Source organism: Dioscorea cayenensis, chromosome 4 (genome assembly GCF_009730915.1).
Source record: "Dioscorea cayenensis subsp. rotundata cultivar TDr96_F1 chromosome 4, TDr96_F1_v2_PseudoChromosome.rev07_lg8_w22 25.fasta, whole genome shotgun sequence".
Classification (NCBI taxonomy): Eukaryota; Viridiplantae; Streptophyta; class Magnoliopsida; order Dioscoreales; family Dioscoreaceae; genus Dioscorea; species Dioscorea cayenensis.
Genome location: NC_052474.1, coordinates 4,844,598 through 4,910,877, shown reverse-complemented (window position 1 = coordinate 4,910,877; position 66,280 = coordinate 4,844,598). Strand labels below are relative to the sequence as shown.

Sequence of the window (66,280 nt, the reverse complement as noted above, 5' to 3'; positions counted from 1 at the left end):
TCAGTTACTGCATTACACAATCCAAACTCCTTTCTATCTAGCTAGTCCTGCAAACATGAAGTCACAAGCATCCCATGCAGCAAAGCTGAAGAATCCAATGATATTTGAGCCTTTTTATCCTTTTTGGCACGTTGCTGTGTTTCCATGTTTGACCTTCTCGGCCCACTGTTCCATCTCTGAACACAAACAAGCACCTATTCATGAATGGAACCATATATTAACATTACTCATTCATTTATTCATTCATTCATTCCTGAGCGGGAAATGGCCAAAGTGTCACAATGGGAGATGATTAAATGGATAAGCTTGACATACGAGGAAACAGAGGGGTTGAAGCTTTCAAGTGTGGAGTGATCAGATGATGAGAGGAGGAAGAGAAGCCACAACTACCAAGTAAACAAGCAAAGCATTCTCATGTGCTGCGACTGAGTCTCATCTCTGACGCCAAAACATGCAGTGTTGGCCAACTTGCCATGCATGCAGGAATTATCCTCACATGATTCTCCTTTTATTGTCCGTCTTTTCCACATGGTTAACTTTTTATTTTACTAAGTTACTATACACCAAATTCATTATTTACTTATTATGTATTTAATATAGTTCGGTGTTGATCGAGGTTCAAAAATTTTTGTACAGAGTACTCTGCACTGCAATATGCCTCTGTTTCTATATTAACACATTAAATAAAGCAGATGGTAGCCAACTCCAACGACCGACCAAAAACAGTTGGTCCATCAGACATGAACCTAGACATTAATAAACACATACTTGCCCATAAACCTCTCTCACTAATTAACAATGTTTTAAGATATATATATATATATATATAGATAGTAAAAAGAGTGAGATTTTAGAGACTGTTTTAGGTAGCCACTTGCTATCTTTGGTGTTTCCGACCACCGGACATAACAAGACAGGAAGCATAGGCTAATGTATGTGTGTGTGAGATATGAAGAGAGGTGAGCAATCTTGAATCCATGTTAGTTTTGGCAATGTCGAGCGTCGTTAACGGCCAAGACCCGGCTGACATCTCTTGAACAACTCAGGGCCCGGTGCCGGTGCATATAACCAGGCTCAAGGCGGCGAGGGAGCATCCCTGCATGGCGCCAGTGGGCCATTGTCTAAGAACAGTTTTAAGTCTTCAAGAAAGAGATGAAGAAGATGACAATGAATGTTAATGGCATGTGCCCTCAACTCTTATTAACCAAGCATGGGCTGTCCATCAAATATTATGGGTGCCTCATTCTACATGTTCATGTCTTTCCTATCCATCAACTTCTCATTCTAACATGTTTATATCTAACCAACTAATAATTTATAAACACACACTACACACACACACACACACACTTGGTTTATCAAGTGTGCTGGTGTTTTATTTTTATTTTAATTTTTATGTTTTTTTATAAATTTTCTGTTAAATATATATATAGTGGAGGCTACACTCGCATCATATAATGCATTCAATATGGGTTAAGAATTGATGAGAGTGGTCCAGAATGACATGAAAGAAGAAGCATTAAGAAGACTAGATCCATCATCATCTCTAGAAGAAGCAAAGGCATGTGCTAGCTTGCTCATTTCTGGGACCTCAATGGTTTTAACTTCATCTGCAGGAATAATCAGCTTCTTCTGGTACACACCAGAATGTCCCCTTTCTGTTAAGACCCCACCAGAAAAAGATGGGCCATCTGTTAATGTGTTCTCATTTTGCAAAACCACCATTGCATTTGCACTTAATTCCATTTAGGTCTCTGTCAGGATGCTGTGCAGACATGTTAATGAGAGCATTCATGAATAAGGTCCCCTCCTCCCTACAGAGTGATAGAAACTCAGGGAAGTTCTATAAATAACTTCAAAAATATAAGTCTTAATCTCAGAAAAGAAACAAGTTTATTAAGCTATTTATTTATTTAGTAGATAAGGTCATTGGCTTCAAATAAACTGATATCCATAAAAATTAAATTCCTTTGCATTTCAGAGTCTCAGACTCCTGTCCCTCCCTGACTTCCAGACCAACATTTGGACCACTTGACACCTTATCCCTATACCTAGAAAGACATCCTAGGGTTGGACCTATTCCAAAATATATATATATATATATATATATGCATATATATTTTAGTTAAAAACACAATTCAAAAATTATAATAAAAATTATTTGATTTAATGTATCAAATTCATAGTTTGGTGATTACAGAACACTATGCCCCAATGCTTATCACAACCAAAATAACTGTTGCAATGGATTACACACAAGAGAGAATTTTATCAGGGAAAAATTATGAAATTTTTTAAAAATTAAATAAAACAGACCTTATCAATATTGACATCAATTTATGTTATTTCATTTGATTGTATTGATACTAAAATTTAAGTTTCAGTTAAAGTAACTCACCATTTCAATGCAGCCACCTTTTTGCAGGCTTCTTTACCTACCATCCTGACCACCAATAAATAATGATGCAGATATAACTTGGGCTCTAAATGAACAAGCCCAACAAATATTTGGGGACCAATGTCCTCTCCATCATTTGGTCTTTGGGTAAAAATAATTCTTCTTCACAAGTTACCATGCAAAGAGATTAAATAAACTAACTTTTTATCCCATTCAATTACTTCTGTCTGCTACATTGTCACTTCCATCTTCATCTCTTTATCAGTATGGGACTGGTGAAGAACAAGGTGGTGTTGGCTATCAAAAGAGAGGGTGGTGGTGTTATGTATATATATATATATATATATATAAACGTGATAGAGTAAACATCAATTGTGTATGTATGCAGTATTACTGTTCTCTAAGTATGTTTAATGATAACTGTTAGATCATCAACTAATGGTTATTACGTGTATAATGGAATGTGAATGGTTTACTGTATATAATTAATGTTTGACATTGTTTAGTACTGTGCATGAGATGATGGAAATCGTTGAATGTAATTCCAACTATACTAGAAAACGTTCTAGATGATGTGCTCTGTAAAGAGTAATCATATTTATTAGTAAAAAAATTGAAACAATATAAAGCATAGTAAATATAAAGAAAACCATATAAACAGTCAAGAGATTTTCTTTAATAAAAATGGATAAATTCCAATTTTATTGAGAGTAGTATAGGCTTGAGATATGCAAACTCTCAAAACTCATGGCCCAACCAAAGCTCAAAACCAACCTTGTTGGGCCTGTTTTACATAATGTTGTTAATAATTTTTTTCTGATATTTCCTAATTGATATGTTATTATTTTAATTTTTTTTAATATTGTACTTTAAAATTTCATAATCATGGAATGAGACTCATGGCAGCCTCATAATAACTCTAATCTTTTGCATTCCTACCTTTTAATGTATTAGATATTAGAAGCAGTAGAAACAGAGACTAAGCTTTGGGGAATTAAAAAAAAAATTAATAAATAGATTATACATAAGATATGTATATATTTATATATACATATAAAACCTAGACTAGATCCTCCTGTGGTAATTAAGGGTCATGAGATGATCCTTGGTTGGTGTACTTATAACTTCCCTTTGACACCATATGTTATCTCTAACATGTTTCAGTGTGTAGTATGGATGTAAGCCTTGTCCTCTACATGTAATTTCCACCTGATTTTCAACCATGTAAAAATATTAGAATACAAAATTTCTCACCATCAGATTATTGCTAAACCAATAATAAAAAAAATATACTTGCTTACATCTTATAAAATTTTTTTGTTTTAATTTAAAATTTTTGTCATTAATAATATGTATGTATGTATAAGAGTGGGCTATATAAATAACAGTTCAGTAGTCAATATCTATGTGCAAAAATTTTAAAAAATTGATGTGTTCACACTTGTTAATTTGTGTATAAATATTAAGAAAGATAATTGAATTACCAATATGACTTTTCAGATATTGCTATCTTCATACCTAATATGGAAGTTGAAAAATACATACATATATATAAACAGTAATATATTATATTTCATTAAGCTATCATGAGTTCATGGCACTAAAAAAAAAAAACAAAAACAAAACAAAACTATGAACACATTTATGATAGGCAAAATTTTGAAGACTAACAATAAACTGAATTGTTAGATAATGAACCATCCAATCATCTCCATTAATTTTGTCAAAAGTTAACAAAACCAAATTTAAAAAGTCAACAAACTAATAGTTTAATCTTTCCTTTTCCCCACCTAACATAGCATAATACAAACAAAACTTCATGCAAGTCTAAAGTCTCCTTTCACTTTTTTCCAATCACAAATATCAAAAACTATTACACTATATTTAAAAGTTAAAAAATATAAGATGTTATCACTTCAACCATCCTTATTGCCGAGTCTTTTAATAGCCATTATAAGTGATCTTTAATTTCATATGAGGTGTATGTTTGGAATACGGTTTCTCTTTACCTACTTGAAATGACTTTTATTTGTATTGATATAACTAATACACATTAATATCATTGTAATTTTTTTTTCTTATTTAAATCATTTATCATACCATAGTCAATTATTGTGGGTGAAAGTACACCACTTAGATACTTGATTGGTATGACATGCAACTATAACCACACTTGGTGCTGAATGGATTTTCTTGTCCAACATACATAAAATATGTCACACATGGATTTTATATGTTCTTAGTGGGTGTGATCACTTTCTAAGTTATTCATATCTTATATTTTTCCCCATTATTATTATTATTTTTAAAGCTATCATTTGGTGTTGCCTATTAATTATAGGGAAAATAGCTTTGTTAAGTTCCCACAAGTTGTGGAAACCATATTAGTTTTGCAATTATTTTATCTATGTTAACTACCCATGGAAGAATTTATTATTTAATTAGAAATTAAATAATACAACATATATAAAGAAGGTGTGTATATATACACACAAAGATTTTGAATTTGTGGCAGAGTAGATTTTGAATTTATGGCAGAGTTTACCTTGAACGTATTAAAAAAAATTCAAGATTATATTAATTTAAGTCTTTCATAAAAATATCTGTAATGATGCAAGCATATTAATATTTATGATTAAAATTAGTGAATTAAAAAATAATTGTATATTATGTCTATTTTGTGGATAAGTTCACACAGAAAATAAATAGATAATAAAATCATAGACAAACCATATCATTTATATATAAAATCACTTCTAAAAGAGATTTTGAGAATGGTTAAGGATAACCATATTATACATGCTTCATTGAATTGGAGGAGAAACTACTATATAAATAATAATATATTATAATAAAATTTGAAATTTCTAATGATACTGCACTTCCAAACTCTTTTTATACAATTTATACTGTTTTTAAATATAAGAACTTTTTAATGTAATACTATTTAACTATTATATATATATATATATATATATATATATATATATATATAATGCTCCTAATTAATATGTCTAAAATAGAAAGTAAATGTTAATAAAAATCAGCAACTTAAATGTGTAATGCTTGTAGGAGACAAACGTGCAAGCTGAATCACACTCTTGTCTTTTGAAAAGACCTATGGATACCAATAGATTGTATTCTTGATTTAATGAGAATTTTAATTTAAATTATAAAAGTATACTAATATATAAGATCATAAAAATTATTTTTAAAAATTAAAAATACAATTGAATTATATATTTGAATAATATAAATATTAATCAAATACTACAATAAAAGAATTGATATTTTATTTCTTTGCTAAATTAAATGCCTTGGCATTTTGTGGCTTTTTTTTTTAAATATTGCTTTTTTTTTAATTAATTACTAAAATAGGTATTTTTAAAATTATTTACCAAATTAGGTATTTTTATTTTTTTAATATTAAATTTTAAACTTTTTTAATAGCTGTGGGTTCCACTGGTTTTTTAATATTAAAATTTTATTTTTTTTAAAAATCGGCAGGTCCCACTAGTTTTTTAATATTAAAATTTATTTTTTTAAAACTGAGATGGGTCCTACTAGTTTTTTTTAAATTAAAAACAATTTTACACTAAAACCCTTATCATTTCATAAAATTTTTTACAACTAGTTTTATTCTCACTTCTACTTTCACTAAAATAAACTCATTCATTATTATTAATGAACGAAAACAATTACATATATTATAAAATTATTCAACAAGTACAATATTTAAATTATATTACGACATGCAACCCTTGGTCGGTGTTCCTCTCAACTAAAAGTAGCGCTTTTTTCGTTCGATTAGCAAGGATATGAATTTTCTTACTTAAATGTAAAAAGAAATAAAATAAATTTGCAAGAAAAATAAAGAAATTAAAATGACTCAAATTTTTAGAGGAGAACTTCTCATATTTATGGATCTTTCATACTAATATTGCTTGTGTGCTTTTCACAGAGGGACTTGGACGGTTTATATAGGCTCCACCCTAACAAATGGATAGTTATGATCAATTTGATCCAATGCATCTTTATGAATGAGATAGGTGCCATTTGCCACCAATAATTCAGCCCATCAACCCCCCAATAATACTCTCCACCTACCTTAACAATTACATCTTTTACTATGAGATAATTTTTAGGCCTTCACCTAACAAATGGATGGTTATGATGAATTTGATCTAATAGCTCTTGTGAATGGGGTAGGTGCCACTTGCCACCAATAATTCATCCCATCAACCCCCCAATAATACTCTCCACCTACCCTAACAATTACATCTTTGACTATTCTAATATTGGAGATAATTTTAATTTTTATGTATTATTGGAGATAATTTTAATTTTTATGTATATAAAAAATTTTAACCACAACAATTTTTATCTTTTAAATTTTTAACCGAATATTACTAAAACCCTTATCTGTTAGGATTAGTGAAAATAGAAGTGAGAATAAAACTAGTTGTAAAAAATTTTATGAAATGATAAGGGTTTTAGTGTAAAATTGTTTTTAATTTAAAAAAAACTAGTAGGACCCATCTCAGTTTTAAAAAAATAAATTTTAATATTAAAAAACTAGTGGGACCTGCCGATTTTTAAAAAAAATAAAATTTTAATATTAAAAAACCAGTGGAACCCACAGCTATTAAAAAAGTTTAAAATTTAATATTAAAAAAATAAAAATGCCTAATTTGGTAAATAATTTTAAAAATACCTATTTTAGTAATTAATTTAAAAAAAAGCAATATTTTAAAAAAAAAGCCGCATTTTGTTGAATGTAATAATAAGCAATCTTAAAATTTACATATTATTATTTTTGTGTTTGATTCTAGATATTTACAAATCTTGGTTTAAAACTTGTGTTAATTTGAAAATTTTTAATTTTTAAAAAAGTGAATAAAATACCGTCAATTAAAATTAAAATAAAGAAACAGACGTGAAGATAAGGAGAAGTACATAGACAAAAAGAAAAAAATAAAAATAAAAACAAAATATAAAAACCTAGAAAATATAGAATGAAAACATAGATGATTGAAAGGAATTTTTGATAGAGAATGAAATAAAGATTTCAGTTTATGTTATTATAGATATACTTCTGAATTATAATTTCAAAATAAATTTGGTACCTTTTTTCAATTTATCATGTTGAATTAATACTGGTAAGTTATAATTTATTTATTTTTATTAAAAATGTAAAAACTCTAATAAATATTCATTCGTACCATCAATAATAAAAACAAACAACAAACAAGAACAGCCAAAGACTAGTTGATATCATTTGGATGCATTGCATGGGATGTATGGGTTTCTGTAACTATATATGCCCTAAGATTAATGCAATCAATTTCCAAATATTCAAAGAAATTAATAGAAAACTATGCATATATAAACTTATAAAGGATAAGATTAAGCACCTCTGATTCATGTCCCAATCCAAGTTTGCTGGCCAAGTACTTCAGCAACAACCTGATTCTCATGCTACTATCCCTGCAACAACACACACCCATGCATCTTGCTAAATTTCTCATCAACAATGATGGAATCTACAAATGATGAGAAAACAAGGAATTAATTCTTATTACTTGATCCTCAAATAGCTCTTGTTTATTTGAGGTAGTGATAGTTGTCTTCCACTGCATTCCAAAAAAAGAAAAAAAAACTAAGCCAAACAAAAAATTAAGGCATATATATACAACTGAATGAAACCAAATATGAAGAAGATTGTTATCAAACTCACTGGTTTTTTTCAGCTTTTAGGATGAACCAGATACCTGCTGGTGGTCTCTGTGGAGGAGTAACAACCTTCATCATGTTCACTGGGAATCCTTGATGATCATATTGCATGAATGAAGAAGAAGTAGTAGAGATGGAACAAGTAGTAGTAGTACTGTTCCAAACTCTCCAAGCAACTTGTTCACTCAGCTTCAATCCATGCATTGTTGGATAGTTCTTTGATCTCAAAGAACACAAAGATTGGACAGAGAAGCAGCTATTTGTTGTCTTTCCACCAGTACTTAATTGTAGCCAATCTTCATCTCTTTCATGGTCTTCTTCTTCTTCTTTTTCTTTTTCATAGGTCTTTTTAGCCATTGAAAATGGTTTCAGAGATGGTTTTTCTTGGTTGATCATCTTTGTTGGTGATGATGCCTGAACAGCTTCAATATGTGGTTATGTTGTCATCTTTAAAGTCAATAAGTCTTTCATTGTTTTTCATTGTAGAAGTTTGAGGAAGTAGAGGTTTGGTATATATGGAAAAAAAAACACACACAATGAAGTTGGTGATGCTCTTGGATCATATTTTTAACTGAAATTATTTATATGTCACCATCATATGATTAGCTAGGTAACATGAGTTTCATGCTTTTGAGAGAAATTTGTATTTTTCCTGGGATTTAGATTCTATAGAATTTTTAATTTTTGTTTTATAAAACTAAATAATCCACATGTATTAAAATAAGGCTAGAATTACATGGAACATGCAAGGAGTAAAGATCATAGGTTTGGCTTATAAAAACAGAATTGAGAGGCATAAGTGGCTTATAAAATGTTGATAATGAAGTAAATCAAGAAATGAAAAAACAAGTAATATCTGATATGAGCTTTAAAAGTGAACATTTTTTTTTTTTAAATGATTATTTTTTATGATAATCTCTTCTATCTATTGTGATCAAGTCTCTTTCTCTATTTGTATTTATGTTTGTTTGCAATGTTCCACAACTAGCAATAGCTTATGATTGAAAAGTAGAAAAGCAAGGCTGGCTTTACTCGGTTTTTTAGATGACCTCTTTTTGAGTGAGCATCTAATGAAGGACAAAATAAGACAAAGAGAAGAGAGGCAAAGATAGCAGTAGTTCCTCTTGAATGGCTTGTGATGTGACATAACTTAATTGTTAGATTTTATGAATCTTTTGATTTAATCATTAATATGATATCTATGCAATTCTAATTGTAGATTTATGCCTTAATACAATGAATGATATTTCTATAGAACTAACTCAAAAAGCTCTGTTTTCTTAATAACATTTTTAGCACATATTACTTCAAAATATTATCTATTTATTCATCTACAATCAGTTGCATAAACTATTTGAACAACATAACATGGTGAATACCCTCAACTGAAAACCATTAATTAATAACAAATTATATAATAGAGATTTAACTGTACAAAGATAATTATTACTGGGAAAGAGGGCTGGTTTCTTAAAATTGGCATGTCTTTTGACCACTGGGGATCAGTTTTGCTGGAGAAGACGACAATAGATGCTTTGTTTTATTGGGTTGAATCAAGCCAAAGATGCCCTTAAAAGGTGATGATCCCAAAAACGCAGGGGATTTTGAAAGTGATATCTCACATTCGATTTTCTCAGGGACTCGTGCATGCTTAGCATTTGCATTTGCATTTGGACATCAAATTTGGTGCATGCATTAGATTCCATTGCTTTATCTGGGCGCTTTTTGAGTTTTGACAATTCAATTTGGGGCGACACATTGCAGTTGCAGGCAGTGGTACCGTAATTAAATAACTTGTTTTAACCCCCTCTCTGGGTGACTGGCAGATGCTTTCAAACCCATGCAACCAATCAGATAAAAACAGAACTCCCTGAGACGAAAAGAAAAGTTTCATGCACCATATAACTTAAATTCTTAATATTTTAAGGTAGGGAAGGTGGTCTTAATTTGCATAGTTTATACTAGTAATTCATTGTTTTGGACCACTACAAAACAGCAATATTTCTTAAATAAAAGCCATTTTAAGAACTATTTCAAGTCCAAAAAAAAAAAATATCGATTGTGCAAATTACAGGAAAATTAATATTGGGAGGAAAACTAATAATTTCACCAATAAAATCACTTATATAAAAATCAAGGGTTGCATTGAAATAAAATACATAGAAACCCCATGGTATAAGTTAACCCATCTGCAAAAAGAGGGTGTTGTGGTAAGAAATCCATCAAAATAATTGTACTCGTCGTCCTACAACAGCATACCATATGATAAATTATACGACCACCACCTATATAATGTAAAGAACCTAATTTTGAATTTTTCTTTAACAACAAAACCACTTAGCACCTTAATACAGGCTAACCATCTTAAAAATCAAAGCCACTTGCAATACAAGTAAAAGCATAATAAGGGGAAAAAAACAAATGTAGAATATAAAGATCCTCGGATAGCATAGTATGAGTACAGTTGAAGCAATAGAACTACAAATTTCTGCAAATGCTAAAATTCTGCCGAAATGCCATGGTCTGAATGAGTACAACAATTATTCCCTATTCAGTTTTGTGGCTAACATTCCAAAAAAGAAACGCCATAATTACTGGCATCAAATAAGGGTTTCTCGCGGCCGAGGTGTGCTGAGGTCAAAACCACCTCTCTGGAAATCTAATAGGAAACACTCTTTCAGTAAAAAAAAAAAAGAAAAAAAGAAAAATATATGTTGTACACCCCACACAAGGCGGTGCAAAAAAATGCGATTATTGGATTCTATAAGAAGTCATCCAACTGAGAAGCCAACTTTAGTTAAACTTTAGCAAGTTCTGCTGGAGCAGCAACTGCAGGGGCTGGAGTGACTCCACCAGTTGTTGGCCTGAAATTTTTGTAAATTACAAATCAGATAGCAATAAGCAAGAATTTGCCACTTGAACTAAACTTTCAATCTCAGACAACCAAAGAACAAACGCAGATGAGTGTCAGTCTGAATCTTTTGAAATTAAATGAAACATAAGATATGGCGGATAGGCGTAAAGGTTTGTTATTACATTACAATAGGAAAATAAAAATGTGCATTCCCAGAGTCAAGACACATACCCAATTTTGATTGAGTTTATTCTATAGATGGAATTAAACTATTTTAGCCATTTTGGCCAAAACTTCAACACTGTTTAATTTTCTATTTAATATTAACTATTAAATATTGGTAAACTAAATGAAAATTCTTAATTCATACAATTGGAACCAAGTTCCAGATTCATCTGATCAGATGAACTCTCAAACTTCAATCAATTAACCTCAATTGGTGTTAATTGGCATCAAAGTTAAATTCTTCAATTATTTCAACCAAATCAACCAAAATGGTGGAACCCCAATTTATAAAAGAAATAAGAACCTTATCTGCCATAATTGCACTAGTTAGACTACTACTCTAGCCTCAAACATGAAAGTACCTAATTAACTGGGATAATTCACTAACAATGTCAGGTAAAATGATTTTCACATTAGGCCAACTTCAAGAAAATCCACCTAAATCAAGTCCTGATTCTGCTCAGTTTAAGCTGGATTTAAAGCCATGCAAGCCTTATTCCTTCTGTGCAGTTTATACTCGGTATGCTGCAATATTCTTGGCTAGTTTACTACAATTTTATCCACTACAAAAAATGTAGAAGATGAAACCCATGTAGTCCAAGAATGAGTAATGGGACTCATGTATTTGTTTAGTAGCAAAAAACAATATTATTATGAGATTATATGATATATATATATAATAATATATATATAAAGCAGAAAACAAATGGAAGGTTGAGTTACATACAGTCCAACAAAGACTTTGAATGCATCGTAAATTCCCCACTGAGCTCCAGTTAGAGTACCAATCATGACAATTCGAAGTGGGAGACCACGAGTAAAAAGACCCCACAGTCCAAGCTTCTTCACAGCCTGCACAGAAGATGAGAATAATAGGTAATATGCATAAATAATAACAGCTATTGTAAAGCAGATAATGAGAAGAAGAAAGGTTCAACACTTAAAACCATCAAAGCCTTACATCACCAACAGTAGCTCCCTTGGCATTGTTGAGGAAAGAGACAAGGTTGTCAGCTGGATGGGAGACAATAGCACAGAAGACTCCAGCGACATAACCACCAGCAAAACTGATTCCAAGTTGCAGAGATTTGCTACACTGGTCCTTTGGTGTGGGAATGGCATATTTGTACAGCATTTCGACAATTGTCTCAAATGATGCAAATTTCATCATTGTATCTGCAGATTTAATTTTATTAGAGACTGAAGAGGAGTTCATTCCAAGATATTGGCATAGCCAACTGTAAATTGAAATCCCAAATTTTAAGCCAAATATGAGATTTGGAAATTCATTCTACATTTTCCCTGGGCAACCAGACATTGGATTTGGTTTAGCCCCAGATTTATAAATGTCAAAATTCCGACCCCTCTAACCAAACACAGCCTAAGATGGAATCAGCATAGATGTTTAATACATTACTCCTTAGGCATGAAATGACAAGCAAGTGATTGATCATAGATAACTAACGAGGAAAAAATAACCTACAGGATTAGACCAAGAAACACTCATCACAAAAGGACACTTATTTGATCATGACTAATCATCATAACTACACATTCATATAGATACACATCTGAAACCATCACTGTGGAATTTACATTTGACAGCAACTCAAGTAGTTGCAGATGAAATTTTTAGGCCACTTCATTGGAGTACAGCTCCATTATAGTATATGGAGCTAACTCAAGCAGAGAGGACACTTTGTTATATGCACATATAAAAACTTGAAAACCATGAGTAGATTTCAAGCTCATCAATGTGCAAAACATGAAATGAGTTATTTGTAACAAAATAACAAGTAACAAAGATTGTCCAGGCCAATCTAATGAGGTGAAAAATCCCCTGCACATGTTTCAGAAGTGATGAACTAGTTAATATAGTGAATAACAAATAACAGGCATGCAATTGTCCTGGACCATAATCGAAGTATGCTTGTGCTCATTGAACAGCAAGGAGTACCTTTAAAATGCCCACATGCACATGAGAAGGCGTATTTTATGGTGCAGAAAACTAGCCAAATGCTGACGACAACTAATTAGAAAGTGTTGGCACACACTCTTGTATCATGTATCTCTAACAACGGAATTCACTGAATAATTTATTGTCCATGAGTTTGTGAGTGCAAAGTAGACCCAATTGTCATTATTTATACCCCCAAAAAATCATAATTATATTATGTCTAAACAAGCTTAAAAATGTAAGACTGAAGACTAATATAAGTAAGATAACCAAAAAGGCCAATCCCATGATCATGGCGCTTTTGCCAGCTTAAAATGAAAATTATCCAATCAGTTCATACTATATGCAACACCCTATTGCTAGATCAACAAAAAAAATCAAATAAAATGGATGCTAAATATATCTCTTACATGTCATGGTAGATGCAAACCAAACACATGCTATCAAGACCCAATTCAACTCAAATGTTTAAGCTTATAGGACAGGAAACACATATTTATATGTTCATATTCACTAATGTAACACATAAAGACTGTTATGTACTATAAAATGCTCCTTTAACACATATTGATCTATTTTCACATAAAATATCGAAACAAATCTATTAAACAAGTTTTGACACCATGTTAAATTCAAATCAAACACATACTGCATGATTTATTCAACCTCAAAACCTAAGCTTATAGTATGGGAGACCAAATTTAAATTATTCATATCCATATTTACTACCATAACTAAAAGGGCAGTATTACTTTCTCTAATATTACTTAACCAAAATGTAACAAATATGTGAAAACAAAAGGACGGCCAGTAGACTGAGTTTTAATATGCCCAGAGAAGGATGTAATGCACAAATCTTTGAAGAAAGTCATGCACTCAAAAGATGGAAAAAATAAAAATAAAAAAAATAAGCTCACGGAATAAGAATTAAAAAAAAAAAAACCCAAATTTGAGCAAATGGGATCTAGGCATTGAGCTCAATGGTTCTGATTGTATGTGTCCTAATAGAGAGCAAACTGAAATTAAGAGCAGTAACTTACAAGGAATCTGACGGCCCCAGAGAGGGACAATCCCTTTGTACAATCTGAAAACCCAAATAAATATAGGTTATCACCATACTCCTGACAAAGAGGAAATTGAGAAGACATGCACTAATAAAAAGAACTCATACCCGAGAGCACCTTCAGATTTGACAAACTTAGGTAAGCCATCGCCCAAACCCCTAGCAAAACCCGGTTGTGTTTGGACACGAACCTTCACTGCCTCAAATGGGCAAAGGGCCACATCAGCAATCACTTCAGCAGAAGCAGATCCAGCAAGATAGATTAGTGTTTTGTATTTTGCAGCATACTCAGGCCCAGCAATGTCTGAATAGTACTTCTTAAAGAACTCATAGAATCCAAACTTGCATGCACCCTGAGCACTATAACCAAGCAAGGTCGGCACCCAACCCCTGAAGAAACCTCTTACTCCCTGCTCTTTTAGCAGGACTCCAAATCCTGAAGAGATGCTCTTATATTTTGCTGGATCAATCTGCATAATTGCAGTAAAACCATAAGGTTTAGTAAACCAAATAGTACTGTATGATTAGTCTAAAAAAATAAGGAACATCCAAAGTCCAGAACATTTGATTGAAGGAAGATAATCAGAACCTCAGCCATGTCAAAATAAAATTAAAAAACAAAACCTCCAAAATTTGGTCACAGGAATATCAGCACATCAGAAGACAAAATTAAAGCAACCAACTATTTGAAGTTATAATTGTCAAAACTAGATACAGGTCCACAAACAACCATAAGTACAAATGAAGGAGACATGACAAAATTATTTGAGAAGATACAGAACACAAAAAACTAGATCCAATTCAGCTACCAGGGGATGCATATAGCTATAATCCATGAAAGAATGGCTAGGACAAAGCATTCGAAAGAGATGGGGAACAATACAGATTTATATGCCAACCTTTGCTCTCCAATCCATGATATAATGTCCCTTTAATAGGTTTTGCACAATTACAGCTAATACAAACAGAGAGAATTGGCAGTAATACTCATTCAACGTGACAAAGAATCGGTTGAAAAGTTAAAGAACCCATAAATTCACAAGAATGCCAGAAAATCAGGGCGACCAGCAGCTGCTAATATCAGAAATATATACATAAGAAACAGACCTAAATAAGATAAAAACCAATAAAAAAATTAGAAGTAATGACTATAACTCAAAACGACCAATAATATCTTCAAATAAGCAAACATTCCTTCAAAATATCAGTAAATCAACAGCTAACGAGCATATCTATCTCAGATCCAGGGTCTATGCGGTAAGGAAAAGCTAAATATAAAAAAAAAAAAACCTCAAATCAAAGAAGAAACCAGATCTATACAGCGCGAATCCTTCATCCCTCGCAGCAAAATAGATCCAGCACGCAGATCATTCGATCAAAAACAAGAATATGCAACTCAGATGACCAAGATCAAAGCATATAATCAGCAAATATTGCCATAAACCATTAAAAATCAAGAGCCCACAAATAGTTCAAAAGATCGGTCCAAAACAGAACAAATCCATCATCAAATCAACAAACAAACAACTCTAGAAACAGATCGGCAAGTCAACTCCAAATGGAGAAGCAAGCTCACCTGCATGTTGCATTTGACAAGATCAAGCGGTGTGACAGCCATATGAGTAAGCCCACAGCTGAGGATCCCTCCGAAGGTGCAGGCCGTGTAGAACTTGGGCGAATACAGCTCGATCTTCCCAAAGGGCGGCTCGCTGGGAGCCCCAGCAAACACAGAAGGTGCAGGCGATCCATTCAGCTGAGTAGAAGGGGCGGAGATAGGATTCCGTCCAAGGAGGAGACGGTCGAGGCCTGGGGTTTGCGTGGAGGGGGAATAGAGGAAGGAAGGCACAAGGGGCTGGCGGCGTTCGGAGAGAGCCATCGCTTTGGGGTTTTCGCTTAGGCTTTCTCCGCAAGAATGCAAATGCGCTTTCCTCTCTTCTTCACGGGGTATTTATAGTACCGTTCAGAGTCTTCGGACTAGCAGGAAATCGGGTGTGAGGTCCTAAACAGCAAAACAATGGGGGGGAGGGGCCACAAAGAGGTTGTTGTAATGACACGTGGACCAATAGGGTGATTGGTCAGTTGGTGTGGAAAACCTGGTGTATTTTTTTAGACAGTAGGCTGCGAAGGCCGGGTTTGAAACGGTCTTAAAGGTTGAACCGCTGGATCTCGTTGATGGTTGAACTTGGATGAAGCTTAATTTGGTGGGCAAATATTGAGGTGAAGAACGTCTTTAAGATTAATGATTATTAAATAAATGTATAATTAATAATAATAAATTTTAAATTTGGTTTATAGTTTTTTTTTTGGGACAAATAACTATAGTTTTCTAATCTCAAAACAATTCATTTATCATAAATTTTGATTTTCAATAATTTTTTTTTAAAAAATTATAATGAGAATGTATCAGGGACCAAATGGCTCATATTATAACAGTACTTGGTCTTATTGCGGAAAATGAAGATGAGTTAATCAAAAAGTCTCGAGTTCAAGACTCATTGGACACAATAATGGTAACATATCGTGTTGCAAGTGTGGAGACTGGAAATGAAGGCACAGGAATTAGGCAAAGCCAGCACAGCAACAAAGGATACCAGAAGGAAAATTCAAGGATTTCGTGATTAGCTAATTAGTGATGTAATTAGATTAATCAATGAATGGCTTTTAATACAAGCAATCATGGTTGTTAGAGAAGGGAATATCCCCAAATGACGTGTCCTGGCACATGCTATGTTTGATGAAATGCCTCAATGAGAAGACAGTTACAATGATTGTAGTGACTCCTATAAACGAGGGTCCAATGCATGAGAAGGCTATGGAATATTTGCTCTAATTCTCTCTTCTTTCCTTCTTCTTCTTATTCTTCTTCTTCTCCCTTCACTGTGTTCCCTTAAGCTCGCTAAGAAATTGGTGTGATTCCCGCATCAAATTGGTGCTTTCATTGACTCGATGACGGAGGGCATGATGACTAGAGTGAGGGCCGTTGAGGAGCTTTCATTGACTCAAATTGGCGCCATGTTTGTTTTCATTTACTCGATGGCTGATCAACTAGCTCGGTATGACTTTGTTTTCAACAAGATTGAATCCTTGTGTTCTACGGTCCAACATCACTCAGAGTCCTTTGAAGCTATCCGCAAGAATAATTCGGAATCCTTTGATCTCTTGTGCACTTCTCTAGCTTCGCAATAGGCTGTCATGGCAAAGATGATGCAGGAATTGTAGCAATTGGACAGATCCTTAACCCAACCTCCCCTCCTTCCACTTCCAGCATCCCCTCCATTACCTGTGTATCAACCCCACATTCCATTATCTTCACCTTCCCTACATTCTACTAGCTCCTCCTCTACTCCAAGATTACACAAGATCGAAGTCCCACTGTTCTCTAGCGAGCACGTGCTCAGTTGGTTGTTCCAAATCAACCATTTCTTTCACTTCCACCAAATACTCGATGATCAACGTATCTCTATAGCCGCATTCTACTTGACAGGCCAAGCTCTTCAATGGTTTCAATGGTTGCATTCTACTTCCCAATTATCTCATTGGGATGATTTTGTCTGGAAGCTCGAATTGCGATTTGGGCCATCCTCTTTCATCCAATCTCACCTTGCCACGCACTTAAAATTGGTGATGCAACCGTCCTCGCACAAGTGCGTCACTGTTGGCAATAGTGAGGCCTTCACGTGTGGCGGTGAGTGTTCGGTTGTACCACTGAAGGTAGGAAACACAATATTCTCTGTTGATCTCATCTTTTTACCCATCTACGGTGTGGAATGCGTCCTAGGCATATAATGGTTATTACAGCTTGGGCCGTAGTGTTTGATTACGGTAATCTCTGGATGGAATTTAGTTTCCAAGGCAATCGAGTGAGATTACATGGCCTCACCCAACCACAATCCCATTTGGTCCGGCCCGCCTCTTTTCGCAAAACAAATTCGGATCGCGCTCAGTTGTTCCAACTAACAATCTAACTGGTTCAGTCTCTTAACACAGAAGCGAGTCCAAGTCTTTCAGTGGGTCTAGACGCACCCATCGTCTTCCTCGAAGAGTTCCATGCTCTACTTCATCAATTTAGTAAAATTTTCCAAGCTCCCACCGGTCTTCCACTAATTCAAGCCCAGGATCATCGAACTCCTCTCCTGCTAGGAGCGGCTAAGATCAATGTCAGACCGTATAGGTATCCATACTTCCAGAAGTCCGAAATTGAGAAACTCGTTGGTGAAATACTTCAGGAGGGAATCATACGAGCCAGCACGAGTCCCTTCTCATCCCCAGTCTTTCTTGTGAAGAAGAAAGATGGGACGTGGTGCTTTTATGTCGATTACCGGCCATTGAATGCAGTTACCATGAAGGACCGATTCCCAATTCCGACGGTTGAAGAGTTACTTGATGAGGTTTTCGGCTCAACGGTTTTCTCCAAGCTTGACCTTCGAGCAGGGTATCATCAAGTGCCAATTCACCCTCAAGATGTGGAGAAGACGGTGTTTCACACACAAGAGGGATACTATGATTTCCTCGTCATGCCCTTCGGCCTCACCAACGTGTCGTCGACCTTCTAGTTCTTAATGAACACAACCTTCAAGCAAGTGTTGCGCAAATTTGTTCTGATTTTTTTCAATGACATTCTTGTGTACAATTGTGACTGGACTTCCCATGTGTCTCACTTGATGGAGGTGTTTCACTGGCTTTGCAATCATCGGCTTTTTACAAAGCTATCCAAGTGTGAATTTGGGTGTACCACCATTGGGTACCTTGGTCACGTGATATCCGGTGAAGGAGTATCTGTTGATCCGCAGAAGATACAAGCTATAAAAGACTAGCCATTGGCCACGTCGGTGAAGATCCTGAAGGGGTTTTTGAGACTCTGTGGCTATTATCCGCATTTTGTGCCACAATTCGCTACTTTAGCATCACCTTTAATAGATCTCTTGCAAAAGAACGTGTTTGTCTGGACGCCGGAGGTGATCAAGTTTTCCATTCATTGAAAGAAGCAATGATGATGATGCCAGTATTACAATTACTTGATTTCTTGACTCCCTTTGTCATCCAAATGGATACTTCAGGTACAGGCGTCGGGTAATTCTACTACAGCGTGGTCACCCTATAGCTTACTTCAGTAGGCAACTATCCCCAAGGTTGCAGGTCGCGTCGACGTATGCCCGAGGAATGTTCGCCATAATGAAAGCAATAAAAAAATGGCTACAATATTTACCAGGATGGTAATTCACAGTGCAGATGGATCACCATAGTCTTCGATCATTGCTTCATCAAACCATTCATACGCCTGAACAGTAGTGGTAGCTTTGCAAGTTGCTCAGTTACGATTTCAATATTGAGTATAAACCTGGAAATTTAAATGGGTCGGCTGATTCCCTGTCCTGCCTGAATGGGGCAACTTACTCTGCTTTGTTTGCTAACTTGGGTCCTCATCCGCCATGTGGGAAGCTCTTCAGAAAGATTATTTGGCTCACCCGGAAACATAGCAGCTCAAGGCAGTTATAGAGGAATCTGGACAACATCCAAATTTTCTCTTTCAGGATGGCATTTTCTAGTTAGCAGAATTCCACACCACTACTCTTAGTAGAATTCCACACCACACCCACAGGTATACACCGAACATTGATGGGCCTCGCGATTGTTTACTACTGGCCCGATCTTCGGTGCTCTGTTTGTGACTTTGTAGCTAAATGCAGAATTTGCCAAACCACTAAGCCTTTTAACCGTGCCCCTCAGGGCTTATTGCAGCCGCTACCCATTCCCATTAAGATATGGCATTCAGTGTCATTAGACTTTATCACCAGAATGCCTCCATCCGATGACAAGACAACAATTTTGGTAGTCGTGGATAGACTAACCAAGCATGGCCACTTCTCTGCCATAGGAACCCACTTTACGGCTCCATAGGTCGCTGAGATATTGATTCGAGATGTCATTAAGCTTCACGGAATACTAGCTCAGATTGTGTCTGATCGCGACCCGATCTTCATGAGTGAATTCTAGCGGGAGTTATTCAAACTCCAGGGTACGATACCAATTTACTTCGAGCTCAATAGCGAATGCAAAATCAAGCTGATTCAGGAAGAACCGATATTCAATTCCAGGTGAATGATTGGGTCTTATTGAAGCTTCAACCGTATCGACAGGCATCGTTATTCAAAAGGTCCTCAAATAAGCTGGCGCGGAGATTTTTTGGGCCATTCCAAGTGGTTGAGCGAGTTGAGGCAGTTGCTTATCGTTTGAGGTTGCCACCCACTGCGAGGCTACATGATGTTTTTCACATCTCCAGATTGAAGAAATTTGTGGGTGACCCTACACTTAAAGTCAACCCATTACCTCCATAATTTATAAATCAAAGTCCAGTTCTTCAGCCCACAACTATACTAAGCGCAGGGAGATCCTTCACAGAGGCAAGGTAATTCCCTAGGTGTTAGTGCAATGAGGATAACAACCAGAAATGGATGCTAAGTGGGAGGATATGATAGATTTTAAACATGCATTCCCTGACTTTACCCTTAAAGAAAAGGGTCCGGTAGAGGTGGGGGTAATTGTTGCAAGTGTGGAGACTGGGAATGAAGACGCAAGCATCAGGCGAAGCCAGGGCAGTAACAAAGGGATACCAAGAGGAAAATTCAAGGATTTCGTGATTAGCTAATTAGTGATGGAATTAGATTAATCAATGAATGACTTGTAATACAAGCAACCATGGTTGTTGGAGAAGGGAATAGCCCTGAATGACATGTCCTGGCACATGCCATGTTTGATGAAATGCCTCAATGAGAGGGCAGTTACAATGATTGTAGTGACTCCTATAAAGAAGGGTATAATGAATGAGAAGGCTATGGAATATTTGCTCTAATTCTCTCTTCTTTCCTTCTTCCTCTTCTTCTTCCTTTTCTTTTCCCTTCTCTGTGTTCCCTTAATCTTGCTAAGAAATTGGTGCGATTCCCGCATCATATCGCCGGTTGGACAATTAATTCCCAACCCGTGCGTACGCTCATAATGTAAAAAGCGTTTGTAGCTTGCTTTTCTCAAAAAGAAAAAGGAAAAAAAGAAAAAAAAGGGATGTATATGCAATCATGCCCAAATATACCATTGAATTAAAACTCTAATGGATTATGCTCAAGTAGTTAAAAATCCCTTATTCTTACATGTAATAAGAACATGTATTTTAGATAAAAGTCAAATTTACATAAACATGTGGTTATTTTTTTTTGTAATTTTAAAATTTTGAATATTTCCCTAGCTACCAATTGAATTCTCCATACATTTCAGCCAGTTTTCTCAAAATATTTGTATGTTCCTTGATCTTATTTTAGTAGCTCTGTTTGACTATTTTACTTGCTCTTTAATTGATTCAATTGCATGGTTTTTCTCCGACTATGTACGATAATGCATGGAATATGTCGAGATAGCTTGGAGTAAAGTTGAATTTGAATTTGCATTAGCGGGTCATTCTAGTAATTGACATTTTGTATTAACATCAATTAATATTACTATTTTTCAAAATTTGTTGTAATAATCTATATCAATCAATTAATCAGGTAAAATTTGCAAATGGAGTTATAACTGATTCAGATTAGTCCCATTAGTTTGATTGATAACTTGACATAATCTCGGAAAAACCAATCTTGTTCCAAGTTATTCCTCAACAATGAATGTAGTGATTTGTAAATGGGCCTTCATTACATAAGTTATTTTGTGAATGACATTGATAATAAAATAAATTTTTTGCTGATAAAACACAAATGAGACATAATTTATTATAAACCAAGCACTTAGGTTCAATCAAGATTAACTCTTTAGCGTACTGATTTGGCCTTAACTTCTGCATAGCTAACAAAAGGAAAAAAAGTAAAGAAAAGAAAAATATTCTTCTACTATGCATCTTTAACATATTATTCCATTAGTTCATACATTCTATGAAGCAACAAGATTGATTCCAGACAGAATAAAGACTAAATTTATGAAGGCATTGAATATTATTTTATCCCCAGGAACTGCATAATTAGAGAAGTTTGCTTAAAAAAATTGTCATATATATGTATATACACTCAGTATTGTCATATGAGACTTGAGAAATTGAGAAGCAAATAGTTGAAACTATATGTTTCATCTATTCATGAAGCACTATGGTTATTGAAAGAAAGAGGTGTACATTTAACAAAGAAATGTGGATGAAGACATGCTAGCAAAATATATATATACACACACACATATACATGTCTGCTAATTAGATGCCGAGCCGTATCATCGAGTAATGCGGTAAAAAAATGAGTATTCAAAGTTAGGTTGATTGTGAGATTTCTTGCTCTATCCCATAGAGAAAAACAAGTTGAATTAGGTTGTTGTTGTGCAGTATCAACAAGTGTTCTGAGTTCACTACCAGGAAACATGAATTGAGGATGAAAAGTGAAAACAAACATTAGAGGTAACAATAATTCTGAAAGAGTTTATCAATCTTGAGTAGTTTATTCAGTAAGGGCTGCAATAAATTTAAGTAATTAGACAAGGATATGGAGAATGTGCCATATCTGTATAAAGTGATACAAATGATGCCCACTTGTAGTCTTTGCATGATGATCTCAGAGGCATATTCAGTCATCAGTTAGAGACTTCACTAGTTATTATTTATGGTCATAACTTGATTCAGAGACAGATTTCAGAAACAAATACCAAATATTCAACAAAATATGTTCGATGAAATTCCTTCGACATCCAAGAATACTTTCCGAAGAGTATGTGTCAGTGTAGACTGTAAGATTCCAAATACAAGTAATTCTCCATCAGAAATCATGCCTGTTTTCATCCAAATTGAGAGATCTAATGATATTGCTTGAATTTTTTTCACTTGCATCTACATCAATCATGCTAGTTTTTTGTGATGCCAATTGCATTCAATAGGTGAAATGCAACATCATTCCCTCCTTCTAAAGACTTTGAACACAAACTGACAATGTACAGGTTCATCACACATCATGCTCTCTTTAGCATAAACTCTCTAAAAAAGTAGATCAAAAACAGAGATGAAGAGTGTTGTTATCTATACTGCATTCAAACTTGCTAAACACCTGAAAAATTGAGAAAATTCTACATTACTAAACGGAACACATGCTCTGCATTCAGTATTTAACAGTAAGCCATTAATCAGATTAGACAACAAAATGGGCAAAATAAATCCTAGAACCATAGAATTATTTGACTAATTTCAACAATAGATTTCATGAGGTTCCTCAACTATTTTAAACAAGATCTTTTCAGCAGCCTTTTTAGCAACAGTTACAATAAAAGGATGACATGGAGAAAAAGAGAGATACCAAGAAACAAATAAAAGAAAGGAAAAGGATCAACAATCAATCAATCCTCTTTATCTTCCTCCTTCTTAGGCTTGGTAGTTTTGGTCTTCATGAAGCAGAAGCATGAGCAGCATGGGCACTGGAACAAGAACTTCATCTCCTGAGCTTCTCTCTTTAAGATAATTTGCAAGATTTAGCATCCGTATCTCTTCTCTTCTTCTTTCCCTTTTAACTAGGGATAGCAATAATCCCCAAACCCAACTCGACTGATTTAACCCGAGTTTGACATGTAAAACTCTATTTGACAAGATTTTGGATCCAGGTAAAACCCGATTAATATAAAGCAGGAACCGGTATGGGTATGAAGATCCTAATACCCGACCTGGAACCCAAATCCAAATCCGACCCGTAATTCAATTAATTAAATATACCCAATTATATATATCTAATTTTTTTTGTTATGGTTTTTTAAATTCCCACTCACTCTACGGTGTTGAATTTATTTATTTTGTGTTGTTTTGAATATTTATTTTCAATTCTTACTCTATGATGTTCATTCAAACAAAAAAACTATGATTTTGGATTGACATTTTTAATTTTTACTTTGTATTTTGAGCCCAAGGTTCACTTCTTCTGTTTCCTTAACAACTGCAAAGGGTCGTTTTAATTTTATTTTAAATATTTTTAAGTTAGAGTCATAGCGGGACGGGTATCTCTATAGGTACTTGATTACTCATCAGATGCAAGTGTGGGTTGAAGTTTTTAATATCCATCGGATTCAGATATGGGGGTGGAGTAGCAGGTGCGTACAAGTATGGCAAAATCTGCACCCAACCCGGTGTCATCCCTGATTTTAACTAAGCAATATAGATTCCCTTCATTTTTATTTTTTTATTTTTTTCTTTCACTTTAATAAAGGAAAGGATGCCCACATATAAAAGTCCATCCATCCTTGCATGTACTCCCTCCCTTTCCTTTTGTGTGTCTTGTTGCCCACTTGTTTTGTGGGCCTCTTTGCTGATGTGGTTATTTTGATGAGGTTTCCAAGATGACAAGAAACAAATTATAGTAGAAATTTTAAGATTTGTTCCATGATGTATGTGTGGTCTTCTTGAAATCAGTGCATGATTTCATTGGCCACTAATTGTGTGTTTCTCTTGCCCTTCTTTTTAGCTTCTGTTCAATAGTCCACTTTGTCAATAGTATACTGTAAGAATAAGGATAAAAAATGATCCATGATTTCTGAAGTTTTTATGCGCACATCTAACTCATGTTCATAGACCAACGCGGCGATGATACTGATGTTTTTTTCTCCCTTTTCCAGTAATCAAAGACCATATGTGATTAATATATCATAGTGTACAATTATCATCTAAAATTCTGCAAACATCTTATTAAATCATCATCATATAGTTAAAAGCGGGCTAATACTCTCACCAACGCTTGCATGTTGAAGTCTCTCGTTGTTATATTACTGTTATTATTATTTTTTTATATTTTATGTTAGTACATCTATTCATCGATCACTCTATTTTATTTTATTTTAATAATATATAAATAAATCATATTATTAGGGGTGTGCATAAACATGAATTTAATATCTTAACATATGTGTTCTCATCTTGAGTGAGCTGATGTTCAAATTTGACTCTTTAGTAAAAACATAAATATTTTACTAAAGGACCAAATGCCAATATGCCAAAAGCTCGTTGGTTAGATCACTCTCTTATATATCAATTTCAAGTTTCAAGAGCCGTATCATAATATAACAGGAATATTTATTTATTTGTTATTTGTTATATATATATATATATAAGTTTCATATCTGACCTCATACTTTCTTAACCTAACATATATAACATTATTTTGATGATATCCCTCTATAATATAAGAACTAAGCATACAATAATACTTCTTAAAAATATTGGGAAAAACTGAATTTAGAAATTGCCTGACAACTACATCATCCATCAATCAAGTGGCAGAAATAAAAACTCCAGAAATACCAAAGAGACATGATTTCAAGAGAGAAATTGTTTAAAAAAATATATATAATTCATTCACATTCAAAAGAAACTAAATTGAAGAAGGCATTTAATTTAGCAAGGCCTGAAAACATATTAAAAAGTTAAATAGGACATAAATAAGATAGGCACATCAGTGACTGTCGGTAGCTTCATTACAACAAGGTCTGATTTCAGTGATTCATTGGGGAAATGAGAGTGAAGGAGAGACTAGAGAGCATGGGGGGGACAAGGACTAACATGTGGTGTCCTCAACTGAAGCTAGAGATGTGGTACTGCACAGCCATCAGCTCTCCCACCCAACAAATCAAGGATTATTATTTATTTATTTATTAAAAAAAAAGGGAAGCAACTGTGCACATGGCTGTCTCCTCTTGTGTACCCTTCAGAGGTCCTGGATTATTTTTTATATATGTCCCCTCCAAGATGTAAAATATTCACATATGTACACAGCAGTATAGATGTAATTGCATTTTTCAGAAGAATATCAATACTATTGTAAAATTTTCTTTTCGGTGCGTAAATGTGGAAAGATAAAAAAACATATAATTACCTGCTAGTGCTAGAAGCATGAGCAAAAAAATATATGAAAAAAATAACGATGAATTAATAGTTTAAAGGCGTATTTATCTACAGAGGTCAGTTCAAAAGAGTAGAGGTTGAACTCGTTTGCTTAAGCAAAAGGTTTCGACTTTAAAGTTAAAATTTTTGTATATGTAAAAAACACTGGAAAAATCTACCCCATTATAATCTAACATAACATGTAATCCAAACAAAAATATAAAATAGACCTTAGATTCCATCGGTAGTGAAAGCAAAACCTGACAAAATAGACAAAACAAATTGGTTTAGTGGCTCCAAAGAAATAATCCTCAGAGATGGAGCATTAATCTTAGGTGGCACTGAAGCAGGAGGAATTTATACTCTTTAGCTGATCTCAAAATTAGTTGTTCTTATTTACCCGGGTCAGCAGTGCTTAAAAATGTTTGTTTGATGCATTCATCCATTATTACCTTATGCACGTGACAGAGACCATTCAGTAAGATTGTAAGGTGTTTGTTTATGATGTCAGTAATGAAAAGACTAAAATGAGCAAAATGTTCACATTTATTCAGTTGATGGACGAAAACAAATAGTAATCCTAGTTCAGAGATCGTTAGTGGCTTTAAATTAAATTAACTGCTGTAAAACTATTGTCTATGATAATACTAACCAAAAGCTGGTAGCTATATGCAGTATAATGGCATCATCAAGGAAAGAGAGAGAAAAAGTGTGCCTCCATATTAGAACATTTATCAGATCTTAAGATAACAAAAAGTTTATTAATATACGGGCCCACTTGTACGGATAGTCATTATTGTTACAGTACTATCCCAAAGTATGAATGCTGCAATGAGCGCAGGAACAACATTAGAGGTATGAAAAGCATCACAAGAAATAATAATAACAATAACTTATGAATTGTAAAAATGCATGGTCACAAATTTACTTTCACAAAATTCCTGTTCAGAAACTGTTATTTTTCAGAGAATAGGAAAGAAAGACGATTAACTGAAGAAAATGCAAGATCGGTGCAAGAATTGCAAGTATGCCCCAGAGCTTGAATAATTTCACAGTTGGAAGAAAGAATGAATGAGAACTTGTTTAGTATTATTGAATCACCTGATTAACTTCAACAAATTAGTGTGGCAATGCTGTGAGACTGGTGAGCTTCCAGGAAGAGCCGGTTTGGGAAATGTGTAAATATTTTCTTTGGAGACTGATTTTGAACAAAGTTGTTGAGATAGACATGACATGCGACATCAGACCCACATCAAATTGCAGAAATTCTTTATATAGAGAATGCTGGTACCTGACTGCTTTAAAGACCTTCCCAGAAAGCATCTCCAGGGTTCAGTTCCATCTTAGTACCCTTGTTTTTCAGATAATTAGTGCATGCCTATCTATAAACAAGAAAGGGACAGGATTGTTAAATAAGTTAACATGCAGTATGAAATCCTACAAGATGTTGACAATGCACAAAAAGCAATTAACTCAAGCTAGTTTGTGGCGAACTCCATTCATGATTACATGATACGAATTTTTTCATCTGAATATGTACATTTCTATGTATTCTCATACAATTCAATAATCAGAAAAGAATTTATCATGTTGAACCATATGATGCAACTCAAGATGAGAAAATGGATAGCTACATCAAAACAAAAATGGTAAGTATATTATGACAAAGGTTGATATATACTAGAAGTGTCCATCCCAACTCCTATGTAAAAAATGATACCTTGTTTTGATTTATGGTGTTCTTAGATCTAGTTGCCTTGCCGAAGGAAAAAAAAAATCATATAAAATATGTTTGAATATGATAAAATATTCTCCATCAATTGCAAAAGTAGATAATGCAATAAAACACAGCAACATACCTTATGTAGGTAAAAACTCATTGGATGAATTATCTTAAATTATGATGTAATAGAGTTTATAAGAACACAAGCTTGCATTGTATTTGATGCAACCAGATTTTCAACATAAATGGCAGCAGTCAGGGAGCCATTTTATCACTAAACATACTTGGAGAAAATGTTAAGAGTCACTGACCATATTCAAGGACTTGATTCAATAGTACATAAATTGCTCAAGAACTAGCTAGGTCATTCCTAAACAACTTTTATGAATGATACACACCTTGCCCAACGCTTGCTCAAAGTTAAGCATCTCAACGTAAGTCAACCAACTGGACAGGTGACTGCCAACAAACAACAATAAACAACTTTCATGAATGAAATCAGCATAAAAACATTTAATAGCAATCCTATCACAAATGACTAAGGGAGGAGAACCTGCAATTGTTGATAAGACCAGAAACGGGAGCAGGATTACATTCTTGAAGTCTGACGAGGATGGCAATCAGCACAAACACTTACTGAAGAGAGCGTTGACAACAATTCAAGGGCTATCACATTACCAATAATCATTACACGAGCAGGAGCCATTTCTGAAATGATGAAACCTATGTGAATCTCTAACAACTATCTGACGATCGACAAGCTTAGCTATCAACTTGATAGCAGAGTGGCAGTCACTGCACACCCGGAGGTTCTTGATGATCTGAATTGTGGTTCCAGGGGCTGTGCTGAGAATTGCAAATGCAACAGCCAGCTTCTCGCTATGAACTCGTAATGCTGTCTCCTTCTCTTCTTCATCCACATCATGCAGAACTGATCCTGTATCTGGAACATAGCCAGCCTCCTGCATCCTCACAGTTAGCTTATCCAAATAGTCATAGATCTCTTCATGCTTGAGATGCCTTCGATCCCCAATTAAGAAAACATGAATTCTTCCTTTGAGCTCTACTGAACTATATCCTGGGGTTTTTATCATCTTTCTCTGCTTCATTAAAACTCTCATCTTTTCAACATCTCTCCACATGCCAGCATCCGCATAGACATTTGAGAGAAGCACATAATATCCACAGTTTTTTGGATCTAATTCAAATAGTTTCTTTGCAGAAATCTCTGCTAGCTTGACATTTTTATGTACCCTACATGCACTCAGAAGAGCCCCCCACACCATAAAATCTGGTTTAACTCTCATGGCTTTAATCAAATCATAGGCTTCCTCAATGCACCCTGCACGCGCAAGAAGATCCACCATGCATCCATAATGTTCCACCTCAGGTTTGATACCATATTCTTCCTGCATAGCAGTAAACCAGTGACGGCCTTTACCTAACAGACCTGCATGGCTGCATGCTGCAAGGACTGATACAAAGGTTATATGGTTTGGCTTTGGACCAGATTTCCTCATCTCATCAAAGACTTCAAGAGCTTCTTCACCACGACCATGCATGCCATAACCAGCAACCATGGCAGACCATGACTTAATGTTCTTATCCTTCATTCGATTGAAGGCTTTCCTAGCCATCTCTACCCTCCCGCACTTGCAGTACATGTCAACAATTGAGGTGCCCACATAAACATCCTCCTCCAAACACATCCTGATAGCCTAACAGAGAAAGAGAAAAAGCTTACAGAGGATATTTGAGGTATTACAAAATACCCAGATCATTTATGATTGATAATATTAGACTATTTAGTAGTCTCGCATTGGTTAACTTGATAAATATGGATATGAATATGTAAGCTGGGTCTCTCACCCTATTATAAGCTTAAGCTTTTTTATGGTTTGAATTAAGTCTAGATAATATGCTTGGTATGTATAACATGATAGAAGGATGTTATTATTATACAATTCTTATGCTATTCTATGAAGCTTAAGGATGAATTGATTATTATCTTATTCGTTTTTACATTATGCCAAGAAGAGTCTACTTCCAGTCTTCCAGATGTAGAAAGTATTGTATGAGCCTTAATACATAAAAGGTCCAAGAACAACCAGGCATGTGCTATCCAGAGTTACCAAGTATTGATGGGGGTAGCAACTCTGAAGTGTTTGAACTTTAAGGTAGAAATTGAGAAGGAATGTGGATGAACCTCTTCATCTAAAATTTTACTTTCTTTAACAGAAAGCTAATTCATATACAGCTTGTTAATTCAGGCAAAGGATAAGGCAGCTATTCTAAAGTGAATGCATGGTGCCATGTGATTTGCAGTATAGTGGCACATTATTCAATTTAACTAAAACTATTATAGTCCAGCTATATAAATTAAAAGCGAAAATGAGCATAAGAAATGATTACACAACCCACAATCAACATGACCTGGAAGCCATACTTTGCTAAACCAAGCAATAAAGCTAAATCAAATAGCTTAAAATCTAAAGTTCTCCTGATAGCCTCTCTATCTGATTACTATGGATGTTGATTTGGTAACTAACTTTAGGTGCTAAAATCACCTGATTATGAATGCATTTCCCCATCTGCAAGGCACCGGCATGAGCACAACCAAGGAGCACAGCAGACAGCGTCACTGCATTATAACGAGCATCACCACTCCTCAACATCAAGGTGTATAACTCTAAAGCCTCCGTGGACAAGCCATTCTGCGCATAAACAGCGATCACCGTGTTCCATGACACATTGTCCCTCAGAGACATTTCATCAAACACCTTCCTGGCAACATCCAAGACACCACATTTCGCATAAGCATCCATCAGAGTATTCCCCACTCCTGTCTCCATCTCAAGCCCCAACTTCACCAAAGCGCCATGAAACCCTCTCGTGACCTTCCTTTCCGCAATCCGCGCACAAGCCGATAAAGCTGACACAGCAGCGACGTAGTCCACTTCCGATCCACCCTCTTCAGCAAAGAAGCACTTAAAAGTGTGAAGAGCTTCTCGTGCGGCCTCATTCCAGACGTAACCCACAATCATGGACGTCCAGACGACGACGTTCTTCACAGGCGTATCATCGAACGCCTTCCGAGCATCATCTACGACGTGACACTTGGAGTACATGTCGATGAGGGCGGAGGCGACAAAGAGATTAGGATGGAGGCCAAGGAGAAAAGCTTGGAGATGGAGCTGCTGGCCGGAGCATAAGGAGCCAAGGGCGGCGGAAGATTTCAAAGCACAGGGAAAGGAAGATCGGTCGGGCTTCACGTAGAGCCTTCGCATGGAGGAGAAGGCGTGGAGGGCTTCCTTGAAGTCGCCGGCTCGGGCGAGGTCGGCGATGGCGGAGTTCCATGAAGAGACGGAGTTCTTGTCGACGATGCGGTTGAAGTGAGCGAGGAGAAGGGTCTTTGAGTTTGCGCGGGAGACGGAGGAAGAGGAGTAGAAGAAGAAGAAGGATTTGGCGGGAAGAAGAGGATGAAAGAGTGGTGTGATGATGGCCGTTAGTTTGGAGCATGAGAGCCTCATTCCAATTGATTGCCACTAAAATTGAAAAACTTTGATGGATTTGTATATATAGAGGTAACCCATGCATGCACCAATTCAAATTTTTCTTCTCTATCAAAAGTGATCAGTACTACTGTATATATATATCAGGCCGTATGTGCACAGATCAAAAATTAATAAAAGATTTAATTGTGAGTTCGCACTTATGACCGTGATCCCATTACCATTATTATTTTTAACAAATCTCAAACTTTATATTTTTTAAATATTTTTTTAAATAATAACATCAAATATTATTAAATTATAAGTTTTTTTAATTTAATTCAAAATTTACAAATGATAACTATTATAAATATAAATGTAAACATCCTATAATTAGGACATCCACAAACGTACAAGTCGGCAACGATCAAACAGTATTACTGCACTGCCACGTTTAAATCTCACCTCATTGTCACTGACATTAAGATCCGTACACCAACAAAAGTGCAAACCCGATTCATTTGGTCATCAATTTTAACAAACTCTCACCAGATCTATCTCATCTTAATTTCTCTCTCTCTCTCTCTCTCTCTCTCTCTCTCACTTCTTGAAACGCCAACATCGCACGCCACCTACGCAAACGCGCAGACAACTCTCGTGATCTACTCCATCGCGGCCCCAGACCCCGGTCCTCCCCGTTTCCAACGCCCATCTCCGCGAAATCCCAGCCCTCCGTTCCCGATCCAACGGACCCTAATCGTTCCCAAATCTGGCTGGGATCTCCCTCTCTCGGTCTATATAAAAGCGAGGTCGGACGTGATGGAGAGGAGGCGCACCGAAAGCCCTGTTTACTTGCGCCAAGGCAGCGGCGGCTCCAGTAGCACGGGCTCCTCATCGCCGGCTATGTCGCCGGCGCATCACCGCTCGGCGTCTGTGTCTGGGATCTCTGGCGTGCGCCGGACTCAGAATGTCGCAGCGAGAGCCGCTGCTGCCAGGCTCGCGCAGGTCATGGCGTCGCAGAGTGCTGCTGGCGATGAGGATGAGGATGATGACGGAGAGATCCCGATTGCTGGCTCTGGGTTTCGGTACTCAGCTCCGATAAGGGCTTCACCGGCCAACAGTAGCAATGGCGGTGTTAGTGGTGGTGTTGGGGCCTCGTTGCTTGGGAGGACCACTAGATCTCCTTCCCCTGCGGTAAGTTTTTATTTTTGTTATCTGTTTTGTGAGAAATGTTTAGATCTCTGTTAACTTGAACATTTTCCTGCGGCGAATTTGCGAATTTTGTAGTTTATGTGATTGAGACTTAATTAGTGAGAGCTTATTACTAGTAGATCTCTGTTAAATCTCGATTATAGAAGCGATTCATGCACGATAAATAACATCAGTTTATTTTGCTATGCCTTTTTATGAACATTTTGATAAACTGATCTAGATCCAATGGAACATCTTTACATTATTCAGTGGAAGGAGGCACGATGTGCAAAATTAGAGTCTTTCTGTGATGTTCTTAGTAGAAGTTTCAGTTCATTTGTGGCATTTGTAGATAAGCTTATTGCAATGTGTGAAATCTATTGTGCTGGATCATGAGAAAATGCTGAAATCTAAGGTGGCAATTGAGCCGTGGCATTGTTTTGGGTTGCTGATATCTAATTTACAATGGAATTTTTGTTACAAATTTCTGGCAAATGTTTATGAAATTCTCAGTATTTTATATATTTATATTTATTGTTATTATTTATAAGAAATGCTGACAAGCCACTGTTTTCGGCAAAGACATGCATTGAACCATCAACCTCTCACTTGGTGAGGGAGTGCCTTGCCAACTTTTCTATGAGAAGGTTGGTTTCAGTATGATTTCCATATGATGATTGGCTCATTTGGTTTTGTCACATTTGAATTAGTTAGGTCGGAACTTTGTAGAGCACACTCCATCAGTTCGCTCCTCATCAACTGGAAGACCTTCAGTTTCAGTCCGTACAGCACCAATGGTACCTCCAAGTAGAACGTCGTTAAGGACCCCGTCACCCATTCCACCAATAGAAACTCCTATTGATCAGCATAGAGAGAAAAGGTGGCAATTCTGCATCCATATCATCCTATTTTTAAGAAAGAGATATTCATTATCACATATCACATCATGATAAACACATGTCACAGGTTTCCTGCTGATATGAGGCATTTAAAGTCAAGAGAAATAAGTGATCAACGTGAAGCTTCTGCACTTAGAGATGAGGTATTATATATATTTGTGCCTAATATTTTTTATTTGTTGTAAGTGCAAATTATTGGCCAAAGCTTTTCACTATGATTTCTTGGTTATTTTAAAGCATACCTGCTCTCAGGGTAGTCCAAAACCCTGCTAAGGGCAGCCTGAACTTGAACAGGCTTGTTCAAGGTGCTCTTCTCTGGGTTGGAGTAAGCTCCAACCAGTTTATAATCTCTCACAAACAGATATGCCATGTTGTCTTTGCCCCTGTTTGTTGACAGCGAGTCAAGTATCTCTGAATCTGGATTGAAGCCCTCATCTAGTGTTTAAGATATGGAATATGGCGGTGGAATTTATCTCAAAATCCGTCTTTTGGTTAAGATTCTAAGTCTTTGATTTATAGACAAATAGAATGTGAGTTGAAATACAGTATCTCCATGGCCATTATATTTCAAATACTTGAAATAAACACCCTCATTCCCAGAGAATCACAAACCTTAGGTGTGTTTGTTTTCATAGAATAGGCCGCTGAGGATGGCTGTATAAGTGTTTGATTAATCATTATCAAGTGATAATAGATGTTCCAATGTCATCCTTGAGAATGCTCATTGTCATGAAAACTCTGAGGAGGCATCCACTCTCATGTGGTTGGGTTTGCTCATTCTCACTTTAAGTGGGAGTCCTAGTGTATAATTGCATACTGATCAATTTGATAGTTTTGAATTGTATATTAATTTACCAAATCTTTAAATTTAAACCAATAGTCCATCTTTTGAATAATGTGTTTTTAAAATTGTAATACTATAAAATGCACAACAAACTCAAATGTTGATATTTAAAAATAAAAAAAATATAAGGGAAATGACCACTCATTTGTACAGAACTTTGACTCTGTTAAAGCCCTTCCCGGGCAAATATTATTTTTATATATGAATTGAGTTATATACACCTTCTAACTGATTAAGCTTTCGAAACCTTTTAAAATAGTTTAGTTGCATGGGTATCTACCTATGGAAAACCCATATATGGGTATTTATGGTCTTTGACATTTTCATTATTATTATTATTATTTTCACTTTATAGTCTAATTACATATTTACCCTTTGGAATTTGTGATTACATGTGTGTTCCCACTGAATTTATATAATTGCTCCATAATTTTCAACAATTTTTTTAATGTAATTCTATTTAAACTAAATTTATCACAGATTATACATGTATCTACCTATGGAAAACCCATATATGGGTATTTATGGTCTTTTGACATTTTCATTATTATTATTATTATTTTCACTTTATAGTCTAATTACATATTTACCCTTTGGAATTTGTGATTACATGTGTGTTCCCACTGAATTTATATAATTGCTCCATAATTTTCAACAATTTTTTTAATGTAATTCTATTTAAACTAAATTTATCACAGATTATACATGTATCTACCTATGGAAAACCCATATATGGGTATTTATGGTCTTTGACATTTTCATTATTATTATTATTATTTTCACTTTATAGTCTAATTACATATTTACCCTTTGGAATTTGTGATTACATGTGTGTTCCCACTGAATTTATATAATTGCTCCATAATTTTCAACAATTTTTTTAATGTAATTCTATTTAAACTAAATTTATCACAGATTATACATGTTTTTAAATGCTTTATTTTAGTTATGAAGATATAGGAATATAGTCAAGAAAAATAAAATGAAGAAGAAGAAGAAGAATATCACAACCCTAATTTCCCGTAGTTGTAATCCTTATAATATATGTTTTAAATGAATAAATGGATACTGATTTAATATTTTATTATGTAATATCTTTTTATTCCAGCGTGTTATATTGTAAACAGAACATGATAATGGGACTGGTAATTCCGTTCCATTCTAGCCTTGATACATTTCGGCTTACCAAGCACATGATGCTCTTCTATTTATTTCCTTATATACAAATTTTTCAACATAAAATAACAAATGAAAATAGATTTAGATTTAGTTTGGATTGACATCTCAAAAAAGTGCTTTCTTTCATTTTAGTAGAAGTGCTTCTAGAAAAAAAAAGTGCTTCTCCAGACTAAGTTAAGCATTTTTTTTTATTTTGTACTTGGATTAGCTTTTCTGTAGAAGTAGAAGCTATAAAAAATTAAAAATAAGCTAAAAAACAGCTTTTTCGTGTTCGGTCATGACTAGCTTTCTCAAAAAAACCTGTTTTTTTAGCTTTTTTACAACTTCTGCTTTTGCAAAAAAGCCAATACAAACTTTTTTTGAATTCAGAAGTGTTTAACTTATAAAAAAACACTTCTAGGTTTTCCAAAAACTAATCCAAACAAGCCCAATGGATTATGAAAGAAGTTAGTAATATTTGCTTCTGACATAGATCAAGAAAATAAACACTTGATAGAGCAATCAAATTGGTTGACTATTGGAGAATAAACAAGGATGAGGTATATGATATCAGGCACAAAAGTTGGATTGGTTATCCTCAATGAAGGATATGAACTCGAAGTAGGTTGGCATCATTAGGAAAGGTTTGGGACAAACCTGAGTTACAGGAATAACAACATAGAAGAACCTCCAGGACAATCTTTTTGATGGTTATGACTAATGACCGACTATAGGTAGCTGGAATTCTCTTTTTGAGTGAAAAAAAGTTGAAAATGTTTTTAAACTTACCCCTTTTTCCTCTTGCAGCTTGATATGCTTCAAGAAGAGAATGACAATATTCTTGAAAAGGTGTGCTGTAGCCTTCCATATTACATAGAAGAGCTGTTGTTTTTTCTAGGCATTTGACAAGATAATGGAATATTGTTATTCAGTTCCGACTTGCTGAAGTTAAAAGTGAGGAAGCAGAAGCCAGGGTCAGGGAGCTCGAGAAACAGGTCCCTTTCTGTATTCATTGTCCTTTTGCTTGTGTTTATGAATGTTGCTGTTTAGCACAGGCATAATGAGCTTAATTTATGTAGCATTGGGTTGGCTTATTTCTATTGAAGCTTAATATGCTCACTCTGGAGGTGCTTCCACCTTTTTTTTTTCATCACGGAGCTATAGGTTTTTTTTTTCAATAGTTCATTCCTATTTGCAGCACTATGTGTTCTTTTCTGATTATCACACTGATACCATATTTCTCTATCTGTGTTCATCTAATCTGATTTGACTTAATCGAGACTAGAAAATATGGATGTGCCTGCTTTTGAAAATTGACAAACTATTTCAATGAAGGCATGATTTTCTTTACCTTTCTATTGCAGAAAGGAAATCTAATGGTATCTGATATTTTTAACAATTCTACTTGTTGTTGTCAGTAATGTTTGATATAAAACAATATTGGAGAAATGAGCTGAGTGTGTAACTTCTATTTTCAGGTTGCTGCTCTTGGTGAGGGTGTGTCTTTAGAAGCCCGGCTGCTAAGCAGGCTAGTGTCAAGTTCTGCAGTCATTAGTAATTGCTTTTTTGCGTGCATTCTGGCATTTAACTTGTTATTTTCAGGAAGGAGGCTGCACTACGCCAACGGGAGGTAACTTCTTGACAAATAGCTCTGCTTCTTTATTTTTTTTATACTTTTTATTTTTTGTTTTTGCAAACTTCCCCTGCTCTCATAGCTTGGTGCGTCATCAAATGCCAACCTGGGTGGCATTTAAGGTTTTTTAATTTGAGCTTTTGAAATGACTTTTCTGTCAAAATTCAGGCTGCTCTTAAAGCTGCCAAGCAGACCAAGGATGGAAGAGACGAGGAAATAATTGCTATTCAACAAGAATTGGAGGTACTTTTTTTGCCATTGTTACTGTCCATTTTGTGGTTAACCTGATGTTGTTAAAATCTATTGCCTGATTCCTTTTTTAATCCTTACTTCACAATTAATTCTGAAATTTTCGTCTAAGCAGTCTGCAAAAGAGGAGGTTGCGAATGCAGTCGAGCAACTCAGAGAAGCTGAATCCGAAACAAAGTCTCTTCGCTCTATGACACAGAGAATGGTTTTAACTCAAGAAGAGATGGTTTGTGTTCTCATCATCAATTACTGTATAGGATTTCTTCTGGTCAGGGCAACAATCCATACTGATCTGATTAAAAGAGCTTCTTACTTTATAGGAAGAGGTTGTTCTGAAGAGGTGTTGGCTTGCTCGTTACTGGGGTTTAGCTGTTCAACTTGGTAATCCACATTGCTATGATTTGTTCAGATCGTTTAAGCTCGGGTGATATTGTTTTAATGTATTAGATGTCACTTTTTATTTTATTTGTTTATTTAGTTATTTTGTGTATGCCTTTAGAATATTTTCTATTTTCTATGATGTGTTTTCCATCAATGTGTTGTTTCTTTTTTTTATCCATCATTTTCTCTATTTTATTTGTGCATCAAACACTTATTACTAGGTCCTAATCAATTCACAAGCTCAAGCATATAGAAAGAGAGACTATTCAAAACCAATTTGTTAAATTAATTGGTAGGGACTATCCAAAGCCAATTTGTTTAATTAACTGATGTGGAACTATCAGTTATTCCACTATATTGAGCATTCCAATTGGCATATTTAGATTAATGCAGTACAGCAATCTCCTGAGGTATAGTTCTCTGGAGATATCCACCACTGACAAGATGTGATCATCTATCAAACAGAAATTATCATTTTATGAGACTTCTGGTTGTGATATATGGTTGATTTTTGCTGCATTCCTGATATCATGTCTGATTTATATATATGCACAAGCATATATTTATATTTATATATTTTTGTTTATGTAGGTATCTATCCAGAAACTGCAGCGGAAAAACATGAGCATTGGTCATCATTAGCCCCTCTACCTTTTGAAGTTGTTCTTTCTGCCGGTCAAAAAGCTAAGGAGGAACCTAGGAAACAAGGCACAACATATCTTCAGTACTAGCTTTGGCAGATTATCCTTCTTGTTGTTTTTATGTTTTCAAGAAATATTTACTTTGTCTTTAATAATCTAAGGTGATAACAATTCTGAGGGGAGAAACAAGCTTGTGCATGATATGAGTGATATTACTGGAGAAGGCAATATAGAGAGCATGCTTTTGGTTGAGAAGGGTTTAAGAGAACTGGCATCTTTGAAGGTCACTTTTCCTGGTTTTGTTTTTATGCCTGATAATTATTTTCTCAATTGAATTCAGTTTCTTAAAATCTGAGTGACACTGCTATTTTCTTCCCCTTTATCCTTGAATTGGCATACGATGCTGAATATTAATGGCCTTCTTTCTCATACTTGGTTATTAATTTAATATCCAGGTGGAGGATGCTGTGGTTATTGCATTAGGTCAGCATCGACGCCCAAATTTTGTGCGGCAATCCACATCAGGTTTGTTGATATACATTTTGTTTATTAACTGTTAATAATATGCAAATGGTTAGAATTTCCTTAGTGGTAGTATAGAACTGTTATAGGAAAAGCTAGATGCAATTGTTGCTTGAATAATCAGTTTAATGCTATCCTTTTCCTGTTCTAATCTTGTTATGGGTTTTATGACCAATGGCTGCTGTATAGAGATGCTATATGATTGTCTGGTTTCTCACGTCAGTGAAATGCTATTAAGTTCTCTTTCTGTTAAGATATTCAAAATGTATGTCCTCATATTGGAGAACTTGATAACTTCTGGCTCAAAATTTGTGAGTCTACAATGCATCAGTGCAAGCAGTTATCAAGTTCTCAGATAATGTAGAAGATTAATGAGTTGTGATCTGGAACTCTTTTATTACTTCTCTCTTGTTTTTTTGTTTGTTTGTTTGTTAATTTATCATGTACATGAAATGCTATCTTGGATGCTTAATTAATCTAAGGTACTGCACATCCTGTCCAAAACCTGTCCATTATTTTAGGCTTCTGCTAAAATTGGTAATAATATAGGTTTATGTGATTTCTGAAGAACAGCAAAATCCTAGTTGTGATTTGGAAAATGAAAACAGATCAAGGGTGACGACAAGAGTGATCTGGAACATATACAATGCACAAATATATTAATCCCTGTATGGGCAAAAAAACATATAAAAATTGAAGATAATGGAAACCACAGCTTTATTGAAGAACAAAAAATATGCACATGAGACAAGGCAAGTCTCAGTGTCTGGATCTAGTCTTCCATTGCTTTACTGATTGTGGATCTTCTTTATTTCAGTGTTTCTGCACTCCAATATAGACTGCTAATGCTATTGAATAACGCTAAAATGCATGGTGATTGGCTACTAGAATACTCCATTGTCTTAGCAATGTGTGCTTTCCATGTGTAACTTCATCTTTTCTTTCTATGTCAAGGAATATAACAAATCATTCATATGCCTTTTTTTTTCCTGCATTCAGATCTCAAGTCACCTGGTGATCCAAAGTTTGTGGAGGCATTTGGTAATGTTCATACTCTTTTTTCTGCAGAGATAGCCTTCTATTGGTTGATTCTGATGGTTGTCTCCCTTGTTGAGACCATCCATAAATATTGCTAGCATCAAGTTTAGAAGTCTTATTTGTATAACTGGTCCTTACATGCATTTTCTTTTCTTTTTCTTTTTATTTTTTTTGTGTAGTTTATTTATGTCTTATTTTCATCCTCTATGGACATATATATTTTGTAAGCTTTTGGTAAAAATATCACTAACCAAAATTTACATTTCTCACAGAACTCAACCAAGAGGAGGCAGAAGATGTTCTTTTCAAGCAGGTACTTTTTGTTAAAATATTTATTACAAAAAATGATGTATGATATTGATTAAGCATCTGGTATAGCTTGGTGCACCACCTTTACTTTCTGCATGCATATTTAATCATGTGTACTGGTGAGTTCTTCATAAGCTCACCCTTCATAAGTGATGAGAGTTCGAATTATGGATAAGGACACATTTCTGGGAGCGTGAGTAGTGGTTGTGTGTGGGTGGTCCCAGAGCCATGTGTGCGTGGACCCTGTCCCTATTTACTCTGTTGAGGCTTGTGCATGCCTCTGCCTTTTTTAGCGGTCTAGCTGTCCATCTTGGCAAAAAATCATTTGTACTTGTTTCCTGCAGGCCTGGCTGACATACTTTTGGAGAAGGGCAAAAACTCATGGTGTTGAAAAAGATATTGCTGAAGAACGACTGCAGTTTTGGATCAGCCGCAGCAACCAGTCACCAACTTCTCATGATGCTGTTGATGGTAAGTCGAACATCACTGGACTGTTATGTACTGCTGTTTGTCATCAACATTAAATGCTAAAATATTCCAAAATGGGCATGCTGTTTGATGTTTCTTGTATAAAATTTGTCCTCCTGGGAGTGCAAATAGTTTTTTTTTTTAAACGGTCCCGAACATCTATGTCATGTGTTCTGTGTTTTGTTGTGTCAGTGGAGCGTGGTTTGATGGAACTGAGAAAGCTGGGGATTGAGCAACAACTCTGGGAGGCTTCCCGGCGGGATATCGAGCAAAAACTACCCACTGATGCTGAAATTTCTTAGTGAATATTACCTTTTGGTTGTCCATTCAATTTGTCTATTTTTATTTGTTTGATTCAACATGAACTTTCACTTTAGAGGTCCACCTTGAGCTATTGCGTTCTTGCGAATGAGTCATATATACACAGACGGCATTGATCATTGTATGAGTTCTGGATGTTTTGGGAAAACCATCTCTCCTGTAAATAGGTGGCTTTGATTTATTTCTGCCATTTTGGTTATTAATGTTGTAGTTTTGATGATCTATAATTCTAAAACCTTGTGAGTGAAACACCCGGCATTTCATTTGTAAAATGTGTCCCAAGTTTTCAATGTTATGGCTGTGAAGGGGAGACCCTTTGCATCTGGAGATTGTGATGTTATTCTTTAGTTTTTTACTCATAAGAAGTTAGGATGTGTGGTTGAGAGGCAAGAGTGTGGGGTTAAAAGTAATTTTCTTCAAACATTGGATTGGAGGGAATGATAAATTTGAGCTACCAAAAATTTAATTTAATTGATATTATTAAAAAACTATTTTTTTATGAACTTTATATTTTTTTTTTCAGATAATAAGATTTTTTTTTATTAATATCAGTAATTTTTATTAAAAGTAATTTCTCCTGCTTGTTTAGTTGGGGAATGGTAGTTATTTTCCAACTAAACAAGGTGTTAAAGAGTGATAATGTACAGTTGGGAAAGATAAAGGGGCTAACGCTATTTACCATTATTTCGGAGGTGAATTCCATTGGCCTTACATTTTAACTTTGAATATGATTTGTTATTTTCTTCAATACGGTTTGATATATATATATATATATATATATTTAAGCGGCATCAAAACGATAGCAAAATATCAAATAGGATATAAGAATATGTCCTTTCTGCCCACAAACTCGCATGCTTTGTATCAAACACTTGAAACAAAACAGCTAAATTATTGGCCATTATATAAGCATATGATGAACCTGCACCTATATTATCCCAAACTCACAAGAAACAGACATAATAGGCTTCCATGGGAACCTACACTAGCTTAATGCTTCAAACACAGCCTCAAAATAGTTCAGCCAAGACTAATACCGATCGACCAAAACAAAATCATCGTCTTCAAGAACCTGTACATCCTTCTCCCCAATGAAATTTTCCCGCCCGATGTCTTGCACAATTCGAACAAATTCCATCCTCTTTGCAAGTGGAAGAGGGACATACGGTAGCCTGAAAACAGGCCTCACCACTCCCAACTGAGCCAAAGCAGTGTTGAGAGCTATAGGGTTCGGTTCGTGAAACAGCCATTTGATTAGAGGCATTATATTGGAGTTCAGTGAGGAATTCTCAGAGTCAAACATGAGAGAATGCATCAGACTAGGAACTAGGTTGCTGGCAACAGATATAACTCCGGTAGCCCCATACATCCACCTAGCATCATGGCACTCATCATCGTTGCCGCTCCATGTCACAATGCCCTCATCCGCATAGCCTTTGATACGATCGTTGCCCGCACACTCCTTGACACCTGCCATGTTAGGGTTCTGCGAGACTGCATGAATGACTGCTGGAGGGATATCTTGTCCAGTTCTTGATGGCACGTTATAAATGATAGTTGGACCCATGGAAAGAACAGTCTCAAAATGTGACAACATCCCTGGCATGGAGGTTTTTCCATAATAAGGATTGATATGGAGGGCTGCATGCATGCCAACAGCAAAACCCTGCTCGCTCGCATGGATCGCCTCCCTTGTTGAATTGCTCCCGGTATTCCCTATCACTTTGATTGAGCTTCCGAAACAATTGACAGTATGGCCAATGAGCATGATGTGCTCATCCCAGCTCATGAGGTGTCCTTCACCAGTTGTGCCTCCCACTATCACGCCCTTTGCTCCACTAACAATCTGCATGCGCACTAGGTAGTCATAAGCTTCAAGGTCGAATCTCCCATCCGGCAAATATGGGGTCTTGATGGCTGTGATTAATCTGAGACTCCTAATGTCATCGACTGAAGTCCTGCACATTAGTATGGAGGGGAAAAACTGATAAGAAAACAAAGAGATATATTATGAAAAGCCAGATAACAGAGACCACCTATCACAGGTGTAGGTAGTAAGTACACAGGAGCAACCGAGCATATCTAGCTTACCATTAATTACCATGAAGATATAGATTAATGCGAGGCTGCAAATCACAGATGAGTGATAAACAATGAAGTTCTGATGAAAGCAAATGCCATAGAACTACAAAACTTAATGTTTCTCTTCAGTCTTTGCAACAGATAAGAAAATGCAATGACATATAAAAGTAAGAGAAGACTTGACATTATGTGAAACATAAGTGAGCATTCTTGCATAATTGTAACAATAGGTTATTTCTGTCTAGCAAAACATGTTGAAGCTTACATGGCAATTTCAGTAATCGAAATGATGGTTTGGTTTTCTAAGTACAAAACTAGGCAAAGTAACATAATATCTTGAAAAACATAAGGCACAGAGACAATAAAGTTTCAGTGCACAACTGAAAGTACAACTTTTCTGAATACATAAAATTCTTTCCATTAGTAAATTTCACAACTGACCTGTTTTTGACTTCAAGACTACGCATTGGAAGATGATGATTTGGAACTACAGCAGCCTCTGGAGATCTCCATCTTCCACTCCTGCACTTAATTATTTTCACATCAAGCTTTTCCCTCCCTTCATATACAAGGCTCACAATTCAAAACCAATATAGCCTATACACATACCATGTATAATAAAACAACTACTCAGTCAGTCACAAGAGCTTCTGAACAAGATGAACTTTGCCCATACCATGCATAAGCATACTGCAGTGAGTACCATGTTCTCTATGCTAAATGCTGCCATGAAGACTAAGCCACTCACTTAATTCTCACCGTTAACACTAATACTGTTGCCAAATCCATCATATTCTCAAAATCAGGTTCGTTTTCCAAATCATTCATCCTTAAAACACCAAACAATCAAAATTATGAGGAATTAACAAAAAAAAAAAAATTCCTATCATTTGAAGATTTAGAGCCATCTTTGCCTGCGTGCGTATCCAGTTTATAATCACCAAAATGCAATCTTTATTGACATATAAATCAAAACCATCTAAAAAAACAGTTCATTTGCATAAAAATCCATCTCCAAACACAGAAACAAATGAGAAAAAAAAAGAAGAAATAAGAGGAGAAAACCTCCGATGAGTATCAGCATCAAAAGGACGGCGGCGATCGAGTCCAAAGGCCAAAGCAGAGTCTTTTAAACAAAGGCTGTTGTTCAGAAGCAACGAATGCAACATCCTGACCTCTAGCTCGTAATGGAGAAAGGGATTGGCTTCAGGGGCTAGATCTAGACAGGCGAGACGATTCAGAAGGCAAAGGAAATGGAGATGGAGAAGATAGTGTTCGCAATGAAGGAGAAGGAAGCAGGGCAATGGCGGCGCAATGCAGCAGCGACATCATGGAATGGAAGGGAGAGAAGACTAGCTAGGGTTTCTGGTTTGGCGTGAAGACTTATCTTTAAACACACCAGAATCAGTAACCACACACTCTAATTAGTAATTAGTCGAGACTAATGACAGTATAACTGTATAAACTGCTGGATAATCCTCACTGGACAAAATCTCGTGATTAATTTCAAAAATAAAACAAATTGTGTATAATTTAGGGGAATTAGAGCTGGTGTGAATGCATAAAATTTATGAAGTTTTAAGAGAGGTGATGTTTTTCACTCATTTTATTTATATATGGACCTGGTGTCAATTTGTTTTTTTAATAATTTTAGTGGCTATAAGTTTGTTGTCTAATAATATTCTTTGTTATAAATACGGTAAGATGACTTCTTCTTCATGTAGTGATCTACGCGGTAAAATGGTGGAAAATGGGTGTGGTTTTTTTAAAAAACAAAATCAAATGATAAAGTAAAGGACGAGCGGGTAGGATGAAAATGCACTTAAAATTTTTTTAATAATAAAAAAATATAAATCACAAATTTATTAATAAAATAATACGATATAATTAATTTGAAAATGCAATAGTACATGAAGATAAAAAAAAATTTAGATAAAACTGGTAATAATGTCCTTATGGAGTCAAAAGTCCATATCTCTTCCTATAAAATAGTTACGGATCATATACATGAATATGATATATAAGATTTTTTTTTTTATGAGTTTATGTATACAAATTTTTCAATAGGTTTTCCCTTTGTTTAATCATATGAACAAATTGACAGACTTTAAGTTTTAGTGGTAAAATCCAACAAATTGAAAAAATTATTAAAGATGTTAGCATAAAAATTAGATTTTGGATATTATAAACATAGTCCATTCATGCAATCCCTTTTGCATGAAGTTGTATTATGTTTTTTTGAGAGATGTAACATTTTAGAGAGGATTGATGTAATGCAATCTCTCTACGTGAAGTTGAGTTATTTGTTTTTAATAATACACTAATGATTTATTAAAAACAAAAATGATCCCTTCACGGTTCACAGATGATGAATATAGCAAAACAGAAATAGATATAAACATAAAAAATTTCAGAGAACCTAAGAAGCATGAAACTGCCTGCTGCCACAAAGAACCATATTTTGATGCATAAAGAAATCATATTTAAGCATATTGTCTTTTTTATGGAATAAACCAGCATCAAACACATTATAGGCCTACATTTTTTTCCAAACATTATTACAGAAATCATAGATTGATTCAAAACCATAATTCAAGGGAGGAACAAACTATACAAATGATAAATTCCATTCCAACCCTGAAATTTTGTGAACTTAAAAGCAGCTTTTAGAAGCATAGAGTTTTATCACTTGATGGTAATGTAACGGTTGGTTCCATGCTTTGCCCAATGATCCTTGAGGTCTAGTGGCATAGACAGATCATGGCCCTCAGCTGCCAATCGGCTGAGAAGCTTCGAAAATGCGCTGCCGCTCATCTTTCGACCACCAACTCGACCGTGGCGCTTGTTGGGCATCAGTGGCAGCGGGTACATCGACAATGTGGTGGTGCAACAAGCTGATTGCCACCCGCCGTTTCCCCATTTGTAGCACTGATGAAATTCCCCTGTGCATGAGCATACAGGCACTGGCATTGATGAATCGTCGTATGCAACCATGTTAAGTCCCAGGTCTTGACCCTTCCATTCATGATGATTCGGCTTTGGAACCTCTTCGCTGACACTAACAACTTCATTCTTTCTAGACTTCTTCCTCGGTGACTTTAATGGCTTCCTAGCTGGAACTGCTTGACCTTTGGAAATGGAATCCTTCTTTGGGCGTCTACCACGGCGAGGTTTTGCACTGCTTTCAGCCACATTTGCAACAGGGAATACGTCACTGATATGCATCTCCCTTGCATGATCATATTGCACATCAGGCAGTTGCTGTGGAACAGGGTTGGCATTGGGATGGTGCTGATGCTGATGGTGGGGGATGTTTTTTGTGCCTATGGAAGTGGTGGATCCTCCATGTCCACCGTTATCCTGATGAATACCACCATTTTTACAGGCATACTCGAGAGCTTCGAGGGCAGCAAATGCCTTGTCTCGTTCTATGATGGCATTATTACGCTCAGCAATTGCAGCATCACGCTGGAGATATGCTTTGTCCCGCTCAGCTAGTGCTTCTCTCTTCTCGGTGAGGGCCTTGTTGCGTTCTTGAAGAGCAGTATCTCGCTCGGCCATGATGGCTATCAGCTTCATGGTGTAGTTATCCTTCATTTGATTTGGAGGCATCATCCACTACAAATATAAAGGAAGGATAAGCAGAAAAGTGATGTAAGCACGAGTCAGGAATGCAACCATGTGCTGTTGGAGAGAGCTACTTAACTGCTCAGGATTTCATTATTCACCAAAAACTCGGAAGATGATTACACACGTGGGAGCAACATAGAAGCTTTATAATTTAAGTTGACAGAGAGTCATAAAAATCAACAGTTATATTAATATCCACCCGTCTATTAAGATATACTAGAAATAGGCTGAGCTATTTATATACTTAGATTGCTGATCAGGATTTGACTGAAGTATGTGACTATGCATGTGTTATTCAAAAAAAGATGAAAGCAAAAGAAAGTGAGAATGATGATTAGGACGGATCTCAAATCATCAGGGAGTTTCCTGAATATATGTCATAGTCAATATATCAAAGACATGTATTTTCTGGAGTTCTGCATGCAAAAGCTCACTTCATTTTGGGCCTTGTTTTGGATTTTTTTTTTTTTAATTGCCACTAGCTGACTTCCAGCAATTTCCAGGCCCTTCTTAATAAGCATCAACATAGTCCTATCAACAATATTAATCTAATGCAATAAGTCACTTAATCAATCAAGTGAAGCAGATAGAAAGTAAGAACAAATCTAATTTAGACAACTAAACTTCTAATCCTCATCATTAGATAACTTTCAGCTGCCAGGGATCACCACATTGGCAGGAAAGGAGTTAGACATTTAAACCAAGTCATACAAATGCCACAGGAGTTATTAAGTCTACAGAATCTAACAGCGAAGCACTTTAGAGGGGGCAATCGTTTAAAAGAGTGAAATGGGCAAATGAGATAACAAAAGGGGTCAACATTGTTGAAATTTAATTATGATAGATATTTAGTTTCCACACATCAGCATGGAAAAATCTAGCAAGTACAAAATGAGTGCTTCATACAGTCCAGAGTATTCATCATTTACCTGAGCATGCAGTGATTTGTATTGATCAGCTTTGTGTCTTCCACTTTCCCTTTGTCCATTTTCATCCATATCTAAAATTACTTTTAGCAATGAGGGTAGAAAATTTCCTATACCTGCAGTACTTTCCAATGGTGACCATTTAACAGGAAAACAAATTGTTAAGAAATATACATATTTTTTCATATAGAAAACGATACCGGTGTATTATGGTCTAGAAAAGACCAAACTCAGAATCAGTAAAAGGTGAAACTAAAAAATGGTTTCAAATGGAAACTTATTGCTTGGAAAAAAAGGTACAGCTTTCTAGGAAAATAGAATAAACAACTAGGAATAAGCTTTCTACAATACTGATGTCCACCATAAGCATGAATCAAGAGAAGGAAGAAATTTTCACATACAAGCCAAAGATTTCCTGAAAATTAAAAAGGCAAATAAGAAAATTAATTCTCACCATGTTAATCAGACCAGAAACAAGCTCAATTAGGACATAATAACTAATAACCTGTAAATGTTAAAAAAAACATATGATTAGATCACAAAATCAAGAAAATTGAACCATTAAAAGGTCAACATACATACTAAGTGCACTATCATCCAAATATTAAGGCTTCAGTTTCTAATATACATTAATGCTAGACAAGGACCACATGAATGATGTTTGGTGTTTGACAAGATGTAGAAGAAATGAGCATACAAAAGCTGCATAGTATAAATATCTTGTTGTATAAATTAAATGTTAAGATTTATGTACATAAAACAAAAATAGCAGGGAAAGAGTCACACTTGAAGAATGATTGGAACACCAGATGTTGCAAAGGAGTTCCTAGAATCAAAGCTGCAAATGATATAATCATGTGAAGCAACAGAGTTACCCTTATAATTCTTCACTTTCTTTCATAATTTTATTTTGAAGTCATAAAGACCAAAACTAATCTTACTGAAACTGTTACAGTAATCTATTATAAAGATGCTGCTCTTGATTTACTTCAAGAACTATAATGGAATTACAATTTCTTGGAAATTCCCAGATCAAACGGCTCATGAAAAGGATATTCTAGTTATAAAATAGCACACAATAAATACCTCCTCCTTAAGCAAGTATTCCTAAAAGAATAATGTCAATATCCTCCTATTGCCACTCTGGTATTCAATCATGCTGGGACTAAACTATTTCCAAACTTCTCCTTCCCCAATTTAGCAAAGATGAAGCTATCATTTCACACAAGCAAGCAGCTTCACCCCATATCCAAGCTTATATACAGTTTTTTTTAAAAAAATGAAGAATCCTTCATTTCATCCCATCCCAGCATTAGATATTTGAATCCACTTCCTCATTTTCAGAAGATACAAATTTTCTTCTAATGAACTCTCCTTGCACAAACCAACCTGTGATATGTATCCAGCATTCATGTGATTGAAGGCAGGCCATCATCTGAGATGAAGATTCATTTGTGATTTTAAACAAGCCCATAAAACATTTAACATGCAATGGGGAAAAAGGAAACTTTCATGTCAACTCACTTTTATACTTCTAGAAGAACTCAGTAGCCAATTTAGGAGAACTAAAACCTAACTGGCACTTGAGAATTTAAAAATATGACTCCCACAACCACATCATCTAGCTCCAAGGGTAGACCCCCAAAAAAAATATGATGTATTGAAGTTTCTTTCATGAAATTATTTGAAGTTATTATTATAGGTAGCATCTCCTTCGAGAAGAGATGCCATCCATCTATTCACTAATCCAGTTACTGCTCCCTTGAGAAGCAGCAGTTGTATATAAGAAGTGAGAGTCACTAAGTTCACATCTGAATGCCAGCCAAGATGAACAACTTCATAAAGCTTTTTATAAAATTATGAACAGTAGTTCAAAGCACAAAGAATGCTTCACAAAACTGAAAAAGAAGCAACAACACCATGATGTGTTCATACCATCTGAACACTGTAAATATAAATTCTGCAAAAAGAAAACAAAAAAAAATGCAGCAGTGAACGAATGTGTACCAGCAAATCAATCATAATTCTCAAATAAACTCCACCACGGAATCAGATCCATGAGGCATATTGCAAGCAATATGATTCACAGAAGAGACCAAAGCTCATCATACCCCAAATTCATCAAAATTTAATTTTTAACTATCAAGATCACATTTTTAGCCAGTCAACCACCGAAAAAAAGATCCCCAAACTAAACCAAACCACGGAATCGCAAAATTTCTCAGATTAACGAGATGAAACAGCTCTAAAGATTCATGAATGCGCCGACAAACACCTAAATAAAGGCAAACAAAGCAAACATAGACAAAAAGCAGAGCTTGATCGAGAGGAAAAACTTCAAATAAGCAGATAAGATTATACATCAAGAGGAGAAGATTAAAGAGGATGACAAAAAAAAAAGAAAGAAAAAAAGAAAGAAAAAAAAACTCACCTTCAAAGGGATTTGGTGAGCAAAAGGAGAAATCTGAAAGATCTTGTAGACCTTGTTCCTCTTTGGTTGCCAAAATTACGGGTTCCGTGGATTTTTCTTTTCATCTCGTCCTATTTCTTCATCCTCTCTGAACACTGCTCTGAGTTTTCTTTGCCTCCGTGTTCTGACAATGGGTCCCGCTCGCGGGTGGTAATAAGATTAAAAACATTTTCATTGTCTAATTAAATAAATAAATTAATATATATATATATATATATATTTTATCAAAAAAAAAAAAATATATATATATATATAAGTACTTAAAAAAACCAGACCTGTCACTGAAAGTGAGCCTGCCTGATGATCCCCAACTTGATGGCGCCTCAATAGCTTGATCTCCCCTGTTTCTCATCATCCATTGCTTGGATGATGATCCTCTTTATTTATTTTTTTTCTCTTGTGTTTTCTCCTTTTTGTCTTCCTCCCGATGTCTACCTCTAGTGATCGGGTCTTTGTATTTTTACTAAATTTATGATCTATTTTTTTAAAAAACTTTTTGATTTTTCCAATTTTATAAAAATATCTGAAATTTTTATCATTTACTTTAATTTTTTTTTAAATTAGTAATATATCACACTACCATAGTACCATTCACACACACTGATGGCTGGGCCATAGTTTAGAGTGTTGAGCTGTAGATGCATCAGATAGAAAGCAAGCTCATCCCAGTTTCTTGTCGAGGTGTGTGTTAGTGATTGATGCGGGTGCCTGGCAACAAGTACATCGATTGAAGCTCAGCCATCGTGGCAGGATAGAGGTAGTTTTTAATTTTTTTTTTAAAAATATTTAAATAAGTATTAAAAAGAAAACAAATAAAAAATGACTTAATAGTATAAAAAAAAACTTAAGTGGAGTCACTGATTGGGACAATTGTAAACTATTAGGAACTTACAAGGGCTCTTTTCAGCTAGGCATTGATTTGATAGCCATTTGGAAAATTAAAAAGAAACATAGGGCTCCCATAGGAAAAAGTCCTCTAAGTAAGTCATTTTTTTTAAAAATACTATATATATAATTAGGGGCATACGCACTAAAAAAAATTTGATCGGCCCGTCCGTGCACCTTCATCCTGTGACTCGAAACTCTTAAATTTTTACACCAACGTTTTATATAATGGGACCAATACAACTGAATTATGAACACTTTGCCAAAATTAAATTTATATATATATATATATGGTTTAAGTCATCTGTGTATGTATGTATGCAAATAACTATTCACTAAAGATGTTTATTTACAGATGTTAGATGATAATTCAAAAGATATTATTTATATAAATAGTGTGTAAATTTATTGTTCATAATTACTGTGCCACTATATGATATTGTTCGATTGTTTAATACTGTTTACTAATAAATAGTAGCCTACTACAAATGTCCCTATTTTTCAAATTTAAAGAAGTTTTTGTATAATGGGTCCTCATATATATCATAAATAGGATTTAATGAAATTTTTCTATATAAAAATAAATTTTCATATTTTAAAACTCATTTGTGGGTAAGTACCAAAAGAAAGATAACATTATGTGTGGACACACATTGATGGAAAGTTACTGATAATTATTTTTTTAAATAAAAATGGATAAATAACTAATTCATTATAAACACATCTTTGTTAGCTTCTTCCCTCCACTCTAAGTTTGTGTAAAACTTTGAATGCAAGGATTTATCCCAAGAAATGAGGATCAATTCTTGTGGCATGTGCCCAAAAAGCATGGGAAGAAATTGAGGGGAGTGTATGCCCCTCAAAATCTTCAAGCTCATCCCCTCATTTTGAGGATTGAGCATGCATGGATAAGATAATGATGTTTTTACCTTTTATAAATAAAAAAATGACATGCTATATATTTCAATTCCTTTATCCTAGAGTCCCAGGTGACCTTGCTTCTTTATTGAAATATTAGATTTATTAAAATTTTAGTGATTTAAAAATAATTACATTTGGGATTTTGTTTATATTAAATAAAAAACAATTAAATTGTAGCGTGAATTAAAATGTATAAATTTTAAAAAATTATTTAAAAAATAAATAAATCAATAATTTAAAGAGTGTTTATAGAAATTATAGCCATTTAATAATTGTTTCTTTAACAATTAAGATATATAATTTAATTAAAATATTAAAGAGTACAAAAGTAAATTTACTAAATTTTTACCCTATATTATCTTTTTATTTCTATCCCTATTAATATTCCTTCCAACCAAACATTACTTTTATTCTCATCCCCAATCCCCCTTCCCTATTTCTATTCCCATCCCAATCCCCATATTCCCATTCCCTCGAATCAAACTGACCTAGTTGATTCCTAGTGGTTTTTCTTTTCTTGTTTGGTTCTTTGTTTTTTGTGTGTTTTTTCTTTGGATGTGACGTGACATATTTGGTTTTTTTTCCCCTTTTGTCTTTGTATTGTGTTTTCTTATTGACAAAATTTTAAAATTGACCAATTCTACTGTTAAGTCTAACGAAGTAGATTGACATTATATGACATGGCAAAGGAAGATAACATGGCAATGATGACTCAGCAAAAGAAGTAATGACTAGGATGATATGGCAAAATGTTGATGTCATATAAGGATTAGAAGATCAAGATAAATATTATGTTTAGAAGATATTCCTCTCAATGGAATTATGTGATGATCAACTATTTTTGAAAAGTGCATCAAGTCCAAAGGATCTCTACAAGAAGGGTAAGTTTTATTTTAAGTATATTTATCTATCCTTAGTAAGATCCAGGATAATAAATTATATCTTTGATAGAACTCTTTTTTGGAAAGAACTATGAGAGAAATATTTTATCATTAGCAAGAATAGAAAATCATGAAGATTGTATGGAGCTTGGTTTGATATAAAGCTATTTGAAAACACAAACTAAGGTAGGCAAGGACAAACTTAGTTTGGTGTGAAGCTATTTGAATACACAAACTAAGTTAGGCAAGGAGAAGCCAATGTGATTATTAAGACCATATTTAGCAACACAATTTGAAGGAAGATCTAAGGGTTAATTATGGGCGGAGTTATTTAATGAGACAAATTATACGTGGAAGATTGATTGAAAATTACTTGAGATTTGATTGAAGATTTGAAGATCCAAGCATGGATGATTGAAGATCATGTTTGAAGATATTAAAAGTTAAACTTGGATGATATGAGATCAAGTTTAGTAACAATATTTTCATGAGTCAAACAAAGATCATTTGGGGGGACCAAACTTGGGCCAAGTTTGGAAAGAAGATCGGGAGATCTTCGGTGACCATCTTTGGTGAGATGGTTGCGTGTGCCTTGGTAGGTGCATTCCTCGGGAAAGGAGACTTGCTAAAGTGATCTGAGGAAGGAAGCAACTGCAGGCAGAAAGAACTCGGGTCAAGTCATGTAATACGAAAATAATAAATAATTATTGTTTTGATACAAAAAATGAATAAATAGTGTATATTGTCTTAAATACAAAAAAAATTGCATAAATTTCCATTGACAAAATAAAAACTGTAACAAATAGTGGTGAAGTATAAATAAATTGCATGATTTATTAATTTAATACGTAATACTTCAAAAAAAATTACATAAACATCCACTTTATTGAATATTATTATAACAATAAGTATATACACTTTTGAAATGAGTAATGAATTTGTTGTGATTTATAAATATTTAAATTTTAAATCTTATCTTGTATACCATTCAACTTGCTAATCACCAACGAATCAATACCTAGTAGGACAAATCCTTTTTAACGTTTGCAATGAGCGAGGTGGGCCTAATTATGCTATTCTTTTTTCTTTCTTTTTTTTTTTAATAATGCTAAGGATATAGAGTAATTATTTAAATTCCATTAACAAGCTTGATTTTTTTTTAATTATAGATAAATTATAAGTAACACTAAATCCTACACTTCTGAGGGTGAGGAATAAAATATCAATTATTATATTACAGAGGTGATCCATCCACTTTTATTTATAAATAAATAAATAAATAATCAATGATAAAAAAAACATTTGTATATTTTCCTATCCATTTGCTCTAAGGTCTGTGGTATAAAATTACCACCATCTCTATTGTTTTTTCATTTATTTTAAAAGTAAAAAAAATGTTATTTTGAGATTAATTTGGAAAAATCACCCAACAAGTGAATGATTATGAGCTTATAATGTTAAACTATCTATTCATGTATGTGATGTAAATTTTGAAAAGCAGAAATATAACAAATTTATAAATCATAAAAATTTATTACTTGAATTATTTCATAGGTTATATACAATCTTTTTTAAAATGAAAACAATTAGCAGAAACTTTGGGCTAGCTCAATGGTAACTAGTAACTACCCATGATTGTAAGTGAGAAGTCTCGAGTTCGAACCTCTCAACTTACAATTCATATTTAGGGTACTTTGTGGGAGTTCTGTGTGAAGATTACCTCTCGTTCTCCCCTCCAGAGTTATATGGTGGGGGGATTATTCTCAGGAGGTCATTCAAACCACCGTAATTGGTGCACCTCCGCATCTTGTCTCTTCTGCTACGTCGACTTGTCGACTTTGTAAAAACTAGCTACCAAAAATAACTTTTAGCCTATTCTGTTGCAAACAAAATAATTTAAATGGATGCTAGAAAACAAATACAGATATTTTTGTTCAAAATGAGTAGATGGCAGCAATTACAAGCAAATCATCATGAATTGATCTTTGCTTAACATATCACTCATCTAATATTTACAGTTTTGTGTGATTTTTGGTGCTCATAAATGATGATTGTATTATTACTAATTGGATTAATATCATCAATTGAAATAAAATTTATTTTTCAAAAACTGTTTAGTCTATTATTATTGGATTATTTGCGTAAGCTGTTTTTATCTTATTACGGAGTGAATTCAAACTTTAAATTGTGTAGGATGCAAGTATAAATATTATTGAACTTGTGATCGCTTTTCATGTATGTGCTTATTTTTATTTTTTATTTTTGAATAATAGACGACAAGCGCATTTTTTATATGAATATAAACAGTACCAAATAGTACTGAAACAAGGATGTGCAGTATATATACAGTATGAGAATAGTATAAAAATCCTGGGTGAATAATATATGAACATTACGGTGAACAGTACTATCGGGGGAGGAATTTGAACCCATGACCTCCACCTTATATTTTGGTGTCATACCACTGGGCTATCCAATGGTTCATAAGTGATTTATCCATATTTTGTTATGTAAAATAAAATTTATTTTAATAACAACTTAATTTTATCAAAATTAATGATTAAGCTCAATTACATAAAGAATGAGGGAACAAAACACTAACTCTACTATTTATAGAATGTTATCCAAGCAAATCACAATAAAATCAAAACCATTCTCCATGTTTCAAATTATACCAAGTTCCCCTGGTTTTCGCCAACAATCCCAACCAAACACTCATTCACCAACTTCACTAACAAAAACACCATCCACAGTCAAAACCTCAGCCAAAAACACACTCAAAACACTCTCCGAAATGTTTCTGTCAGTCTTCTAAGAATATATATATATATATACAAAACTGACTTAATAATAACCACCAAATGGTCCAAATCCAACCCTCCAAAGTGACTCAATCCATAACAATGTTCCCAGCCAATCACAGAGCAGCAACTCCCTCTATAAATATCCAAGGCTTCAAGTTCTCTCTAGGCCGTATAACTAGTGCTATATATATATATATATATATATATCTTTATATATATCTAGATATTATTCTGATCCTCAGGCATGGCTGCAGCCGGAGAAGCCGAGCTGGTGGTGGCGCCGGTGGCGGATGAGCAACCGGAGAAAAAGCTAAGGACTTCAAAGGCTCCTAAAGATAAGAAGCCGGTGGAAGCAGCCAAGCCAGCATCTCCTAATCACCCACCCTACTATCAGGTTCAAATTAACCATCATCTCTTTTATTATTTTTTTCTTTCAAGAGAATTAATAATAATCTTATATATATATATATATATATATATAATTCAGATGATCAAAGAGGCCATCTTGGCGCTCCATGGGAAGGAAGGGTCAAGTTCTTATGCAATAGCAAAATATATGGAAGAGAAGCACAAAGAAGAGCTGCCTGGGAACTTCAAGAAGATGCTGGCTGTTCAGTTGAGGAGTTTTGCAGCCAAAGGAAAGCTATTGAAGGTTAAGGCTTCCTTCAAGTTGCCTGAGTCTGAGAAGAAGGATAATAAAGATGATCATGAGGAAGAGATGAAGGTGGCTGATCAACCTAAGAAGGAGATGAAGAAGAAGGCTGTTGTTTCTTTGAAGAGTGAGATAAATAAGATGGTTGGTGTGAGAAAAACTAGGAAAGCTGCTCTTGTGAAGGCTAAGCAACCCAAGTCTATTAAAAAAGGTTAATCAGAAGGTTGCTGGTGTTGCTGCTTTCTCAGTTTTTTTTTTATATAGTATATATGAAAGCTTGTGTGGGTTTCTGGCTATGTTTATAGTAAAATACTTACTTTATCTAATGAAGTATGAGATGCAGAGCATATTTGATGGTGTTTAAATCAGGAATTGTTCTATTGTGTGATTGGGGTTGTGGGTCTGAGGAGGGAGACTTTGATGACTCAATTTGTGGTTTTTATGGAGTAGAGGTTGTGGCAATGATTTATGGATAGGCATGAGCCCTTTTCATACTGTAACAAAAAGATTTTTAGGTATAAGGAACTTTCGGAAAACAACCAACCAAGATACCATCATTCTGATTTGAGCTAATATGATAATTAATAGGCTAATAGCAGAGTAAATATATGATGGAAACTAAAATTTATTTTATTGTGCACTAATCTCAAGATTACATGCGTTTATAAGCATACCAAAGGGTAAAGATGCTTCTATTTAATATATATATATATGTATATATGAATATGGGATAAACTTAATAAACATCTCTATTTTCATCTGATATAAATTTTGAAGTTTAATTTTGAATTTTGAAATTTTTTTTGAAATTTTTTTTTTTCTGAAACAAATATCTGTATCCTGAAAAATGGATAAGCATTATCATGGTTTTATGATTTTTGGTGTTCTTTAAACTTATGATCTAGTGTTTGATTTCCTCTCCATTTATGTTTCCATGTGTAAACATGGTGATCAAAAATTCTTTTGGCTGAGTTTTGTGGAAATAATGAGTTTAAAGTGGGAGCAGAGGAATGTTTTCATGTGAAGAATGTATTTATTTGTCCTTTTAAAAGCAGATGATTAGGAATAGATTCCGATTTCCAATAGATATTATACCATTTGCTTTATGTTAGGTTTGGTCTGGTGACTTTGACACCCAAGACATATGACCATGGTGAGGTGAGCCCTAGTTCAGTTGGATGGCTCTGTAAAAGAAAATTTGACTGAGACAACATGTGGTAGAGTTTGTCATCCCAATTTTAATGTGACGGATTTGAAAAATTTTACAATTTTTTCCTAATAAATTTGTGGTTTATACATTTTATTAAAACAAAAATTCACAATATATTTATATAATTTTTTAATTATTTTTGATAAAAAAAAAAGAGATTTATGGGTTTAATCTCATAGTTCACCAACTAATTAGATAATTTAAGCGAGCATCATGCACCTAAAGAACGGTAAAGTAATGTTACAATTTAGATAAAATCAAAATCAATCAAATTTATAACTAAATTAACGTCTACTTAAAAATATTTTAAAATTATATTATAATTTTTGAAATAATTTTAGTAAATTGCGCGGTCTTCTTTCATCTTGTCTGTATCTGCACAGATTTAAACATCACGGTTTCTCTTGTGGAGAGTGAAATATGAATAATTTGATATTTATTAATAAAATTATATTCAAGAAATCATAATCTGAAGATGTGAAGGTTATAAGTTAAAACGAAATTCACATAAAGTAGTAACAAAAATTAATAAAAACATATTTTAAAAATATATTTAATTTTTATTTACAAAAAACAATAAAACCATATACTATCAGGGACATTTGCACAAAAGACAATAAGAAAATATACACACAAAGAAAACAATAAGGGTCCGTTTGGATCACGGAATAGGAGTGATAATGGTAATGGTAATGGGAAAAGTAATGGTAATGGGAATTGGAAAAGTAATGGTAATGGGAATGAAAAAGGTGTTTGGTTGGAAGGAATAAATATTGGGAATAAAAAAAGTGACATAGAGAATTTTATGTAAATTACTTTAATGCCCTTAATATAAGTAATGATAAATTAATATATAAAATAATTACATATAAATAAATATTTAGTCTCTATAATTATTATAATTAAATATTTAGAATAAATAATTTTTTTATCATTAACCAATTTAATTTAATTATTATAATATTTAAATGGCTCAATTTATGTTTATTATAATTTAATTTAATTATTATAATTAGTTATTTAAATTAATAATTATTATTATTTAATTAAGTCTTAAGTAGGGGCAAAAATGTCATTTCACTTTACTTATCATAATTAAATAATTTTATTAATTATTTTATTTAATTAAATCTATGTAGGGGCAAAACTGTCATTTCCCTATAATTATTATAATATTTAAATGGTTCAATTTATGTTTATTATAATTTAATTTAATTATTATAATTAGTTATTTAAATTAATTATTATTATTTAATTAAGTCTTAAGTAGGGGCAAAAATGTCATTTCACTTTACTTATCATAATTAAATAATTTTATTAATTATTTTATTTAATTAAATCTATGTAAGGGCAAAACTGTCATTTCACTGTAATTATTATAATATTTAAATGGCTCAATTTATGTTTATTATAATTTAATTTAATTATTATAATTAGTTATTTAAATTTATTATTATTATTTAATTAAGTCTTAAGTAGGGGCAAAAATGTCATTTCACTTTACTTATCATAATTAAATAATTTTATTAATTATTTTATTTAATTAAATTTATGTAGGGACAAAAACGGTCATTTCACTTTAATTATAATAATATTTAAATGGCTTGATTTATATTAATTATTATTTACTTTTAATATTATAATTAGTTATTTAAATTAATAATTATTATTTAATTAAATCTTAAGTAGGGGCAAAAATATCATTTCACTTTACTTATCATAATTAAATACTTTTATTAATTATTTTATTTAATAATTAATAAAAGTATTTAATTACCCCCAATTTTGGGTTGGATGATAAAGCAAGGCCAAATATGTCATTCCCACCTTTAATCCAAGCATTACCCCCAATTTTGGGGGTAATGACAAAACCTAGTTGACCCCCATCACATGCCCAATGACTTGGAATTCTAAACATGCCTAGAGATACCCAAACATGGGTATATATGGATGGGGGTAATGTTTCCCATACCTAGGGATCCATTACCCTCATCCAAACGGGTCCTAAGAACCACTCGTCCGCTCACATGCCCAATATGGGGATTGGTCTACAAACCCCTGACAACTTGAGACCCTTAACACTATTACATCAAGCTTGTTTTAAAGTTGGGTAATGCGCCTTTCGAGTGTGGTTAGTGTTGTTGAACTAAAACCTTTGGCTATGTTTATTTATTTTTATTTTTGTAAAGGTAATAAGTATTGTCAAAAAAATCATGCAGGTATGGAGATGCATTATTACAATAGTTTAATGACATTCTAGAAATTTATCATGTAGGGTGAGCTAACATGTGGAACAATGATAATTTGTCACATGTGTCGTAGATGATATTTTATAGGCCATGACCCCATAATGGTAAATCTCATCTGTCATGCAATTCCCTAAAGGAGGGAGAATGCCTATTATATTTTTTAAAATTAAAATAGATGTATAATCCGCTTTGAGAGGGTTTCAAGAAATTTTTTTTAATATTTTTTAAAAGAATTTCTCCTATTACATTAATTTGTATTAAATGTGATATTAGTAGTGGGAGATGTTTAATTTTATTTTTTTTATTTGTATTAAATTAAATGTTACATTATATATTTTAAATAAATTTACTAATTATTAAAAAAATCTAGGGCTAATAACATAGAAAAATTATATTAAAATTTATGTTACAAATAAAAATATATACTCCAAAATTATTACAATTGCAAAAATTCCAACCATAGGGAAGAAATTTAGCGAGCCATCAATCAAACTAAAAGATGTTGTAATGGGCACAATTTTCAAGAGTAAATCGCACAAAAACCGTCATATCAACGCGGATTTTATAAAGGACAAAATCAATAAAGTGCCTTGATGCTTATAATGCAAGATAGATATATATATATATATATGAATTAACACAACTTTTATTTCAAAAAAAAAAAAATTAACACAACTCATAATAATAGTGATATTTCGAAGTTTCCAGTTGTCAGAATTAATGTTAATTATGACTGATGTATAGTTGATGTAAAGATTTATAAGTTACGTGTCTGATATTCATTGGGTCCAAAACTATTCTTGATAATATAATTCTTTAATTTTCTAAACTTTACCAACTATATATATATATATATATATAATACATGGCACATTCTAAACTTCTAATTAGATTTAGCAGCCTCTTTTTACATCCAGAGGCTTGCTCAAACTCAAGTTCTTATTCACAAATGAAACAGACTTTTTGACACACGAAATAAAATAAAAAGTAAAAAAAAAATATATATATATAGATAGAAGGAGAGCTCATTGGCTACTTCCTCTGCATAAAGAAACCATCTGGCTAGTTACACCAACTCCAGTTAGGTAAGTCTGATCCAACAATGCAAGCATGCCTGCAGTTGCAGCACCACCATAACATGACTCTAATCACTTCTCAAAGATGCATATTCCAAAATCACATTCAGAACTTGAGCTGAAAAATTCATTCAGTTTACTCCCATCTTCCATACCATTTTCAAGCAGAAACAATGCCATATCTGAATGCTTATCCATGCCAAAATCCGGTGTCTGTTCAGCATCATTTTTGTCTTCGTCATGACTCAGTTGAGATGCCACAAACTTGTCTAAAGCCCTCCAATCAGTCACCTTTTCAATGCCATTGCTGCCTCTAGCTTGTTCATCATCCTCATTCTCAGATGCAACAGAGAGCAAGCTGTGATGTTTGACTGATAATGGCATGGATGGGCTCTCAAGTTGGGGAAGCTGAACAAATTGGTTGGAATGCAAGAGATTCAGGTTTTCAATATTGTCTGCCTCTCGTTTACAAAGCAAGCTTTTTGGCTGCCTTTGAAGGTATTCAATTGGATCATTGATTGAGTTAAGCCTTCCAATGTCATCGTAGCAGTAACTAGAGTCCCATGCATCAGCTATGCTTCTTGTTTGGATGGTTGTTCTCTTCTTGAATGCTCTGCATACCACCCATCCTTCTTCCTGCAAAACAAGGAGCTGATAACTTTACTGTTCTTTCCTTTTCTTTTCTTTTTTTCGGTCATTGAATAGAGAGCATGCAAGACATGTATGTCACATGGTAAATATATGATAATAGAAAGGATTGAGATTGATTTGGAAAAGAAATTGTAAGCATATTAATATATGTCATAGATCTAATTAAATATCTACTCTTGTAATAGTTGCTCTAATTTCATATTAATCCTTTCATTTTTTTTTTCAGATACCAAGGAACTTATTTTTGCAGAGTGAAAACTTCAGAAAGTATGTGCAATTTACCCTTAATGATCTCTTACAGGATTTGGATGAATGTAGTATGGATCTAAAGGGCCATGAATAATGTCTAACTTGAATAGTTTAGTAAAAGGAATCTTTCAATGTTAGTCCAAATAGAACAAACAAGAAAACGCTTTTTGTGAGTGTCTGACTGGAAACTTTTTCACATGTCTTAAAATAAAAAGCAAATCATGTAAATAAATTAATTTTCAAATCTCTTGTCAAAAAGTAAATCAAAGAATTTTTCATACCAACCGCCCATGAAGAATAAAGGTGGTAGTAGTGTTGCATGCCAAACTTTCTTTTTGTTTTCTTTCTCCTCACATGTTGCATGCTTATTGGTACAGTTTCCACTTTGCATAAAAGTAACACCTTTTACCATTCATAATTCCTAAAGTAAAACAATAAAAATCCTACTTCACTAACTAGAAATGCAAATTCCTTCTACTTTAATTTGTATATAAGTTGCCATTGCTCATAGGCAACAAATTAAGATGAAAATATCTGATCAACTTAATAAGATGCATATATATATATATATATATATATATGACCACTTAACAACAACATGAGACAAAATGTTCAATGTGTTCATATATATGCTTATGCTTAGACCAAAGTTTTGAAGCTTACCTGTGGTGGTCCATTTTCATCAGTCTCAAGTCTGTACTCATGCATGATCCAATCAGTTTTCTGCCCGTTTGGTGCTCTTCCCTTGTAAAAGACAAGTGTTTTTCGCATGCCGATGAGTCTGTTCTTTTCATGCACAGCCTTGTCTCTTCCGGTTGCCTTCCAAAACCCGGCCATCGTCGCCCTGTTCGTCCTAGTTCCAGTTGGATACTTCTTATCCTTGTGGCTGAAGAAGTACCACTCACTCTGCTCTTCATATCCTATTCCACACCGTTCTTTAAAAGCAATTATTAAGGACTTTCATCAGCTTCATTGGTTTGAGTTATTATATATGTATATAACTACTACATTGTATGATCTTTTGAAGTAGAAATATGTGAAAATTCATTAAAGGTCACACCTTGGAGATCCCATGGTTCAATGCGATAGAGATCAATGTCTTTAATGACATCGAGGTCTATCTTCTGAGAAGCCACCTTCTTCTTGAGGTAATATCCAACAAGCTCTTCATCAGTTGGATGGAATCTGAAGCCTGGAGGAACACAAGATTCCATGGAATCCATCACCTGCATCAAGATTCCAACCATTCATAGTATCAGTATTCTTGAAGTGAATACACAAAACCAGTGCACAATATCTTATAATCCATAAAGAAATTCTACTTAGAAACAGTTATTATATATGTAGGTTTTAGTGGATGAGAGTTGGTGCTCCAAAGTATGCATTCTGTGATGCAAGTCTGAACAAGGATCTGGGGACATATATATATGGCAGCTCTATAATCATGTTGTCCCTACAAAGTGATGGTGCAAATAATTCATTAAATGGATAAGTTTTGTTTGTCAACTAAGAATTATAGCCACATATATGCATTATCCAAGAGAAGGATTAAGAAAGAATTATCTATATAATTAAAAGTGAATTTCTGCCTTTCCAGCTAGTGTGCTAACCATGGGAATGAAATATAATTAACTCATATATGGTCATGACAATGTATGAACACCATCAAACCTTTCTCTTCTTCATTAGAAGGAAAAAAAAAAACTGTGAACTATTTACATTCAGGAACAAGTCATTAGATGAGAACTTGATGTAGTACTACACTCATCAGCGCCCTAATATATATGCTGACAGAATATTGAGTATGTTATTAAGAAGTGAAATCAGAAAAGTTGTTTGAAAGCTTATCTTGATTGCCAAAAAATTAACAAATTAATTAGAATGCTGTTCATGATAGCACTAATTACTCTATTAAGGACTACATCATTCCGAAGGTACACAGAAAGGCAACAAATAATTAAAGTGTCTATCATCTAGATTAGTGAGCAAGTAAAATTAAGTAATAGCTAACTATTGCCTTAATGAATGGGTATATATAAAAGGATTGCTATAATACTTCTCTTTTCTGTTCTTCTAACACAAGTAATTCCAGTTGCTTGTTGGACTTCAAAAGCATACCAGATCCACTCACTAGTGCTCCAATAAGATTGATTACATAAAGGAAGTTATTTGCATCTAAGTTTCCATTGATCATCAATTGCAGTATGGGTTGAGAAGGCTTTCTTCTCTCATGAAAGACAGTAGAAGCTAGCTTAATAAAGAAAAGGAGAAGGTATAGGGGACTAAAATAGAAAAGGGTGCAGTGTAGAAAGAGAGTTGAAGAAGAATTAATAACAAGAATGGAAGCTCCTCTGAAGTCCTACAAATTAAGAGTGGGATGACGTGGGCATGGAGAGACAGCATGCGCTTGTATTTGAAAGGAGGTGGGAACAAAAGGAATGGAGCAGACAGTTCTTGGATCAGGCCTGCCAGAGAAAGAAAAGGCTAAAAAGGAAAGTAGTTCTTCACTGCACAACTTCTGACTACTTTGTCCATTTGTCTTGGATTTCAATGGCAATACCCACCAGTCACCAACTTCTTATATACCCTTCTCATTAACATGCTAACACCCCAAAACCCAGAACAGATTATTATATATATATATGAAGGAGAGGAAAAATGTAAGTTTTTATATAAAATGTACAGATGAATGAATGTAGGAAGGATTTCTATATTTCAGTACTCTAAAACTAGCTAATTAATGAAGACTATGTTCAAGATTATGATGACATGCAAGATGGCAAAGGAAAGGAAGAACCAGATCTGCTAAACAAAGTGGAACTCGATCAAGATATATATATATATATATATACCCTTTGATGATCTGAAACCAACTTAGAGTACTACTCCTCACTGATACATTGATACCAAAAAAGGCTAGTTCCAAATTATGTGGATATGTTCCAAAACCATGCAGATAAATAAAACTCTTAGGAAGAAACAAGATCAGGCATAAGTATAAAGATCAGGGTTTCATCCATGTTTCCATGCATGGAATCACACCAGGAGAATTAAAAAAAAAAACTCACCTTCAAAAAACACAAACCAGTGAACTAACCTCTCTTTGATTTTCCGGAGGAGAAAGACAGTGGTGAAGGATCCCTGGTTGAACAAATAAAAGAGAAGGAAAAGAGAGAGTGGAGGGTATAAAAAAGGAAGGAACCTTTCGATTGCGCGTGGGCTGAAGGAATGAAGGGCATGCCCCCCCTCCCTCCATTGTCTGACGTCACCCCTCACCCGCCACCTTTGCCCCACCTTCTTCTTCTTCTTCTTCTTCTTCTTCTCTCTTTCTCTCTCTAATGAGTTATAGTGATATATAACAGTACTATACTGTTTAAATATGAGAAACATTTTAATTCTTTTATAGTTGTAAAAAAAGAGAATATCTACCTCGAATTGAGGTGAAGTTAAAGCAACAAAAGAGAGGGAGAGATAATTGGGTGAAAGATTATATGGTTCTTTTGAGTTTTTGTTCCTTGGCCAGCCAGCCAACCAGCCAACCAGCCAACTTTAATTCACAGAGTGGTCACTCTCATTTCTCATTGGGACGTACTAATTTGATCATTACTGGCCCTGCTTGGATGGTAAAATGTCAGGGACATGCTAGAGAACATGATGAGTTGATTATGTTAATTACTTCATTAGCTTTGTCTTCAATTCCATCCATACTGTTTAAATTAAGTAGGAAGAAAAATTTTTAGTGTGTTAATTTATTTATTCATATGTATATTTATACTGTTTGGACAATTGGGGAAAAGAAAAACTGTTTTTGTGTGATTCTGCTAATTAATTAGCACTTTGTTTTGTGCTTCACATTAATGCAGATATCATGTAGGAATGTGGCTTTCATTGATGGGGTTTTCTGCAAGTACTACTGTACTAATGTTGAGCAATATATGTTTTACTTGTCAAACTAATTATGTATCTAATAATTGATGATGAGGTAATGTTTATATCCATCAAAAACACACAGAATATAATTAGTTGAATTAATATTATGATAGGCAAAACAAATAAAGAATGTTATTGCAAATTTTTTGGTTTTATTATTTTTTTTTTAAAAAAAAATGGATAAACACGCCTTTCTCTTTAATATTTAAAAAAAACAAGGAAAAAAATTGATAAAATAGAAATTATAAGGAAACAATGTTAAGTGTTTTCTAAAGAAACCACCACTAACACTTGAGCATTATAGATAATCATCTAAATACTAAACTATTTAATTTACTTGGAGTGGCATTTATATCATAAATATTTTTAAAAATAAATATATATATATATATATAGACAAATCACATGTATATCAGGGACATGCACATGCTAAGAGTATATACAAACACAAGCTCTATAAAATCTGCGCCTTTATCCTACCAGAGCTGAAATTCAAACATGTCTCCTCAGCGAAACTCGAACACTTTACATAGTAGACTAAATAAATTTTATTAAATAATTTTTTATTAATATGTTGTTCTCTGTCATATATAAGTTAAATTATTTGTGAAATAGTTGGCATATATGTCTGGTAAAGCAAGAATGCAGAATAATCAAGATATATAGCACCTGTGAATGTGGATTGTTAACAAGA

The 66,280-nt window shown here is 34.2% G+C and overlaps 7 protein-coding genes across 16 annotated transcripts; 2 read left to right on the top strand and 5 right to left on the bottom strand.

Annotated features, from left to right (window-relative positions):
* Positions 1-10,535: 10,535 nt before the first annotated feature.
* LOC120259027 (mitochondrial phosphate carrier protein 3, mitochondrial-like) lies at positions 10,536-16,146 on the bottom strand. Its single transcript, XM_039266552.1, has 6 exons — positions 15,807-16,146; positions 14,339-14,700; positions 14,208-14,251; positions 12,172-12,386; positions 11,938-12,062; positions 10,536-10,995 (listed from the first exon to the last, which is right to left on the bottom strand). The coding sequence occupies exons 1-6, from the start codon at positions 16,104-16,106 to the stop codon at positions 10,929-10,931; spliced, it is 1,113 nt and encodes a 370-aa protein (XP_039122486.1). The 5' UTR covers positions 16,107-16,146; the 3' UTR covers positions 10,536-10,928.
* A 9,489-nt stretch (positions 16,147-25,635) lies between these two features.
* Positions 25,636-31,413, bottom strand: LOC120259582 (pentatricopeptide repeat-containing protein At3g26782, mitochondrial). Of its 2 annotated transcripts, XM_039267221.1 has the most exons (5): positions 30,393-31,413; positions 28,379-29,543; positions 28,224-28,284; positions 27,394-27,484; positions 25,636-27,300 (listed from the first exon to the last, which is right to left on the bottom strand). In XM_039267221.1, exons 1-2 carry the CDS (start codon positions 31,353-31,355, stop codon positions 28,500-28,502), a joined length of 2,007 nt encoding a protein of 668 aa, XP_039123155.1. In that variant the 5' UTR covers positions 31,356-31,413; the 3' UTR covers positions 25,636-27,300; positions 27,394-27,484; positions 28,224-28,284; positions 28,379-28,499. The 2 variants fall into 2 exon arrangements, with proteins under 2 accessions (XP_039123155.1, XP_039123154.1); XM_039267220.1 differs by having other exon boundaries at positions 25,636-27,484.
* A 495-nt stretch (positions 31,414-31,908) lies between these two features.
* Positions 31,909-41,031, top strand: LOC120258931 (coiled-coil domain-containing protein SCD2-like). 2 transcript variants are annotated; one of them, XM_039266411.1, is made up of 17 exons: positions 31,909-32,510; positions 33,218-33,387; positions 33,474-33,549; positions 36,216-36,257; positions 36,341-36,403; positions 36,887-36,936; positions 37,011-37,038; positions 37,210-37,284; positions 37,406-37,516; positions 37,611-37,671; positions 38,263-38,379; positions 38,474-38,595; positions 38,768-38,837; positions 39,834-39,875; positions 40,145-40,185; positions 40,526-40,652; positions 40,842-41,031. In XM_039266411.1, the coding sequence occupies exons 1-17, from the start codon at positions 32,136-32,138 to the stop codon at positions 40,949-40,951; spliced, it is 1,680 nt and encodes a 559-aa protein (XP_039122345.1). In that variant the 5' UTR covers positions 31,909-32,135; the 3' UTR covers positions 40,952-41,031. The 2 variants fall into 2 exon arrangements, with proteins under 2 accessions (XP_039122345.1, XP_039122346.1); XM_039266412.1 differs by having other exon boundaries at positions 32,386-32,510; positions 33,222-33,387.
* Positions 41,032-41,842: 811 nt separating this feature from the next.
* Positions 41,843-44,441, bottom strand: LOC120259186 (4-hydroxy-tetrahydrodipicolinate synthase 2, chloroplastic-like). 3 transcript variants are annotated; one of them, XM_039266743.1, is made up of 4 exons: positions 44,118-44,441; positions 43,662-43,881; positions 43,494-43,574; positions 41,843-42,928 (listed from the first exon to the last, which is right to left on the bottom strand). In XM_039266743.1, the coding sequence occupies exons 3-4, from the start codon at positions 43,517-43,519 to the stop codon at positions 42,001-42,003; spliced, it is 954 nt and encodes a 317-aa protein (XP_039122677.1). In that variant the 5' UTR covers positions 43,520-43,574; positions 43,662-43,881; positions 44,118-44,441; the 3' UTR covers positions 41,843-42,000. The 3 variants fall into 3 exon arrangements, with proteins under 3 accessions (XP_039122677.1, XP_039122678.1, XP_039122676.1); XM_039266744.1 differs by having other exon boundaries at positions 43,662-43,775; positions 44,118-44,147; XM_039266742.1 differs by lacking the exon at positions 43,662-43,881.
* Positions 44,442-45,532: 1,091 nt separating this feature from the next.
* Positions 45,533-50,468, bottom strand: LOC120258522 (barley B recombinant-like protein D). Of its 3 annotated transcripts, none has more exons than XM_039265965.1 (5): positions 50,354-50,468; positions 50,040-50,202; positions 48,063-48,113; positions 47,612-47,732; positions 45,533-46,670 (listed from the first exon to the last, which is right to left on the bottom strand). In XM_039265965.1, the coding sequence occupies exons 4-5, from the start codon at positions 47,678-47,680 to the stop codon at positions 45,738-45,740; spliced, it is 1,002 nt and encodes a 333-aa protein (XP_039121899.1). In that variant the 5' UTR covers positions 47,681-47,732; positions 48,063-48,113; positions 50,040-50,202; positions 50,354-50,468; the 3' UTR covers positions 45,533-45,737. The 3 variants fall into 3 exon arrangements, with proteins under 3 accessions (XP_039121899.1, XP_039121898.1, XP_039121900.1); XM_039265964.1 differs by having other exon boundaries at positions 47,612-47,724; positions 50,354-50,467; XM_039265966.1 differs by lacking the exon at positions 48,063-48,113 and having other exon boundaries at positions 47,612-47,724.
* Positions 50,469-55,732: 5,264 nt separating this feature from the next.
* LOC120257899 (histone H1-like) lies at positions 55,733-56,589 on the top strand. Its single transcript, XM_039265193.1, has 2 exons — positions 55,733-55,963; positions 56,057-56,589. The coding sequence occupies exons 1-2, from the start codon at positions 55,814-55,816 to the stop codon at positions 56,435-56,437; spliced, it is 531 nt and encodes a 176-aa protein (XP_039121127.1). The 5' UTR covers positions 55,733-55,813; the 3' UTR covers positions 56,438-56,589.
* A 3,964-nt stretch (positions 56,590-60,553) lies between these two features.
* On the bottom strand, positions 60,554-64,944 carry LOC120258182 (NAC domain-containing protein 37-like). Of its 4 annotated transcripts, none has more exons than XM_039265536.1 (4): positions 64,859-64,944; positions 62,717-62,882; positions 62,320-62,591; positions 60,554-61,392 (listed from the first exon to the last, which is right to left on the bottom strand). In XM_039265536.1, the coding sequence occupies exons 1-4, from the start codon at positions 64,910-64,912 to the stop codon at positions 60,829-60,831; spliced, it is 1,056 nt and encodes a 351-aa protein (XP_039121470.1). In that variant the 5' UTR covers positions 64,913-64,944; the 3' UTR covers positions 60,554-60,828. The 4 variants fall into 4 exon arrangements, with proteins under 4 accessions (XP_039121470.1, XP_039121471.1, XP_039121472.1 ...); XM_039265537.1 differs by lacking the exon at positions 64,859-64,944 and adding an exon at positions 64,754-64,830; XM_039265538.1 differs by lacking the exon at positions 64,859-64,944 and adding an exon at positions 64,725-64,769.
* Positions 64,945-66,280: the final 1,336 nt, after the last annotated feature.

Coding starts and splice junctions, on each gene's coding strand:
- LOC120259027 (XM_039266552.1), bottom strand. CDS start 16,106: ATGGCTCTCTCCGAACGCCGCCAGCCCCTTGTGCCTTCCTTCCTCTAT. Junction 14,701..15,806: donor TTGTCAAATGCAACATGCAG/GTGAGCTTGCTT, acceptor GCAATTATGCAG/ATTGATCCAGCAAAATATAA. Junction 12,063..12,171: donor AGGGAGCTACTGTTGGTGAT/GTAAGGCTTTGA, acceptor TCTTCTGTGCAG/GCTGTGAAGAAGCTTGGACT.
- LOC120259582 (XM_039267220.1), bottom strand. CDS start 31,355: ATGAGGCTCTCATGCTCCAAACTAACGGCCATCATCACACCACTCTTT. Junction 29,544..30,392: donor GGAAATGCATTCATAATCAG/GTGATTTTAGCA, acceptor TTTCTCTGTTAG/GCTATCAGGATGTGTTTGGA.
- LOC120258931 (XM_039266411.1), top strand. CDS start 32,136: ATGGAGAGGAGGCGCACCGAAAGCCCTGTTTACTTGCGCCAAGGCAGC. Junction 36,404..36,886: donor TCAGGGAGCTCGAGAAACAG/GTCCCTTTCTGT, acceptor TTCTATTTTCAG/GTTGCTGCTCTTGGTGAGGG. Junction 40,653..40,841: donor TTCTCATGATGCTGTTGATG/GTAAGTCGAACA, acceptor TTGTTGTGTCAG/TGGAGCGTGGTTTGATGGAA.
- LOC120259186 (XM_039266742.1), bottom strand. CDS start 44,221: ATGTTGCATTCGTTGCTTCTGAACAACAGCCTTTGTTTAAAAGACTCT. Junction 43,575..44,117: donor GATGCTGATACTCATCGGAG/GTTTTCTCCTCT, acceptor AATTAAGTGCAG/GAGTGGAAGATGGAGATCTC. Junction 42,929..43,493: donor AGTCTTGAAGTCAAAAACAG/GTCAGTTGTGAA, acceptor ACTAATGTGCAG/GACTTCAGTCGATGACATTA.
- LOC120258522 (XM_039265965.1), bottom strand. CDS start 47,680: ATGGATGAAAATGGACAAAGGGAAAGTGGAAGACACAAAGCTGATCAA. Junction 46,671..47,611: donor ACAAATCACTGCATGCTCAG/GTAAATGATGAA, acceptor TTATATTTGTAG/TGGATGATGCCTCCAAATCA.
- LOC120257899 (XM_039265193.1), top strand. CDS start 55,814: ATGGCTGCAGCCGGAGAAGCCGAGCTGGTGGTGGCGCCGGTGGCGGAT. Junction 55,964..56,056: donor ATCACCCACCCTACTATCAG/GTTCAAATTAAC, acceptor TATATAATTCAG/ATGATCAAAGAGGCCATCTT.
- LOC120258182 (XM_039265536.1), bottom strand. CDS start 64,912: ATGGAGGGAGGGGGGGCATGCCCTTCATTCCTTCAGCCCACGCGCAAT. Junction 62,883..64,858: donor AGCCCACGCGCAATCGAAAG/GTTCCTTCCTTT, acceptor ATCTTGATGCAG/GTGATGGATTCCATGGAATC. Junction 62,592..62,716: donor TGAACCATGGGATCTCCAAG/GTGTGACCTTTA, acceptor TTGCTTTTAAAG/AACGGTGTGGAATAGGATAT.